Here is a 72,089-nt window from a genome sequence, read left to right on the forward strand (position 1 = left end):
TCTATTTCCATAGGGGGATAAATCCAGAGAAGGCAATGACAACTATTATAAATGGCTTTTGTCAGGTTGTATTTAATGAAATCTCACTACAGTTTTCTACTAAAGTAATTCAATTGATGAATTTGAAGCTTGAAGGTAGTGTTGAATAGGTGTTGCAAGGTATCTATATAACACTATATATATAGATGATTCTAATACCATGAGATGGTGTCTCAATAACACTATTGTCCAGTGACAAGTGCTAGATGTAGATAGCTTTCTCATATCTTACAGGTAAATCATATCGTTATATTTCAATGAAATCCCGGAATGTGTTCAAAGTTTGTCACAGATAAGAAAATACGTATGTACTCTTGAATTCATGTATGTTTTTATAAAATTAAGAATAAAGTTGTCATTGCAAATAATTGGGATATACCATGTAAGTTTACCTTACTACATGAGATTATTGATTAGTTAGATCCCAACTAGTTAGGGTTAAATTTATTTTTGTTGTGATTAGATTAAGAATAAAGTTGTCATTTTAATCACCAAAATCTACCATGTAATATTTATTCACTACATGAAATCATTTATTTGTTAGAGCCCAACTTATTAGGATTATTAAGAGTCATCTTTCATGGAAATATTTATGAATGCTCTATTCTTGCTCAAAGAATTACATATTACAGAAAGGTGGAAAATAAACTAGATTCAGCTGAATGATTTCTGTTTTAAAATGTGGGAGGAAGTATAAAATCATTTTCAGTTGCATTCAAATATTTTGGAGCACCCACTAAAGTGCTTCATTTTCCTCCTAGTTAATTCCATTTCTACTATCCTACTGCTTCTAGAAGTCCTTCTCCAAAGTGATCCCTTAACTATCTTGTAGGAAAATTAATTACTTGATTGGAACCCACATATTACAATTTGATTAGGAGCAAGGGATGAGAAAGGTTAATTTTTTTCAATATATTTTGTTAGTTAAAATCACATCAAACGATTTCCTTTCTATTTAATTGATATGACAATCACTCGAGCATTCGTTAGGATTTTGAGATCTTTTTCAATGATTTTTTTTCTGAAAGTTACATTCTCAATTAAAGAAATTAAAGAAAAGGTGAAAATGATGCAATCAAAGGATTTTCTATTTTAGTTCCTAAGAATTCCTTGCTAATGTGATGGGCTTGGTATTTTCTTGACTCAAGATTAGTCGCATTTGATACACTAATATTTTTTTTTTTCTATTTGTCTTCACAAGTTGGCTATTTCTTGATATTTTTAACATGTAACTTAGTTTGTATGATTGTGTCTAAGGTTTTGTTGAATGTTGAATACTAAGTTCCTAAGGTGTTATTTTCTATGGTGACGTTTTATTTGTTTTGTTTATACAGGTCATCTAGCCGCATAGTGTCCACTATCGAATGGTGAGGTATATGTCATAAAAATATTTTATAGTATACTTTATTTTATATTCAAGTATTCATCATCTTTCATGTCTTATACTTTGCATTGTATCTTCTTTCATTTTCAGGAGAGAAACTCAATATTGATGGTAAGAAGCAGAAATTGAAGAAAGATGAGAACAATAACATTGGAGCAACAAATGCAAAATGAGAGAGACAAGAGAATCTGTCTAATGATACCCTTAGAGCCAATATCTTGCATAAGACACACTCATAGAGATTGATAGTCAAGCCTTCATAGTTCGTGAATTCACTTGAAATGCTTTGGCAACATAGTGATAATGTCTTGAAATGATGAAACAATATTTCATGTGTAAATTGTAGTCAAACCGATATTAAGTTGGAAACTCATATTGTAATATTTGATATTTTATATAATAGCATTTATATGGTTGAAATTATTCTTATCTGCACTTGATATTATTTAGTCTTGTAATTAACATATGTGACTTTGCATTATCATATTAGATAAACATGCACATTGTATGGTACTCTCTTTTTTTAAAATTTAGTCGTGAAATCATACTAATTAATTTATGTTGATTAATATGAACACGTAAAATCAATAAAAAACTACTAAATTAGTAGTTGATATTAATTAATGATGAACACGAATAAAATGAATATATGACTAAATTAGTCATTTATAATGATTATGAATGAAATTAAATGAAATGAATAGAAACGACTAAATCAGCCGTTTATATAATAAATATGAAAATATCAAAAAGAGATAAATAACTACTACAACTAATAAATTTATGATTAAAATGATAACTAAATTTTGCATATATACGACTTTTAGTAGCAAATTTACAGTATCTTATAACACAAGTAAAATTTATTCATATTTATTTGGTCATTAATTGGTTTCAAATGATGACTAAAATTTGCATATATATGACTATTAGTAGCTAATTTATAGTATTTTATAATATGACCAACATTTTGGTCATATTTCATTGGTCATTAATTGGTTTTCTCGAGGATTCATATAGTAATATATTTTGTTGTATATTTGGTCATTAATAGCAACAATTAATGACTAAACCAATGAAAAATTAATGACCAAATTTATGAAAAAATATAATACTGGATGGTAAAATTGAGGAAACCAATTAGTGACTAAGCTAAAAATGACTAAAAGTTGATCGCGTTATAAGATACTAGAAATTAGCTACTATTAGTCATCGACTGAAAAGTGGCCATTTATATGCAAGTTTAAATTTTTTTTTAGTAACTAATTAGTCATTTTGTACTAGTGATTATCTGTATATATACTTTGTTTTAAGGAGATTTATATGGACAGTAGATTCACAAAATATTTCTTCTCGACTTTACTTGTAAATATGAGTTATGATAACCCCAATGCTTCGGTTTGATAAAATCATTAGAATTTGTATTGATGGGTACTTGTTAAAAATGGTACTATGACTGAACAATTTATTTCTCTATATTTTCAAGCTCTTAAGTTTGTTTGTTTCATATGTAGTGGTTTGGTTATACATTACCTTTTGGCAAGTGTATAATCTTGACTTGTTTAAAAACTCTGTATTATACATTGATTTCTGGTTCGATTGTTGGTTCTTTTAATTTACATATTTATGTATTAACTTTATACTATGAGCTTATGTTAATTTACTTTATTGTAGATTTGTTTTCATAGTTATCTTAGTAGATAATTATTTTGGTTACTTCATATTTGGCATTTGTTATTTAATAATGTAGATGCCTTACTTCTTTCTTTTAGTTTGATTACGATAATTATTACTAGTACCTCTAGGGTGGACAAAACCTAACCCCCAATCGAGATTTGTCCATACCCGTACCTAGTATTTAGCTATATGTATTCAGGAAGAAGGATTATTCTCCAAATGGACCTTTGGTTCCAAGATGAGAACTAAACTCCTTCCACTAGTCTCTAACTGCAACAAATAATCATCACAAAAATACTTATACTCAATATTGTTAGATTTTAGTATTTGTTAAAAAATGTTCGATATATTCAGATTCCTTACTTTCTTTTTCTTGGAAATAATAGTTATTTTTGTTCCCTTCTTAACACCGAGATTTTCTTGATCATGTTCAGATTGTTTAACCTCCCCACCCACACACACACACACACATATATAGGCAAATTTATTCCAGTGACAATAATAGCAGTTCATACTCTCGTTCTGGGTTTTAAGGAAATAATATAATCAACCGTTCCTTTCAATCCTTATCATTCCATTTCTCTTAACACAAAAAGTATACCAAACATATTTTCTTTAGAACAAAGCTATATATAATATGTAATTTCAGTGCATTTATTTACATAAACTCATCATATTAGTCAATTAAAATAGGAAGAAGAATCCTCCACCCAACCAGTGAGGTTGGCAATTACGTCCAATTCTTGCCCCGAGCCTCTTTAATTTCTAGAGTTACTAGCAGACAATACTCTATCTTTAGACCTCAAAACTCTCAATTTAACCAAGAAATTTTAAACTTCAGGGCTTCCACAGGGACTTGCCCAGCTCAATAACACCCTTAACATCATCATTTACTCAAGGTTTCCTCTCTCCTCTTTGTTTTCTTAGATCTATATTTCTTCTCCTATGTTATTTAGCTTTTTCCCGAAAACTGAGATGTTTTAATCTCCAAAGCAGAAGAAAGTAACAATCTCAACTTCTAACTTCTTGGAAATTCAATTTTTTTAGAATCTTCTCTAATAATTCCAATAATTCTCAACTTCTAACTTCTTGGAAATTCAAGTTTTTTTAGAATCTTCTCTAATAATTCCATAATTCCATGACTTAATGTAACATTTTTATTAAAAAAAAAACAAATAAAATAAACTTTAATATCTAAAATTAATTTTTGTGACTTTTATCAAGTAAATAACAAATATTTACAATGGGACAAAGTATTACATATTCATTTATAATATTTTAATTTAAAACAAAAAAATATATATATCCATTTATAATACCTTAATTTAAAACTAATAAAAAACTATATACTTTTTTATTTTTTATTATAAGCCAATGTCTTTTTATCTCATGATAAGCATTAAGGAAATCAAATAGTTGTAAAATGCACATATAAGTCTAGACGTTTATAAACCCAAATATCCAACATTGTAGATTTGGGCCTGTGAAAACGTAAATTCCTCATATCTTGTTGGTAGCTAAAGATATCTTACTACTATAAAAGATCGTTGATGTATGCATATTTTTATAAGAAATCAGTCTACTAAATACTAAGCATTTATTCTTCAGATGACGCTAAACATTATATGCAATTTTTTTGGGTTTCTATTTTATATTTTTTTTGAATTTGGTTTTTTTTGAATTTCTTATTATAATTTTATATTATATATATATAGATATATATATTTTAAATAAAATATATTTTTAAATGTATAAATAAATTTAATAATTTCAAAAATAATTATTCATTTGATTTATATATACTATAAAATTTAAATTTTTAATTTGAATTTTTTTTTATTAATCAAATTTTTAACAAAATTACTCTTAAAAATAAATAAAAAAAAAATAGTTAACGGTCTACCTATAGAATCAAAAGAAGCCAAAATTATGGCCCACATCGTGAATGCACTCAGAAACAATCAGTAACTAATACTTTGAGGCAAATAAAAGATCAAACACAATAAGGCAAATAAAAGATCAAACACAATAATTGAAAAGTAGTTGATGGAAAGAATTTTTAATTGAAAAGTAGTTGATGGAAGGAATTTTTTTTTTTTTTTTTTTATATAAGTTGGTGGTAATTTTAAATGCAAGGGGGTATTTTTATAGTTTAGTACGAAGATGATATGTAATTTTGTCTATATCGAAAGAAAGTTTATCCATGTTAATTTAATTGATTAAGAAAATTTTAAATTAAAGCATCACAAATTGATATACATATTTTGTTAATTTTAAATTAAAGAATTGATATACATATTTTGTTAATTTTAAATTAAAGTATTATAAATGAGTATATATTTTTTGTTTTAAATTAAAATATTATAAAATATTAATAATTTTATTTTCATTTTGTTAATTTTAAATTAAAGTATTATAAATGAGTATATAATTTTTTGTTTTAAATTAAAGTATTATAAAATATTAATAATTTCATTTTCTTGAAGTGTAAAAGAGACATTGTAAAAGTATGTTTTTTTCCTTTGTCAAAAATAAAATATCTCAATAAAATGTGAAGTAATATAATTTGATTCAAATATATATTATATTCTAACTTTTTATATATATATATATATTTCAACAGCAACATTATATATGAGGAACATAATACAATATTTTAATATTTAAAAGGTGGATTAGTAAAGGAAAAAGGATTAAACTTTTTTAATAATAATAAAAAAATGTACCATTCAAATAATTCTTAATATAAATTTAAAATAAGTTAGTTAAAAAAAATTAATAATAAAAAAAGTCAATATTAATTATAAATAAAATATTTTGATGATGATGATGATGATAGTGGTTAACGTGCACTGAGACCAAATTGGTTTATCGAACTTATAATTTTCTTAGTTTTTAATTGTCTGGCTCCTCGTCTTTCTTGGGGAGATTGATGCTATAGCTTTCTTTTTTCTTAGTTTTTAATTGTCTGGCTCCTCGTCTTTCTTGGCGAGATTGATGTTGTAGCTTTCTTTTTTTTTCTCTCTTCTGGTTCTTGGGACATTGGTGTCTTAGCTTCACGATCTATTATATCAAATTTAAATATAAAAATTACAATATAATTTTAAAAATTAAGATTATTTTACTTTTCAATATTAGCAATTTAAAATAAATTATTATTTCATATAAAACAAATACTTTTAAATTTCATATATACTTCACACATCACAACTTCTTACTATTTTTAAATTTCATATATACCTTACATCACAACTTCTTACTATTTTTAAATTTCATATATACCTTACATCACATTTGTAAAATATATATATATATATATAAAAGATCCAGGTACATGAATGAGTACATAGGGATGTCACCAGTTCATTATTATTACTATCTATATGGAGATCGTATGGAGTAAATGTAATACGGCCACTTCAATTCCATCGTTTTATTATCATCTATGTAAGGTTTTAATAGGCCATATATACTTCCAATATAATGAAATTTTTTTATAGTGTGTTTTTTATTCCTACAAAATAAATGGTCTAATTACTCATGAAATTGATGTGATTTTTTAAAGAAAATGAAAATATAGTATTGTCCTGCAATATTGAAAAAATAAAATAAAAAATAAAACAATAATTATTTAGGACGTTCAATAAGATAATTTCTATAAAATAGACATTACTTCAAATAATCATTTTCATAAAAGTAATAGAAGTTCCAAGGATATTTTCTCCATAAGAAATTTAACTCCAAAACGTACTACACCCGTGCATTATGATGCATGACTCCAAATAATCATTTTTATAAAAGTAATAGAAGTTCCAAGAATATTTTCTCTTGGAAATTTAACTCCAAAACGTACTACACCCGTGCATTATTTTGCATGACTCCATTGGAAAAAAAACACATAAATAACCTTAATTTTAGGCAAAATTTAATGAATACTACTTATTTAGTTGTTAATTTTTCATAATAAGGAATCACATTTATATTATATTGAGTGAATTTTGATCCCTAGTGTGTGTTTATATTAAGGAGACACCAATGGGACATGAAAGTGATATTCATAAACATAAGCAAGCAAAGCAAGTAGTAAATACAATAATGTATATATAGGTAATAAATACAAGCTAGTAGAGTTGGCACTAAGAAAATGTGCATGTGGGGTTATAGAGAATTAGTAAGTATTATTTGTAAATCTAAACATCAAAAAAATAAGGAGCTTATTCATATTGAAATTATATCTCCTCTTCCACAGCCAAAAGTATTCACCACAACTAAAACTTTTGATCTTCAATACCCATTACTAAAATATAATTTTAGTAAGAAGTGGATACCTGAGCTCTATAACAATAAAATATTATTGTATATTGTTAATAAAATATATAATATAGAAAAATAATTATTAACATTATTTGTTTTTTAAATGTTATGATACACATATAAAAATGATTGATAATGAAAAAAATAAAAATAAAATATATTGTAGAAAGTTCTCTTACACTTTTGAATTTAATTTTCTTTGTATGAGAAATAATTTTATGTAATGACAACTTGAAATGTGAAGCCTCATTTCTAATTTAATTTTCTTTATATAAGAAATAATTTTATGTAATGACGACTTGAAATGTGCAGCTTGATTTCAATATAGAAGATCAAAAATATATTGGACTCAAAGCCTCATTATCCCTATTTTTAAAAGTGGGGATACAAATAACCCCTCTAATTATTGACAATTATGATCAGCCCTCTCTTAGCCAAGTTATATTGTATTATTTTGGAAAAGAAGTTGAGCATATGGCTTGAATGTGAAGGTAAGTGGGCTAAAGGCCAGGAGGGTTTTAGAAGGTAGCACTTAACAACAGACCACCTTGTTACGGTTAAGATCATTGTGGATAAATGTCGTAACGATAAATCCAATCCCTTTTGTTGCTTTGTGGACTTTAGAAAGGCTTTTGATATGGTGCCTAGAAACAACCTATGGAATCAATTAGAAAAGCTAAAGGTTCCTTTCGAATTGAGAGCTGCCGCTATAAGGTTATATGAGAATGTAATTGCCAAGTTAAAGAGCAATGAGGGGTGGTCGAAAGATATTAAGTTTAATATCGGAGTTAAACAAGGTTTCCCCCTCTCCCCTACCTTATTTGGTATTTACATCGACAAGCTAGAAGGTTGTTTAGACGATGAAGGTTGTGCTAGCACGATCTTAGTTGGGATAGTCATCGTCCTTCTTCTCTATGCTGACGATATTATTCTTCTTGCAATGTGTCCATCTGATCTTGATAAGAAACTTAGACTTCTTAAGGATTTATGCTCTACCGTGGGTATGACTGTTAACACTAACAAAAAAAAAGTTATGATTATCAAATCCAAGAAGGACACTTCGCTAATTTTATGTATGATAACAGTAACTTGGAGGAAGTGTCTTCTTACAAGTACCTAGGAATTGATATTCATCACAAGCTCAAATAGAACTATAACATTGAGAAAAAGATTAATGGGGGTGGAAAGCTTATTTTGTTCTTGAAAATAATTGTAAAACGACAAACCTCTGAATGTGGGATAGAAAGAAGTTCCTCTTTGAAACTTTAGTCACTCTTGTTATCTGATATGGACATGAGGTTTGGGGTTGCAATATCTCTAGAGAATTCTAGAGAAAGATTGAGCAAATTTAGAAGCGGTTTATAACGTATAACCTCAAAATTAAAAGCAATACACCCTATCCTGTTTTCCTTATAGAAGTGAGTCTTTACCCTATCGAGAGCCTAGCTATGGCTAGGTTTCTATTGTACAAACACAAACTCAATAACATAGGAGACCATAGACTTCCTAAGCTAGCTTTAAATTCCATCCAAAACCACCTAAGGCTCAAACGAGGTTGGTATAAAGACACCATGGCTTGCTTAAACTATTGGGAGATCGGCGAGAATGTTGCATTGCAAAACATTAATAACATTAAAAATATTGTTACTTCTAAGTTCAAAGAAAAAAGTGGTGTGAGAAAGATTTAGCATCTAAAAGAAAATTAAGATATTATAAGGAGGTCATCAAACCCACCCTAGAAGATCAAAAGTATCTCTCAGTTTTAACTAGCTCAAAGAAGAAAATTAATATAGCCAAGATTACAACAAACTCTCATGAGCTCCATAGTGAAACGGGTAATTGGGCACTTCCTAAAATACGATCGATGGAAAGGATCTTCCATCTCTGTGAGAATATGAACATCGAGGATGAAAATCACTTCTTCTTAGAGTGCTCACGGACAACCACATTAGATCTCAATTTCATAATCTTTGTTGCAATATTGATCTTCCTAGCCTTTTACAATGCAAAAATTATAGTGAGCTCGTTTCTCTCCAAGATTTTTGAGCATAAGAATAAAATCTTAAATCAAACTAAATAATTCGTTTTCTTTAAGTTTGATAGACCAAAATTTGATCCTAGTGGACGTTAACCACCATGATCATCATAATCAAAAAAATATTTTAATATAAATAATATAGTTTATAAAAAAAAATTCAACATAATTAAAAAAAAACTATATTTACAGCGTATATTTATATATATATATATATTATAAAAATAATTACAAATTATATAGTATTACTATTAAATAATTTAGAGTAGTTTTACTAATTCCATATATATATATTACAAATCTCAAAAAAAATTAAATCTCTATATATAAAATTATTTTTCAAAAAAAAATTATACTCTTAACCCATGGTAAATCTATAATTTTGATACTCTTAACCTTTGCTAAATTTATAATTAAAATACATCTAAGCTGATTTAAAAATTAAGTTGGGATATTTTATAAAACCGTTTCAATTTCGAAAGTCGACTTTCATCCCCGGACTATGAAAAACTACACCGTTTAGCCAATAATGTAGTCGTAAATGTCACGATATATTTGGTAAAACCATAGAATTATTAATTCATAAATTTGGAGTCACTGGGTCAACCATAGATTAAAATAGGGCTGAGAACATACTTTATTGTGACTGCAATAGTGCAACCATTATTGAGGTGCGTGTCAGTGTTGTTCTTTGCAGTGGTCTATGGTCGATATAACTATTCCTTGCACTAGAGATAAAATGGAGAGTGAATTTAGTGGCGTGTCTTCATATTCCAATACATCGAGGAATTCGCTGCAAAGACGAGAACTATCAGCTACAAAATTAGAATGTTTGTTATGCTTCAAAAGATTATTTTGCACTGCACCGTTGAAAAACAGCGAATTCTTGATACACAATGATCTTGCTTCCAGTCGATGGAGCGGCGGCAGTCGGCCATTGGGCATTTTTCACCTGCATTGAAGAATATTGTTGGTAGTTGTCTATGGATTAACTAAATCATTTTATTTTTCATTGTTTTCATGTTAATGGATTTTTTTATTTTTTTTATTTTATTGAGTAAATAAAGAAAGTTTATTTTAAATATTTATATATTTTTTATTGTCGAAAGTATTTGTCTATATATATTTTTAATTCTTTATTGTTTTTTACTTTAATTTAGCTATTAATTTTTTGCATAAAAGACAATTTCTTAACAACAACACTACATATTACACTTGTTTTTTAAACTGTTAAATTAAATATGATTTGCTCTGATTTATAAAAATGTCTAACTAATTTACGAGGATTCATAAATGCTACAATAGAGTGTGTAAAGCCTCTTATCCAAAAGCTTATACATTTTTAATTGTAAGCCTCTTATCCAAAAGCTTATACATTTTTAATTGTATCGTATAGTAAATTTATCAACAAAGATATATTTATATTAATATGAAATGTGAATATGGGTTAAATTTATATCAAAATTAATTTTTTAAAATATTATTTTTTATATTTATGGTATATTTTTTATTATATTGGGTTTTAATTTTATCTAAATATATTATTATGAATTAAAATTTAAAATCAATATAAAGATGTAGTTAACAAAGTATAATATAAAGAGTTAGTTAACAAGGTAGAGTTCTAGTACCATAACTGATTGAGAAAATGGTTTGTTTTGTTTTTTGTTTTTTGTTTTTTGTTTTTTTTCTCGTTAAAACTAATCTATTATATACATAAACAGAATTCAGTTACATCATTTCAAGACAGAAAGAACCAGTTGCCTGTAATGGTAGCTTGGAACAACTGAGACTACAGTGTCTGACTTAACCAGACCAAAAATAAACCAGCCCTCGCAAGGGCGCCAACAGAACATCAGAATAATCCCGCGTAGGGGAAAACAGACACATCCCAACCCTAGAACAAGATCCCGGTACCCAAGACCCACACAAAGACAGTTTACCGACATAACAAAAACTTAAGACCAAAATATAATCAAAGCAGCAGGAGAGGCCGAAAGGCTTAACAGAAGTGCCGCAGAGACCTGGAACGATGGCACCGCTATTCGTCCGGTTCCTCCTCAACCACCCAGCACCACCCGTATTCCTCCACCTCCGTTGCAGTGGGAGCAGTTTCCATGTTGATGTCTTCGCCTTTGCTGATCATCTCCTTCTGAGCCAGAGGGCGATTTGAGACATCCTTTGGTGTAGCCGCAGGCGTTTTCATGACTGTCTCTGAGCTGTCAGTTGGCTGCTTCCCCCGATCGTCTTGGAAGTCGCTGCTGTCCTAGGAGGCTTCGATGAAGAGAACCGAGACATGGGCACTGATCCAGGGGCAGTTCAAAGAACTATTGAAATTGAAAATGGCAGAGCCGAAGGCGGGCGAGGAAGCAGAATCAGGAGCGATTGAGTCCAGAAATTGACTGGATTGAAGGGGGTTGGCATCAAGGGAACGATGGCAATTGCAATGGCAGCAATGGGGATAGGAAGCATCTGCAAGAGGGCGTGAAGACCCCCCATGGGAGGTGCCGCGATGGCTAAGCATTCGTTGTCGAGGCCTGTTGTTGGGAAAAGTATCCAATACGGAATGCCCATATCCCACTCTAAGAGGTGATAGTGCCTTAGCAACAAACAAGGAAAGCTATCTGAGTATTCTTCTTTATGAGATGCAAATGGAGAAAGAAGGATCTAACTAACCGATGTCTTCCGCTAGTTTGTCGATCCAATCACTCTCTCTTTCGTTCGCTTCCTGCTGCCTGCTCTTTCACTGGTCCAGCTTCACACGGTTCCTGCAAGATCACAAGAGAAGAAAACTACACGAAAGATATAGATTCACATTCATAACTAGTTTAGGATCAGATATAAACTAAATATGCAAATACAACAAAACACCATTGAAATACATGCATATAGGAGAAACTCAAGTAGCTTTATTGATATGATAAACAAGGTTCAAGAGGAGATACAACCAAGTGAGGCCTGATCCAGCATCTACCTCCCAGCAAAAGAATCCCTTCCTCTCCTCCAACAAAGCATAAATCACCCAATGTACTAATGTCAATCTCAAACCAACAACAATTCTCTGCAAATACCAAATTCCAGCCTCCTGAACCTCTGGGTGAGAGATCCATTTATAGATGTGAGCAGAGAGGATGAGTCAGCTCATGTTTTGACTTGTGGCTTCTCTCTGTTAGTTCTTGTTTCCACTTGGAGGTTCTTACTTCCACTTGGAGGTTGAGAACCTCTTACTCATCATTAGTCGAATTCACTGAGGCAAGTGTCATTGAGGAAGATTCTGGAAGCTTCCAGGGTCTTGATACCTCGTTGAATGAACTTGCCATTTGTCAATTCCCGCTCAGCGTACCCTGGTAGTGATTCTACCTGCGTTGCAGTGCAGGTAGCCAGTTCAGACTTTGCATTTCAGCACAGACAGCTAGTGGAGCTCTTGAATTGATCCTGATTTGACCATTTCTGAGTGGTTTTTGGTGGAGAACTTCTGGGAGAAGCTATCATTGGTTGACCTTGTTCCTCTATGGGTAGGAACAACTTATTTAGGGACTTTGGATCCCTTGAATTATTGACATTTCATGCTCAATGCTGCAAGGCACAAAAATGTCTATAACAGTTGCCCCCTAAAGTATGAGGCCATTTATCGGGTGAAATGCTTTATTAGGAGGATCCGGAGTTCTTCTAATGCTGGGAGGAGACCTATAATAAGATACAATACAATACATTATTTTTCATACTGCTTTCATAATCTAGCTGAGGCGGGCATTCCCATGCTCAGCTTTATAAATTCATTTTTCTGTACATAGAACAGACAATCGTCTGATGGTAGACTGATGATTTTGATGAAATCATCATCCTTTTTGGTAGGATGATTATCTGCTGCAATCATGTACATGTCAATGTCTTTATCTTTCCTGAATATATATCGCAGCCCGGATGGATGAAACTAGATCCGGGGTCTTCAATCGCGTTCGATCTTCACTCTAAGTACAAGTCGACCCATGTGAGAAATGTTCTGAAGTCGAACATGGAAAGACATCGCTTGATTACCAGTCAATGATGTAAACTGTTAACAAGCGCGAGAGGACTCACCGATAATGATAATGACCCTCAAGGTACTGCAGTACAATTCACGTGGCTTGAATAAAGGACTTGGCGTCGAACACCACGCAAAATCTTCTGGTCGAAGGTCATTGATGTATACCTGTCGCCAGAAGTGAGAAACTTGCCATTGAGGCATGCAAGCTTCAAAGTACTGAAGGGGTTGTTCCTAGATCAACTTCTTGGATAATGAGCTGATGTCGACAAGAAGCAATCCATCAAAGGAGGGCCTTAATGTATCCCACATCAGTGACACGGAATGGAGCAAATGATTTTAATGGAGGTGAAAACGATCTGATGATATATGGTTCAGGGTGGCGGTCATGAAAGGATGAAGGACAATGTATGGTAGTGGATGGGACACGGTTGATTCTTCTGAATGACTTCTCTTGAACATATCGGCGACACTTGTGTGATGGATTGGTAGCATTTACCCCAAAGGTGGATGGCATTGGCGAGACCATGGCGATGTAACCGGTGAATGAAACAACCCAACCCGACTCAGGCACGGAGTGGAAGTGTCATGTTCAAGAGCGACCTGCTACCAATAAAAGTTCTTTGAGTTTCTCCCAATTTTTCCCCAGTCATTTCTGACCAGTACCTCTTTATTTTTGTCAAGCTTGAGGAGGATAACATATGCTTGTTCTATAATTTGCCCTTCGGGCAAACCCATCGCTATATTTTAACGAGCCTAGCGATAGTGAAACTTGTTCTCGTCTAAAGACAAGTTTGTCGCTATTAATGCTTTTTAACGAGTTTAACGACAAAGATAACTCGGTCCCTTTTCATTTTTAAAGAGTTTGAAAAGGTACGTAAAGATAACTCCAAAGTTCCTTTTTTGTCATCTAATCCCTTAAGTCCGAAAAAGTATAAAACAATACAGAAGGGATGGATTTTCAATAGTTTTAATGAGCCGAACAAAACAAGCGCTCGATCTTTTTGTGCAATAATCCCTCAGGTCCAAAAAGATTAAAATCTAGAGGAGGGATAGCACTTCCGGTTGCTTTAACGAGCTGGAAGGCCAAAACTCGGCAATCTTTTCATATTTTACGAGTCAGATGAAAAGAGCTTAAAGAAGACTCGTCTTTTGAGGAACGAGTGATGAACGGGTTAGCAGCTGATTCCAGGTAAGGCTTGGAATTTTCCAATCACGGCAGTGTCACAAGGATGGCTAGTGAAATCACTCTTCGCAGCTGTTCCTCAAAATGGGTAAACAATCAAATGGAGGTGAATGATCGGCCAATGGAAAAGTGGAGGTGACGGTGCAAACATGACCAAGGCTTTAATGGCTGATAATTTACATTCGCAGTGGTTATTTACCGGGTAGTTCATTTTTTAACGAGCTTAAACACGGATTGAAACACTTGCTCGATCTTATGTTTATTTTTTAACGAGCATGAACTATGTGCTAAAACTGCTCGATTATCCAGTCATATGATAAGAAAGTCTCGTTTAAGATGCCCTTTTTTATGGAGCTTGCGCCTTACAAAGCTTTGCTCTAGAATCCTTTCTTTGTGCAAGTTCGGAAACGACTAATCCTACGAGTTTAAAGGGTTAGACCTACAGGTTTAAAGGGAGGACCTAAAAATTTAAAAAATAAATAGCCGCCCCTTACTTGCACTCCAAAAGGTTTGCATGCCCCCAGGCATAAAATAGAGTTTCGAGGTCTCCCTCTATTCGAGCTGACAAAACATTTGTTTTATCAGGAAGGGTCACCCTCTATTCGAGCTGACAAAACATTCGTTTTATCAGGAAGGGTACTACCTCTTACAGGTTACCCAAAGATTGTTCTATTCGTGGCTCAAACAAAACACTTCTTCGGCGATGCCTACCGAAGCAGACAAAGGTGAGTGACTTAGCTCTGCCAACCCACATAACTTTGACAAAAGAATCTTATTCTAGAACAACCCCTCTTCCAATCACGGACGGGGTATGGACTAGTCATATTCTCCCGCGGAAATCTATCCTATACCCAAAGTTTTCCTGCCGAAGCAGACCAGGACGCATGCCCCCTGGGTCCCAGTCATATCCTTCCGAATCACTCGCGCTCATCGGGAGGACGGACCGTGGGTTGAGACATTTCTTGCGTGAAGAGACCATTCAGGGATGGTATATGACTATTTGCGATGCGTGATCTGGGAAATGAAATCTGGTCCACGAGCTTGACCACTCTTCCTTCGTGCGGAAAAGACATTACTCTAAAGAGTGAGGAGACGATGGCTCCCATGCAATATATATAGTCTCGTCCAAGGAGTAGGTTATAATCCAAGGGTCCTTGAACGACCATCACGTTCATTTGAACGGTCTTCCCTTTCAATGTGATAGGCACATTGGGGAGGATCCCTAAAGGTCGACTGGTTCCTTTATCGAAGCCTGTTAGATTTCTCATTTCAGGCAAAAGCGCTGGCGAACCAAGCGCTTTCCAAGCAATAGAGGAAAGGATACTCACAGATGCCCCCTCATCAATGATGGTGCCAGCCATCACCATTCTGTATATTTGAATGATAATTCTGAATGGTATGCTGGCTGGCAAGCGGGGTCTGCCTAGTTGGTTCCAGTCGAAGGATACAACTAGGTTGCTCGGTGGTGGGACCGAATAGACGGCCGAATATTGCTTTGACGAAATTCCTTCCTACGATAAAGGAATAAGTGCATTTCCCCTGCGTTCGTCAGAGTCTGTGTTGATGAAAAGAATCTGGATGGTGTCATCCTTATCCTCTTCAGTGACTGTATCATTCGAAGATAAATCCTCTGAAGGCAAGACCGGGTCAACTGCCGCCTCGACCTTTTGACTTTCGTCAGGTATGGATTCAGTCGGTTTATCCTCAATGATAGACGCTTCAGCTGACCACTTGAGCGGGCCAGCTAGATTCTCAACTAACGAAGGACTTGGCAAGAGTCTTTGATATCCAGGAGGAAGTCGCAACGGTGAAACCGGGCGATCTTCCAAGACTCTTTTGGCCTCGTCTAAGAAGGGACAACGGTGGAGGGCATGGTTGCCTTCGCACAGTCTACAGGGAGGTCTAGCCCTCCCTTTCTGTCCTGGGACTTCACTTTCGCTAGTCGATGGTGTACTTTCAACATGGCTATCAGAGGTTGATGACACCAGATTGTGCAAACGGGGAGACCAGTCCCTTAGTATCCGAGGGATGCAGGGACAATCTCTGTGGAAGTGGTCTCCCTTGCAGATGACACATGGCGATTTAGGCCTGGTCAGTGTTGTGTGTGGATTTTCATCAGACGACACTTGTTTTCCCTTATTTGCCTTTGGCTCCTTCTTCTTTTTCTCTTTCTTCTTCCTTTCCTTCTTCTCCTTAAGAACTTGGTTTTTTGTTTTACCAGTTCCGTTACGCGAAGAGGAAGGAAGAGAGGAAGAATTATAAGAAGTAGAAGGTTGGTGGGAAATTCTAGACTCGTCTAATTGCTGATTCGACTGTTCAGGAGTAGTGGTGTTCTGAACGACATTGGTTGAGAAGAGCCAGACTGGCAGGCCAATTGTCAGTCCTAGAAGCGATAATGTGGCCATATGGGGCGCACCAACATCTCCCCAAGTGGAGAAGGGACTAGGATTTCCACCAAGGGGAATTCCTTGGTTGGTGGGCTCCATTTTCTCAACCTAAAGATCAACATAGGAATAAAGGGTGATTGTTCTATTTAAAATAAATTTTTAACGACGCTTTAGACACAACTTGCTTTTTCAATTTTAAAGAGTCGAGAAAAAGCTAAAGATGACTCTAGTCTCCTTCGATGTTTTAACGAGCCCGAAGTGACAAATGCTCGGATGGACTTTTTCCGTTAGAGAGTCTGAAAAAGGCCAAAAGGAACTGCTCTGGAGTTCTAGGTAGAGGGTGTGCCAAACTTTTCATAAAACCGCAGAATACTTTTTAGGGTACGGGCGGTCAATCTTCCTGAATGCTGTGTTCAGTGCATTGCGATCAGTAGGGCGGCCGACACGGCTTCCTATGGATAAAGGTTATATTCCTATAAGGGTCTCCCATTATATACGCGACGGTACATGGGAGCACAATCCGTACTGGTACTAATCGTCCCTCAGGAGGAATCACCCAACCATCAGTGAGGCGACCAGTGACTGGTTTTACGACGCCGGAACACGTCTCTAGCCTAGACCTCAATGTTGTGCGTTATGTTGCAAAGCGTTGTTAGGTTCATTCAATTTATTTTAGGTTGATCTTCTTTAGAAGTTTTCCTTTTTGGATCACCACAAGATGTATGATACAATTCCTAAATGCAGTCTAAAGATGATAAGCAAGCTTTATATCTTTTCAACAATGAAAATCCTAGCTACGAGGGGAAAAGAAGGACACCATCATTTCTCAAAGAGCATAGATCACACAGTAATGCACTTTTTCCTAAATCAACATACAAACTGTCAAATGCAAATGCACAAATGCATGTATTTGTTTTCGCTTTCTTAATATTGATGCCTACCAAGAAAGCTGTTATATAAATTTGAATTCGATTTCAAGTGAAAACACAAACAAGTTCCTTTTTCAAAATAAAAAAGACGATTACGACACTTTATGATTTACTTGTTTCGACACTTTGAAATGCATAAATTCAAACCAAAAGACAAAAGTAAAAGCTAAATCAACTGTGAACAGCAAACAAACTCACTCCTAAGATCAAAACGACACTTATGACAGGTCTAGATCTAGGGGCGACAGTATGACTAGTTTACTTTCGTAATGGGAAACTGCAAATGATGTAACAAATACACAAAGAACAAATACAGTTTCTTTATATAACTGAGGCGGAATTGAGGCAAAGAAAAGGGGTTTCAGATAGGTACACTGACTGATAACAGGCTGCAAAAACAGAGATGAAAACTGAGCAAAAGGAAGCAGGGAACCACAGCTGCACAAGGCAAAGACTGATCAGCGCACCCTCAACACAGAGGTTTTGACATTCAGCGCAGGTAGCCTTCACGGGACCTGCGTTGAAATGCAGAACCTCTTCACAGGGTCTGCGCTGAAGCAGAAACGAGAGTTGTTTCTGGGTTCTGGGTTGTGGTTTGCAAGTTTTTCTACAGTTTTTGGCCGGACAAAAGCTATCAATTAGGTACAATTAGGAGGATGATTTATAGGACTAAGATCTATCACAAAGGGCTGTTAGATCACTTGTGGATCAGCTTCTCAGATCATAAACAGGCCCAGTGAGAGGGCTAGAGTAGCTGACTTCTACTTTGCATTTGCAAGCAAATGCAGTTCGATTCGGCACTCTTGAGTTTATGAAACGAATAACAATAGAAACACAAGTAAACCAACAAGATACTCTCCCCAGCGGAGTCGCCAATTTGTTGTTGGGAAAAGTATCCAATACAGAATGCCCCTATCCCACTCTAAGAGGTGATAGTGCCTTAGCAACAAACAAGGAAAGCTATCTGAGTATTCTTCTTTATGAGATGCAAATGGAGAAAGAAGGATCTAACTAATCGGTGTCTTCCACTAGTTTGTCGATCCAATCACTCTCTCTTTCGTTCGCTTCCTGCTGCCTGCTCTTTCACTGGTCCAACTTCACACGGTTCCTGCAAGATCACAAGAGAAGAAAACTACACGAAAGATATAGATTCACATTCATAACTAGTTTAGGATCAGATATAAGCTAAATATGCAAATACAACAAAACACCATTGAAATACATGCATATAGGAGAAACTCAAGTAGCTTTATTGATATGATAAACAAGGTTCAAGAGGAGATACAACCAAGTGAGGCCTGATCCAGCATCTACCTCCCAGCAAAAGAATCCCTTCCTCTCCTCCAACAAAGCATAAATCACCCAATGTACTAATGTCAATCTCAAACCAACAGCAATTCTCTACAAATACCAAATTCCAGCCTCCTGAACCTCTGGGTGAGAGATCCATTTATAGATGTGAGCAGAGAGGATGAGTCAGCTCATGTTTTGACTTGTGGCTTCTCTCTGTCAGTTCTTGTTTCCACTTGGAGGTTCTTGCTTCCACTTGGAGGTTGAGAACCTCTTACTCATCATTAGTCGAATTCACTGAGGCAAGTGTCATTGAGGAAGATTCTGGAAGCTTCCAGGGTATTGATACCTCGTTGAATGAACTTGCCATTTGTCAATTCCCGCTCAGCGCACCCTGGTAGTGCTTCTACCTGCGTTGCAATGCAGGTAGCCAGTTCAGACTTTGCATTTCAGCACAGACAGCTAGTGGAGCTCTTGAATTGATCCTGATTTGACCATTTCTGAGTGGTTTTTGGTGGAGAACTTTTGGGAGAAGCTGTCATTGGTTGACCTTGTTCCTCTAGGGGTAGGAACAACTTATTTAGGGACTTTGGATCCCTTGAATTATTGACATTTCATGCTCAATGCTGCAAGGCACAAAAATGTCTATAACAAGGCCTGACCATAATTGCAGGGTCTAAATGGAGAATGCACAGCGCGAAATTGAGGATCAAACCAGACCCTGGGATACCACAAACCGACGGTGAATTGGCCCAGACGGAAAGATAGCCTCTTGGAGCTGCTCGCAGCTCCAGGGGTTGCATAAACATACCCTGGGGAAGAACCATGAACATACCATGAACCGGCGCAGTGAGATCCAACCCACCATTTCTTTTGACATAGCTGCCTCCACCTCGAAACCCATCTGCCATTACTGCGACCTCCATGCGAGCTGAAGTGCCAGACAGAGCATTTAAGTGCTTCTGGAAAATAACAAACATTTCATTCCCGCACGACCAAAGACAGGCCTGCACCCATGTGTTTCCCTTGCGACGATGCATGGCTAGCATGCAGGGAAAATTTTAAGAAACCCCCCTAAATTTATAAATATAATAAATGGGCGAATCTCCATGGTATATAGGAAAAATGGAAGGCGATTTTATCAATAATATAATATGTATATATAATTTTTTGGCGAATCTCTCACCAGGCATGGCGAATATTTTACTCAATTATAAAATCTTGTAAGATCTTGGGAGTCTTTCACTAAATAATAAAACTTTGTAAAGTCCTAGTGAATCTTAGCATAGGCTACATGCTGGTTTAATTCCCCCATTTAAATAGGCTACATTCCAGGTGAATACCATGGGTCAATACCATGTGCCATTTTGGTGAATACCATGGGTCAATACCATGTGCCATTTTTATTTTTATTAATTCTAATATTAGGGTTAATAATGGTTTTTTGCATGGTATTAATAACAATCTAGTCCATGGTATTTGTCCCATAGTATTTTGGCCATAGGTTTAACCTAAATATAACCCATTTTTTGAGTGTTCGTAAATATAAGGTGACTTATGGAGTAAATGTAAAAAAAAAAATTATTTGTTTACCATACCTCTCGTTTATTTATATTTTTATTAATTTACCATACCTCTTTTACAAATATGGTATTTGGCCCATAGGATTCACTTAAATAAAACCTCTTTCTTGAGCCTTCATAAATAGAACGAGGGTTATGGACTAAATATAAAAAGAGGTTTTATTTATTTATGATACGTCTAGTTTATTTATATTTTTATTTATTTACCATACCTTTTGAGTAAGTATAAAAAGATGTTTTATTTATTTACCATACCTCCACTTTACTTATATTTTTATTTGTTTACACCCTTACATGTATATAAGGTGACTTATGGAGTAAATATAAAAAATGTTTTATTTATTTAACATACCTCTCATTTATTTATATTTTTATTAATTTACCATGCCTCTTTTATAAATATGGTATTTGGCCCATAGGATTCACTTAAATAAAATCTATTCTTGAAAATGGGCGAATGGATTCACTTGAATAAAACCTATTCTTGAAAATGGGCGAACGGAAGGTTGTAAGTCATAATTTCAAGGGCTAAATTTACCTTTTTTACCCTCTCCCTTAAAATAAGGTGGGCTATTTGAGGTGATTTGTAAAAATGTACTATGATACAAAATATTCGCCCACTAAAAATTTAAAACCCCTTAATTTCGCCAAAGGGCGAACATTCGCCCCTAAAATCATCCTTGCTAGCATGTGGCCACATTTAAATGCGCGTCCCATTCCAGCTATCACCCGCATCCAGGGGAGCCGCATCTCTTTGGACCAGACGAGTGCATTCCTGTGCCTGATCATGATTTGATATGATATCCAGTTTTCCTGTGAGTAGAGTATTCTCATTTTCCACCCCTATATTGGCCAGGAGGTCAGTGACCTTGTTGCCTTCCCTTTTTATGTGATTAAAGGTGATGGCCCTGTTGCTGTGGAGCACTTGTTCTATGGCTTCCAATCTCGCTTCGAGCCTCCAACTGGTAGCTATTTTCCTTGCATGAGATCCATTTAGGAGATGCTTCGCCATATTTATAAGGATTTGAGAGTCTCCTTCCACTTCCAGGGGTTGGAAGTTGTGTTTCCATGCGAGAAGGAGTCCTTGCCAGAGTCCCTCTAACTCAGCCGAGTTATTGGTATCCCACCCAATGTTCCCAAAGTAGAGCAGCAGGGGTGTGCCTTCATGATTCCTTAAAATTCCGCCAAAGCCTGCAATTCCAGGATTTCCTTTTGAGGCACCATCAAAGTTGAGCTTGAAGGTATGCTTTGGGGGGGTAGTCCAGGAGATTTTTTTAAGGTTGCTGCCATTAGAAGGGCTGCTATTGTGAAATCCCTGAGGAAGATGCATTTGCCAGTTTTCTAAAATGGATTTCTCATTGTCTAGAGTCGGAAAGTCCTTCTCAGTCCAAGAGCGGAGCAACATCGTCTCTTTGAGATTCCCACAAAGCGTACTCCAGATACTATCTATCAAAGATCACTGATCTTTGAATATGCGTTTGTTCCTTTCCTTCCATATGCTCCATAGGAGGAACCCGGGGATTATGTTCCATAAATGGTTGAGAATTTCACTTTTGTAAGGATTCTATTGCCAATGACGTAAAGAGTTGGTGATGTCGCCCTCAAGTCTGCATCTTCTTTGACATTTGAAGGTAGCCTTTTCCCATAGTTGATTGGCTAAGGGGCAGGAGTCCAGGAGGTGTTGGAGAGTTTCCTCATGGGAATTGTAGTTAAAACAGATGGAGGGGCCATGAAAATTTCTGCGCCTGAGTTTATCCCATGTGAGGATTCTCTGATGTCCCACCAACCAAAGGAAGTAGGAGACTTTGGGCCAAGATCCTAACCCCCAAATTTTGCTCCAAATTGGGTCAGGGGGAGCAGGGTTATTGCATATGATTTTATAGGCCTTAGATGTGGTGAAGGCTCCTTTAGGCTGGTACCCCCATTGTAGAATTTCTCTGCCTTCGTCAAGTCTGATGCTTCTTTTGCACAGCTCCCTTTCCAACTCCTCAATGATTTGGTGATTTTCAATTGTGATTAACTGGTTACCCTGTTTCCATTTCCTGAAGCCTTTCTCTGTCTCCTGAGTCCAATAATGTTGAATATTATTTTGCTGCTGCTCCTCCCCATTGAAGTTCGGAGGTGGATTAAGAATACGGCTGAGCTGTGGCATTTGGTTCCAAGCATCTACCCAGAATTGTGCAGTTTTGCCATTTCTTACTTCCCAGAAACTATGCTGCTGTATCAACTGGAAGTGTTGTTTGGCCGCATTCCAAATTAGCGAGCCTTTGTCATTGGGAGTGAACCTGATGAGCTCTTCCTGGGGTCTGTGATTGGCGTATTTGGCCGTCCAGATTGTGGCCCAAGTTTTTTTAGGGTTAGAGAGCCATTGCCACCAGATTTTTGCACTCATGATGGTGTTGCTATGCGCGAGGTCTTTGAGGCCAATGCCCCCTTTTTCTTTGGGCATGCAAAAAGTGGTCCATTTTACTAGGGCCCATTTACGATTTTTTGTCGTGTTTCCCCATAGGAAACCTCGCTAAAGAGCCCTAATTATTTTTAGAACCCATTTTGGCACCGCTAGGATTGAGAATAAGTATAGCGGCATTGCCTGAAGAACTGACTTTATGAGCACTACACGATTGGCCAAGTTCAGAGCTCTGTGCATCCCGAGGTTGAGATGGGATTCGAGCTTCTCAATGAGAGAATGCCAAGAGGAGTGCTTGATGGCTGAGGCAGAAAGGGGGGCTCCAAGGTAATGAGAGGGGAGAGATGCAATGGGGAATCCCAAGATTCGAGAAACAGCAGTCTTAACGACAGAAGGGGTGTGAAAGAAAAAGATCTACAATTTGGAGCAGTTGATGCTAGTTCCGAAGGCTTCAGAGAAGTCATTGAGCAGGGCTTTAAAGCAGGAGGCTTCCTGGACTGAAGGGTAGCCAAAGAGCATGGTGTCATCAACAAACTGCTGATGGGATATAGCTGGGGAGTGGTGAATGGAGAGACCTTTGAGCTGTTGAGAGAGGAGGGCTTGTTTAATGTGATGACCTAAGCCTTCAGCCATTAAAACAAAGAGGAAGGGGGAGAGGGGATCACCTTTCTTGATTCCACGGGATGGTTTGAAGGGGCGAGAAGGGATCCCGTTCACGAGAATGGAGAAGAAAGAGGAGGAAATGAGACTCATGATCCAACGGATCCACATGGGGCAGAATCCAAAGGCAATTAGCATTTGCTGTATGTAGGTCCAACTGAGCTTATCAAAAGCCTTAGAAAGATCAAGTTTTAGAATCATACCTGCCTGTTTGGACTGCTTGAGGGAGTGTATGATCTCATGCGAGAGGATAATGCCATCCATTATCTGTCTCCCTTCCACATATCCAGATTGTTCCGGAGAGATGAGCAGTGGCAAGAGGGGCTTTAACCTGTTGGTGATTACTTTGGAGATGACTTTGTATATGATGTTGCAAAGAGAAATCGGCCTGAATTTGTCCGGGGTGATTGAATCTGCCTCTTTTGGTATAAGGGCAATGAAAGTTGAATTGAGTGAGGGAAGCAACCAATGCAGAGCTCTCGATTCCTCTACAACTTGCCATACCTCCACTTTTATCAGCTTCCAAAAAGCGTGAAAGAAAGTAGTGGTGAAGCCGTCCGAGCTAGGGGCTTTTCCTTCCTTGAGCTATGACATGGCCGTATCCACCTCCTGAGTAAGAATAGGGCGGAGGAGAAGTTCATTATGTTCCTCCATGATTAACTTTGGCACATTATGTGTAATTCTATCTATAGCAGGTCGCCTGTCTGCATCGGGCTCTAGATGAACTTGCTTGAAGTGATGAAGGAACTCCTCCTCAATTTCCTCATGCTGTTCTGCTTTTGCCCCTCCTTGTTTTTGAATGAAAGGGATGTTATTGTGCATTCTTCGTTGAACCGTGGTTCGGTGGAAGAATTTGGTGTTTCGTTCGCCCTCTTTCAGCCATCTGATCCTGGACTTTTGCTTCCAATATATCTCCTCCTGCTTTCTCCTCTCCTCCAGCTAGTTGTGGATGCGCTGCTCCTGCTCCAGGGTCCCCTCAGTGTGACCCTCTGTGCTTATTTTTTGCTGGAGTTCCGCCATTTCCTTATTTAAGTTATGTTGTGCCTTGAAGATGTCTCCAAAGGTCTCACTGTTCCACCGCTTTAGATGGTTTTTTAAATATTTGAGTTTCTGTTGGAACTGGAACATCTTGGAGCCTTCAGGCGGAGTGAAGGTTGTCCAAGTTGTTTTGACAAAGTCTTTGAAAGATGGATGAGTGAGCCAAAATTCTTCAAAGCGAAAGGGTCTTCTGATGGAGTTGCCTGGTCGTTGCCACTGGAGGGCAATTGGCCAGTGATTCGAGCCTGAGTGGGGAAGAATGGCAGATGTGATGTCTCCTCCTAAGTGAACCGAATTATATGATATGAGGAAACGATCTAGTTTGGAAGCGATTTGGTGCTTTCCTGCTTTTCGATTGCTCCAGGTGAAAATGCCATTGCAAAAATGTAAATCAATAAGAGAGGTGTGCTGGATGAAGTCTTTGAAATGGGTGTTTTCCTGATCCAATCTATTTCTTCCCCCAATCCTTTCCTCCAACTTAGTGATCATGTTGAAATCCCCTCCAATAATCCAAAGAGGATGCCTCCTATTGTTATTCAGATCTTCTATGGTGTTGAGAAGAGCAATTTTGTTTCCTGCTTCCTGTGGGAAATAGACTTTTGAGAGGTTTCCATGAATATTGGTACCTAAAATGTGGAAGGCGGCCTGGATGAGATGGTGAGAGGCGTGGAAATCAGAGAGAGTAAGCGCTTGTGTATTCCATGCAATGAAAATCCCCCCTGATGCTCCAGATGCATCCACTGCCACCGATTGATAGCATGGAAATGCTTTAGAGAGGATACTACCTAGTGTAGAGCTGTTACACTTGGTTTCCTGGAGAAAGCATAGTTGCGACTTTTCCATTTTTATCATGTTTTTTAGCATTCTAACTTTTCCTGGGCTGTTGAGCCCCCTTAGGTTCCATGAGATGAGCTTCATGATTCAATATTAATAGAGGGTTTATAGTACTTCGTCAATTTAGCATACCTGCTTGAGTCCACCAGGGTTTTCCCTACCGCTATTGTTCACTGGAGATCAATTTTTCTTCCCCTCTTTTTGGAGTCTTTTGGGGGAAGGCCTCCATCCCATAGACTTCCTGGCTGGATGCCTAGCTGTTGCTGCTGATAAGCCCTTGAGATGACCACTTCCAGTTTGTTGAGCTGAAGCTCTGGGATACTGTCGAAAGCCTTCTTTTTGCATGCTACTTCTAGTTCTAAAATGTCTAGTCCGTGCAGATCTATACTTTCTGGTTCTTCATCCATCTGTTGCACCTGGCTATTTCCTTCAGTGGAAATATCTAAGCTTTGGAGGGGGTCTGGAGTTCCATCTACGTCCATTTCATTGTCTTTTTCTGCCGGTTCCTTTCGACCTTCCTTGGGGTTCGCCAGTGTAACTTTGGGGGTTTGATGATCAGAGGGGGAGGCTGAAAGAGGAGGCTGGGAGGAGGAGGAAGGGGGTGCGGAGCTGGGCTTGGAGAACGGGATTTGCTCTTCCAAGGTCTGAGCTAGAATTTCAAAGCTATTCCTCAAAGCAGGGCTGGGGGCGTTGTCTTGCTGGGGCCTTTTCCTGGTTGAACGTTTTTTGCGTGCTCGCTTGCGGCTAGGAGCTTTGGTGAAGCCATCATGGGTCAAGGAGTCATAGGGTTCAGGAGCATTAGCTTTGGCATTTAGGGGACAGTCCCTGAATAGATGCCCGAGAGCGTGGCATTTTCGGCATCGAAAAGGGACATGTTCATAATCCAAGGGTTGAATCCATTCATTGTCACGATGAGAGAGACTTACTGATTCTGGCAGGGCTTTGTCCAAGCGCATAAAGACGCAGATGTGAGCATAGGAAGTGTATCTATGCATTTTTGTTTCTTCTGCTGCTTTTATCTATTACCCTAATCCATTTCCAATGTCTTTGAGAATATCTTCATCCCAGTATTCATCTAGAAGTGAGTACATTCTGATCCAGACTGGCGCCCAGGTGAGGTCTTCCTTGTCCGGATTAAATCTTGCTATCCATTCCCTTAAATACAGACCAGCTGAGTTGAAAGATAACGATTTTGTATTTGTCCTCAAGGCAAAAGAAAATCGCAGTAAAGAATCCTTTCGGTCCTAGCTGCAGAGTCACATCTCCTTTGGGTTTCCACTTCACTGCAATCCAACCATATAGGGCTTTTTCTGTCGGCCAGAACCCTATAAATTTCCCGATGAGGACATGATCCCTCATGTATCGGGTTCTCTCATCAATATTCTGTCCCGACAGCTCTATTCTAGGCCGTTCGATAGCTATTGGTTTGCATGTAGTGGAAGAGACCTTCGAAACTTCCTCTAGTTTGTCCTTTCTTCCGGGCGTGATGCCAGTCTTGTCTCCTTGACTGCCTATCTCATTGTGCCTGTATTGTTGCAGGTTCTCCTTGTTGATCACTTCCTCATCAACAGAGCCAAACACAATCGTCCGTTCAGGTCCTTGCTGCGAGGTGTTTCCTTTGGGGGAGGGCGTTGACGACCCCCCTGGGGTGAGTCCATTGTCCTGCGATAGAACCCTGAATTGCTTAGTCGAATCAGAGCTAGAGGTCAGGCTCGAGATGGTAACCTGATCTGTGAAGACTGCGCCATCTGAGTTGTGGTCAGAACCCTAGCAGTCGAACCCTAGCCGCTTCCTCCTCAAATGAGATCATACTTCGAGAAAATGTTTTGTTAATAAAGTTGCCTGTGTTAATTTCAGTAGGCTAATACACTAAATAAGGTATCTAGATTTAAAAAAATAGCTAACAAAATAATAATATGTTATTTATAAATTTAACCTAAGTAAAAATCAAATTTTAATCAAAATATCTTAACTATTATGTTATTCCATTATATAATAATTATATATTATTATAAACAATTTTATTTTTTATTCACAATAAAAATGTTTTTAATTTAAATAATATCTACGAAAATAAAAGAAAATCACATTGTTAGGATTTTGTCGACGTTTTGAACCAACTAATGTGGTTCATCCTCAGGACAAGGTGAGAAATCAATCGATCTAAAGGAATAAATAGCATGGATGCATCATTGCCCAGAGTTAGCCATTGGTAAAATATTATTTTAAGAAAAAGTGGTAAGGGATTATCTGTTTAATAATTCAAAATTTAGTTAAAAACTAGTTGTTATGTGATAATTAATTATTTAATTTTGATATTATAAAATAATAATTTAATGATAACAATTTATATGGTAATAGTTAATTTATATAATATAATTTTACTTATTAAAATAAATTCGGTTGAAAACTAGTTGTTAGGAATAATCCAAAATCAAAAATATATTCTAACAATAATTAAAAATAAATAAATTTATAAATAATTAAATAAATATTAAAACAAAAATTATTTCATTATATTTTAGTGATAAATTTATTAATATTATCAATTTGACTAATAAGAATAATTTATTAATGTTGTCTATTTAATATGATTATTCCTAATTGGAAGAAAACTTGTCTTTAAATAGGATGAAAGAAGAGATAACCCTAAAGATTAGCTGCAATATTAATAGGTAAGAATATTATTCAGCATAAAATAAAATAAAATAAAAATAAAAAAAAAGGGAGAATAATAAGCTAATCAAATTAGATGAATGAAGATAAAAATAATTAAAGAGGATAATAGGGGATACGAGTAGACGAGGAAAGAAGAAAATTAAGAGGAGAGGGAGGGAGAAAAGAGAAAAAACAAGAGGAGAAGTCATGATGAGAGGGCTCGAATCCAGCTTTTACTTAATTTCCAACATCATTTCTATTATCGCTTCCCTAAATTTCTTGTTGTAAAAATGATATATATATTAAATATATTTATTTGATATTAAATTAAATTTTAATTATAAAAAAATTACATTAATCCAATGTGTTCATTAATCGTGATTAATGGGAATACAGTTATATGAATATGTTTTCGTTTATTATATTTGCAAATTGGTATAAAACTTTAGGAATATGTATAAAATGTTTATCATTTATATACATAATTAATTAGTTAATTTTGTGTGAAGTAGTGTGTTAATTAATAGTGTTTAATGGGAAAAAATTATACGAATATGTTCTCGTTTATTATATTTGCAAATTGGTAAATAATTTAGGAATATATATACTATGTTTATAGTAATATTTATGATAGAAAATGGCAAGAGGAAAACAAATAAAGGTAAGGAAATTAATTAAATATATGTTGGTTACTTAAAATGAGATATAGAAAAAAACAATGAATAAATTATTAGTATTATCACATTCTATTGTACTTTTTAAATGGTTAAAGCTAATAAATAATAAAATTAGAGTTTTATTTAAAATTAAGATTATTATTATTGAAGTAAAAAATTATATATAAAATAAATATAAATATATTTTAAAATAAAATATAAAATAATATTTTTAACTATGAAAATTAAATGTCACTTTATTATAAGATTTTTAATTTATAAATAGGTTTTGTTACAATATTATGGTATTATGGACTAATACCATGGTTTATCATTAGTATATGCCAAAAAAAGTATAACTCATTTTGTCTAATACACCTCACTTCACAATTAAGAAATCCAAGATTCAAATCACTCGAAAGTAACGCAGTCTACAGAGAGGAGAACATTTAGTAGACACAGAGTTATAGAGTTACGGATTGAAATCAACCTAGAGTCACATGAATACGTAGTTAGGGATTGGAATCGACCTCGTGTCATATGAATATGAGCTCGTCTCAACTCTCTATTCCTCTTATTAAAAAAAAAATTGACTTAACTACTTTAGAAATATATCTCAATCTTTGATTTGTATGTAATTTTAAGAATATTATAAAATATACTATGAAAATTAGATCTCTATCATCCACCTAGTTATTGAAAAGTAAATTAAAATTTTGTAGCCTTATTCCAAAATAAATATATCAAATAATGTAATTATAAAAAATAAATTATATGATTTTCTAAAAATGTAATTTTTTTTTTTTAAATTTATTTGAAACCCTCCATTAATTATGGAAAATAAATTATATGATTTTCTAAAAATATGAATAATTTTTATCCATGACAAATTTTCCTATTAATTATGGAAAATAAATTATATGATAATCTAAAAATATGAATAATTTTTATTCACGACAATTTTTCCTATAATATCGAATGGTTCTTGTTAAAAATGGCTGAAAGCACTCATATATTTCATACAAAGGTGTATGCGCTCAACACACACACATTTTACATTCAGAGATTACTCTAATATATAGAGTTTCTCATATCTAACTTATTCCTAATTTAGAAGGAGAGGTTGAGAGAATTTCTCAACCATCTCAAACCAACATCTCAAATATAGTATGTAAGCATTAACTCCAACATGCCCTCCTAATGCTTACATTACATAAATTTATTGAAATCATCCACAAACAACAAAATACACAATCATTCTTTAATTGTTTTACAACTTATCAGTATAAACTCCATCAAGTTGCCTCATAACCCTCGTAAAGGTGTAGTCAGCAAATGGGTTTGCCGAGTTCGACTCCAGAATCAAGGACCTCCCGGAGTCAATTACCTAACAACTTCCCAAGCCATCACATAACCTCATTAGAATACCACTCCCACGTCTTCAATGAATGAGGGATCATTCCCTAGATCCACAATTTCCGTACTATCTGGACAACCATCCATGTTGAGACTTTTCATTGAGTTGTTTTAAAAAAGTTTAAGAGGTTCAAATTCGTCATTGAATTCATCATCAAAATTCAATGGATATTCATTTGTGTCTATATTCACTGATTCTTTACCTTTTAACAGATCACTAACATGACTTCTGCAATTCCATGTTGTATGCCTAATTTTCCACACATAACGCACATACAATCACACTTCCTCATATGCAAGAGGGTCTCAGGGTCTCTTATATGTAGACAAACATTTTGACTGCAAATCTCTCCCACTATGATAATGAACATATTTATTGCTCTAAAATAGTGGTTCTACATATAATTATCAAGAATAATTAGTTCTATGTATATTAAAGAAATCACCCACTTATTACATTGTCAACAACGAGACCACAACAAATATCACGTGCTTGAATCCACGCTAAGGTCAAGAGTTGAGCCTCTCTCACACACGTTGATGTCAAACCGTTTAATACAGAGGTTCCCACTTATGGAACGACTCCACTGCTTTAGATAAATGAACCTTGAACACATGCTAGATAACAGTAGGCTCGTCGCATCACGCTTCAACGATTCAACGCCTTGACTCAAAGCAGGCTAGCGCATAGATTTGATATCAAATAAACTCTGCTTCTATGGCCAAATAAACTCTGTAGCTCCGCGTCTCGGATGACGACCACGATGCTCCATGACAGCCTCCACAATGCATTAGACTCCAATGCAGCCTCCAATCTTTGCCTCCAATCTCCTATAGATGACAAAAAGCTCCTTCAATCCCATTTGAAATGATAGTTCATTTAAAACAAGGGAGAAAAAAATTATAGACATAGACTTCCAGAAGGAGTTTATGAAATCCCTACGTTGTCTAGCATAATGGTTACGATGACGTCTCTGAGTCCTTCAGCAAGATAGTGCATAGAGAATGGATTTCCATTCGTAAGGTGCCCCTTTGTTACTTCTCATGGAGGGACTTGTTGTTTGAATCAGTAGATCTAATTCACACATAGGCAACAATTGTTTGAATTAGCATATCCATTCACTCTTTGTCACTTTACCCACATTCTTCATAATTGATCTAGCTATGCTATAGAAAGGGTCTTTCTTTTCCTCCAGTACAATGGATTCTCATGTTCATGGCTCTCATCAGATCTTAATCTTGTAGCATGTTCAATGACAAATTTTCACTCAAAAACCTCATCCACATTCAGGAAAATTCAACTCCAACATTGAGCTCTAATACCATGTTAAAAATGGTTGAAAGCACTCATATATTTCACACAAAGGTGTATACGCTCAACACACACATGCACACATTTTACATTCAATGATTACTCTAATATATAGAGTTCCTCAGATCTAACTTATTCCTAATTTAGAAAGAGAGGTTGAGAGAATTTATCAACTATCTCAAACCAACATGTCAAATATAAGATGTAAGCATTAACTCCAACAGTTCTCGGGTTCAAATAATAACATTTTAAATAGATAAGTGAGATAAAGACAATGATAAATGAAATAACTTTTAACATTAGGTCAAATAGATTGAGATTTGAAAAACACTTTCGAAAGAATATTATACCAAATCTTATGCTAAATACGTTTCATTTTCCAAAACTTTATTCTAGTAAATAAGATTCTATGTTTTATTTTAAAAATATTTATAGTGTTTAGTTGAATGGATTGAAAGCTCTTAAAAATTGAGCTCTAAAATGAGCTTCTAGAAAATAAAATAATAATTAAAATAATTAATTAAGAGGTGTGAAGTTTTTTTTTTTCTTAAATTATATTTTTCGATAATATTTTTATTGGTTTATTTAAATATTAATGCTAAATATCCCTGGGCTACATAATTTAATTATGTATTCAATGAGTACCTCGTCTCTATTCTTTTGAGAAGATTCGTATTAAGAAAAGTGAAAATACGCGAAAAATATATTTCGGGTTAACGTGAAAATCTATGAAGTTTTGATTTTTTTTTTAAATGTATTTTAATTTTTTTCAATTTGGGATTATTAAAAATACACAAAGTGGCTAGTGGAGTAGAATAAAATTAAAATTGTAGAGAACATGTTTTTATACGTATTTTTTTGTATGGGTGTATTCAAGAGTGTGCAAAGAAGATATTTGTTGAATGTAGAGTTAAATTTCATAAGTGAGTGTTTATAATTGAGATTTGAGGAGTGTTTATAATTGAGATTTGAGGAAACTTATAAAGAAATATTTCAAAAATATAATTTAAAAGGACATTTAAAAAACAATCAAAATTGTCAAATGGAAACTATATTGAGTACTCGTCTTTTTGAGGTAGTAAAAAATAATCCAATTTTGAAAAGTGCTTATTTAAAATACATTTTTTTAGCATATTTTTTACACTTTAAATTTTATTATGCATCAAGTATGAACATTTTTTTAAACATTAGTGCTTTTCATGTTGATTTTGGAAAGTGTTGATACAACATCAACCCTTTTTTCTAGAGAGCTTATTTTTTACACTTTAGACTTTGTAATGTATTAAGTGTGGTTTTTTTTTTTAAATGCTCGTGATTTTCATGCAAATTTTCAAAAGCATCAACATTTTTTAAGGCATATTTTTGACACTTGAAATTTTCTTATGCCCTAAGTATGCACAATTTTTTTTGAAATGTTGATTATTTAACCGTTATTCAAGTTGTCTTATTCCTTTTCTTGTTTTTCATCCTAAGATGTTTGTTTTTTAAAGGTTTTGCAAACATATATTTTTTTTGCAATGTTTTTTAGAACAAAATTTCTAACCTTTTCTGCAAAATTTAAAAAAAATAATAACATTAATATTTGGAGATTATGTTTTTATAATTTGTGAATTAATAGTGATTAATGAAAAAACATTATATAAATATGTTTTCCTTTATTATCTTTGCAACTTGGTAAAATTTAAGGAATATATATACTCTTTTTATAGTAATATTTTTGATAAAGAAAGGGGGAAAAGTAAAACTAATAACAATAAGGAAATTAATTAAATATTTGTTGGTTACCTAAAATGAGATATAGAAAAAAATAATGAATAATTATTATTATTTTTATCAAAAACACGTTTCATTTTAATTTTTAAATTGTTAAAATTAATAAAATCATATAAAAAATAATTAAATTGGAATTTTATTTAAAATTATTATTATTATTATTATTTAAAAACTGTATATATAAAATAAATATAACTATATATAAAAAAACGTAAACGATATTTTTAATCAAGAAAATTAAATTTTACTTTATCATAAAAATTTATAATTTTTAAATAGGTTTTGTTACAATATTATGAACCAATACCATGGCTTATAATTACCATATGCCAAAAAAATTATAAGTTAGTTTGTTTGTTACATCAAAGGTTCAGATCACTCGAAAGTAACCTAGTCTACCGAGAGGAAAACATTTCTTAGACAGAGAAGTATAGAGTTAGTGATTGAAATCGACCCCGTGTCACATTAATACGATATTTATTAGACACATAGGTATAGAGTTAGGGATTAGAAGCGACCTCGTATCACATTAATATGAGCTCGTCTTAGTTGTCTATTCCTCTAGTTACCAAAAAAAATTGACATGACTACTTTAGAGATATATCTCAATCTTTGATTTGTATATACTATTAAGAATATCATAAAATATTCTATGAGGATTAGATCTCTATCATCCACCTAATTTTTGAAAAGTAAATTTAAATTGTAAAACCTTATTCCAAAATAGATAAATCAAATAATATAATTATAAAAAGCAAATTATATGATTTTAAAGAAAAAATATTTATATTTTTTAGAAATTTATTTGCCACCGCTAATTAATTATGGAAAATAAATTATATGATTCTCTAAAAGTATGAATATTTTTTATTCATGATAATTTTTCCTATAATATCGAATGGTTCTCGGGTTAAAATAATAACAAAATAGATAGTTAAGTGAGGTAAGGACTGATAAATGAAATAACTTTTAACACTAAGTCAGGTAAGTTGAGATTTAGAAAACACTTTGGAGTGGATATTATACCAAATCTTATGCTAAATACGCTTCATTTTCTGAAATTTTATTCTAGTAAATAGGATTATATGTTTTATTTATAAAAATAATTATAGTGGCAAGTTGAATGAATTGAAATGAATTGAAAGCTCTAAAAAAATGAGAATTTTGAGCTCTAAAATGAGATTCGTAGAAAATAAAATAGTTAATTAACAATCGTGAAGTTTAATATCTTTTTTAATTATATTTTTTTGATAATTTTTTATCGGTTTATTTAAATATTAATGCTAAATATATATTAGATGTATAATTTTTAATTATGCATCCAATGAGTATCTAGTCTTTATGTTTCAGAGAAAATTCAAATTAAGAAAAGTAAAAATACATGAAAAACATATTTTATGTTACTGTGAAACTTTGATTTTTTAATGTATTTTAATTGTTTTCAATTTGGGACTATCAAAAGTACACAAAGTGGATACTCATTGGAGGTAGAATAAAATTAAAATTAGAGAACATGTTTTTCACACATTTTCAATTTTTTTTATATATGTGTATTCTAAATGTGCAAGAGGACACTTGTTGGATGTAGAGTTAAATTTCACTTTAAGTGGGTGCTTACATTTGACATTTGATGAATCCTATAAGGATACATGTCAAAAATACAGTTTAAAAAAGTATTTTTTCTTCTTCTTCATCCAGAAACAACGAAAACTATCATGGGAATTGTACTGTCATATATCCACTTAAAAAAAAAAAAAAAAAACAAAAATTTGGCTACATTACCCTAAAGTAATTTTTATAATGATATGGAACCCAATAATTTCTTATATTCATTGCACTTTATATATATATATATATAAGCCATGACAATCATTTTAAACATTGAATAAATATTTGAATGCACTTCTATAAACTAAGAATTTATCAACATCATAGCCTTAATATCGATTGTTGAGTTCCATGTCAATCACATTAATCGATGTTAGATTAACTCTATACTATACATATTACTATTATAAATCTGAATATCTTTACATTTATTCTAACTTATTGCCTTTGGTACTCTTCAACCTTGGTGGGAGTAGCTCTTGACATCTCTGTTGTCCACCTGCTAGATGGCTGTTCCTCCTCGACATCCTCGCTTCATCGACGATTCGACTATCTTGCTCCCATCTGATGGTGGAAACTGTTCCTTGTAGCTTGGGTTATCCACAATGTGAGTTTACAATTTCACCTATTGAGTTTTGGTGCGCAAAAATTTGGTGATGGTGTAGATGGACTGGTTTAACTTATGAACCCTTAGAGGCTTCCCGAGCGATTCCTTTCCAGCTATGGAGTGATACTCCTAGTTTGGTTTTAGTGGGGGACCTAGTCCATCACGCACCTCTGAAAGGTACTCATACGTTAATTGTCTGGTAAGATTTTCTATGGAATATTCATCTTTACTTACGGCTTCTAATGTTTGCGTTGTTATGGGTTTGGTTGCAGGTGACTTTGGAGGATTCACTGGTACTTCGAACTTTGAAACAAGGCACCGCCTTTGATGCATTGTCACGGTGCTATGTCATATTTTGCACAGGGGTTCCGGGTATGTGCTTGTCCCTTTTCAACTCTAATGGTCCTAAAGAGGTCGATCTCTTCTGGGTGCTATAAACCAGAGAGGGTTATGCTGGTTTTTTCTTAAGTTTAAGATGGACCTTTCGAGCGTATTTCACTACTAAGCTTCAAGTGTAATTTATGAAGTCAATCTCCAATGGTGGTTTGCCTTTGTTGTAGGGTATTACTATAATTTTGTATTAAAGAGGGCTTTCCTCCATTTGATAGATACACAAATGTATTTAACTTGAGTGTTTCATGCAATTAATCATGTGCCACATCTCTAGTCTCTATATTTGCTATGGTCTGGATGCTTATGGTTCAATGCTCAATTCAATATTGATTTCTATTTCATACTTTCACTATTTTTCCTTTATGAATGCTCTGTTTACAAATTCCTGGATAAGGGTTTTATCCTAGAGGTTTTCATTATTCTTGGTTCGGTTATTGTTATCTAACTCTTTAGCTAGCTGGGTGGAAGTTCTTGATTTCTTATTCTTGGGCCCTAGATTCTTCTATATTATTTATTTCAGAGAATATTTGTTTATCGGGTTCTTGACCCATGAAGAGAGGGCTTTTGTTGTACTCGACAGAGCTTACAGTTGGTTTTCATATAGGTTGGGCCAAAGGGAAAATCCCCTTGGGCAAAACCCTGTCCAACTTCTTCATCTCATTGATATTTTACAAGGAAATCTTTGGTTGCTTGTCCTACCTTCAGTGCGGTCAAGAAAACTATGCCAGAAGGAGTCTATATATCAGTTATGTAATTTTAGTTGTAAACATGCTTGTGCTTAGAAATTTGTGGAAACTCTCGGTGCAGTTGCAAGGGTTTCTATTAGCAATCAGTCACTTTGAAATTAAATGATCATTTAGGTCTGTATATGTGTACATATTAGCATCAAAGCTATTTAATTTTCTAGAATTGTCCCGAAATTCTGACTGTAAATGTATAAGCTATCTAGCTAAGTCTTTTAAAGATCCTTGACGTTGTATGTTGTTTTATTTAGAAAATATAGACTTTCACTGACTAGGTATTTAACCATGTCTATATCATATTTTATATTCATAGTCACAGAAATCATTATATTTATCACAATGACATGTTTTTCCCTACTGTAAAAGCACATGGAATTGTATTTCTCAATTTTAGTTTATAATTTCCATAATACTGTTGCATTCTAGTTAAAAGTCTCTACAGTCTTTCTTCTTTTAAAACATCACGAATTCAACTAGTTCTCTTTTACTGTTGCATTTCTTTACTTACTACAATTCCGTCCTTAGACCAATTACACTAATACAAGGGTTACTATTTACACAGTTAAATGCTTAAGTAACAAAGGACTCAATACTTACCTGTAAACAGACTTAAATCAGTCAAGGTATATTTTTACTTTACATATCTATCTTCCCAACCATGAGACTTGCTTTTAAGCCAAGTCAGCCCTTGAGCTCTTACTCACAAGACTAATGTCTCTTGCAAGACTTAACAGTCACAGTAACCCAAGCTATCTGGCCATCACCAGACTTAGCTCTCTTTTCTTGTTTTTCATTCTAGCACAATAGAATTTCCTTCTTTTTCCCACTCCAAGTTCTTCTCTCAAGTACTTTCTCATTACCCTCTTGATTTCTTTCATGGAGAATTCATAATCAGGAAAAGTAGCTAGGGTTAGGTAACTACCTATTCCCTGACTTCTTGATATGAAAGAGAGTTACAATATTTGTTGACACTCTCAATAAATTCTCATTCTTAATTAACAAAATTTAATAAGTGGTTGAAATGTTATAAAATAATAAAAATCTAGTCTTTTTCTTTTACTGCAGTAAATAAAATTATTATAGTTTTTTTCCTAGGATCTCCCCCTCATAAAATCAAACATCATCCTAATGTTGTCCTGCTGCAAACGAACCCAGAAAATCTTCCTTCATGACCTGCTCATTTTCCCAGGTGGCCTCTTCCTGCCCAAAGTGCTTCCATTGCACTTTAACCTGGGTGATAACTCGTTTCCACAACGTTACTTCTCTTTGATAAAGTATAACCAGAGGTTCGACCAAGAACTCGCCTTCCAGTTCGACCTACAAAAAGAAAGACTTTAGTCAGTTCCTTGAGCTATTAATATTTTATTTTTGGCAGATTGTAAAATAATTTACCTGTATGTCTTGTCAATTAATTATCTATTTAGGATCATAAACATATGTTTTCAACACCAAAACATGAAATACGTTGTACACTCTAATATGGTTGGGTAAGGCAAATTGGTAAGTGCCAATTTGGCACCCCCATCCCATTGTAATGCACTTTTTTGGCCATACCCTAAGATAAACATGGTCTCCAATTTGAAATTCCCTAAAGCTCCTCTTTCGATCAACAAAGTTCTTTTGTCGATCTTGAGTGACATTTAAATTGGAGAGAACATTTTTGACTAGTTCCTCCATTTCTTTTAGCATCTTAGGTCCCAGCATCAATTTATCTTCCTGTCCTCCCCAAATGGAAGGGGTTCGACACTTGCATCCATACAGAACTTCAAATGGGCTCATTTGCAAAGATGTGTCTCAGCCATTGCTGTAGGAAAATTCTACCAAGTACAGGTAATCTTCACATTTAGAAGGTTGCTACATAACATAAGTTCAGAACATGTCCTCCAATACCTAATTTACCCATTCAGTTTGCCCATCCATTTGAGTGTGGTATCTGGTGCTAAAATTTAGCTGTGTGCCCAATCCTTCAAATAAGGATTTCTAGAAGGCTAATGTAAATTTTACATCATGATCAGAGATTATAGAATTTGGTAGTCAATGTAACCGTAAAATGTTTTACATGAATATATTGGTGATCTGCACAACCTTGTTGGTTCATTGCATGGGTATGAAATGAGTAGACTTGCTCAACTTACCCACTACCATGATGATCGAGTCGTTTTGATTTTTGGACCTGGGTAATCCTGTGATGAAGTCAATGGAAATGGTCTCCCACTTCCATTCCAGAATTGGTAGTGGATGCAATAATCTAGTTGGATGTTGATGTTTTGTTTTCATTTTCTGATATTCTAGGCAGTGTGTTAGATACTCTGCTACATCCTTCTTCATGCTAGGCTAGAAGTATTCCTTGATAAGTGTTGTAATAAGCTTTTAGTGTCCAGGGTGGCCTACATAGGGGATTTTATGATATTCATCTAATATTAAGTCTTTAATATTATTTTGGTTAGGCACACACAATCTTCCTTTGTAAATTAGCAAGCCTTCATGTTTTATCTCGTATCCCATCTGTTTTTTATGGTTGTTCAAGGCCTTTTCTTGCTGTCATAAGGACTGATATTCTAGATCTTGTTTAGCTACTTCCTTGATTAATTCTTGGAAGGTGGTCTGTATCTCACTGTAATAGATTTCATAAATGCAATGTAACTTTCGACTCAAAGCATCTGTGACCTGATTCTCCTTACCCTTCAAGTGTTTGATCTCAAAATCAAAACCACTTAAGAAGTCAATACATATGGCTTGTATGGCATTCAGAGTGGGATGTTTAAAGTAGTTAGTTAATCTGTGATGATTAGTCATTAGGAGAAATTTATTTCCCATCAAATAATGTGGCCACATTTTTAGCGCATGAATGACAATTGTCAACTCTATATCATAGGTGGAATACTTTTGTTCATAATCCTTGATTTACCTAGACTCATAGGAAATCACTTTGCCTTCTTGCATTAAGACACTACCCACTCATTCTTTGCTAGCATAAGTGTAGACTACATAATCTTTATTTGGATCTACAATGCTCAGAATAGGTGCAGTGGTTACTAAATGCTTAAGCTGGTCAAATCTTCTCTAGCATTCTGTTGTCCAATTGAAGGCTTTTCCTTTCCTCTGTAGGGAGGTAATGGGGTATACTACTCTGGAAAAACGTTCAAAAAATCTCTTGTAATACCCAACTAGAGCCATAAATGATCTTATATATGCTACATCCTTTGGCCCAAACCACTCTGTTATCATCTTTATCTTTTCTGGGTCCATCGTGATTCCATTCCTAGTAATGATGTGGCCTAGATATTGAATATGTTCGTTAAAGAAATCACACTTGTTGTATTTATCAGACAACGGGTGTTCTTTAAGAGTCTGCAGTACTATTATGAGATTCTCTTTATGTTCTTACATACTACAGGAATAAATAAGTATATCGTCAATAAAAATTAACATAAATTTGTCCAAATATTGATGGAATATAATGTTCATAAGACACATAAAGTTTGCGAGAGCATTGGTCAGCCCAAAGGGTAAGACCACGCACTCGTAATGCCCATAACAAGTTTTGAATATTGTTTTTGCTATATCTTCTTCTTTTATTTTGATATGATGGTACCTTGAACGTAGTTCAATCATTAAGAACATTGTCACTCCCTTCACTTGGTCAAATAGTTCATTAATGCGGGGTAAGGGCTATTTATTTTTAATATTCAGCTCATTTAGCTGGTGATAATCCATACACATGCATAGAGTTCCATATTTCTTTTTAACGAATAGCACTGGGGCTCCCCATTGTGATTCACTAGGACAGATGTAATTCTTTTCCAACAATTCTTTTAGTTTCATTTTTAATTCTGTCAACTCTGGAATGCTCATACAGTACAGAGCTCGGGACACCGGAGTTGCTCCTAGTACCAATTCGATGGTGAGATCTATATCTCTTTTTGGAGGGAGTTCTAGAATTTCCTGAGGAAATACATTAGGAAAATTCTATATTACATGTATATTTCCTAAATAATTTTTCTTTTCCTTTGAGTTGGAAAATCCTACCTAAATTTCATAAATTTGACATCCGTTTCTAATACATTTTGCCAATAGTGAAGTGGTTATCGGTCTTAGTTTTAATTCCCTTAAAATACCTTGCATTTCCTACCTTTTTTCTTCCTTAGCTATATAGTAAATGGTTTTAGTTTTACAGTTTATAAGGGAAAAATGTCTTTCCACTGAGTCCATGCCTAATAAGACATCATAGGATACTAGGGGGAACACGTTTAGATCGGCCTTTAGGGATTGATCTGCTACTTTCAGCATGCAATCACTGACTTTAGCCAATACTCGCCTTTTTGTCCTTGTGGCTAACTATACTAACCCAGGATTCTTGAATTTGACAGCTTGCAAACAAAATTTATCGACAATCTTAGAGCTAACATAGATTAAAGTAGCTCCCGAGTAAATTAAAATAGATATAGTTTAGTTAAAAAATTTACCTTCGAATTCCACCATGGTCAGCTGGTACTCTACCTGGTGGTCTTGAAGGGTAGCATTGATTTTGGGAATGCTCTGAGCTACTTCTCCTACAATGGATGCCTCCTAAATCTGCGAGATCTGATCTTTTCCTTTGCAATTGAGACAATTTTTAATGTAGTGTGGTCCTCCACATCCCAAGCATTGTATTGGGTGTCTTGGTGTGATTTCAACTTCTGTTCAGCCTCATTGTTTAGTGGTCCTAGATTCATTAGGAACTCTAAATCTGGTCTGGTTTCTATTAACATTTATATTAATCTGTCCCTTGTGAATTCCTTTATTAATTACAAACTTGGTTCCCTTGCTGCCAATAAGGAATTTAATCCCCTTTTTATCAATCCACTTTTTTCCTATATCTCCCTTCTGTCAGCTTTGCTGATAACATATTCCAACTTTTCTTATAACATCATCCATGGTTTTTGGGTTGTCTAATTAAAGGCACTCCTTCATAAACAAAGGTATACTACTGATAAATCATTGCACCTTCACCTTCTCCTCTCGTATGTAAGGTACATATCGAAGTACGGATGTAAATTTAGTGATCAACTCATCCATGGTCAGTTGCCCCAATCATAAGTCATGAAACTCATTTTCTTTTTCATCATAGAATCGTTCAGTTAAATACATTTCCTTAAAGAATCTCTGGATCTTTTCCCATGTAATGCTCTCTTCATTTACCCCACACACAGTCTTTACCTCCTCCTACTGTAGTGTGGATTTCCCTTGTAGCTGAAAAATGGTCAGGCGAGCTTTTAAGTTATGGTCGTATTCATACATATGGAAGTACTTATTCATATTAATAAGCTAGGCTTCCACTGCCTCTTCTTTCTAAAAATCAAAGAGGGGTGGTTTTATTTTCTGGAATTCTCCTTGCAGTTCTATCAGTTGTCTTTTTTGTGTTTTGTGTTCTGATGCATTATCAGATTTTTCTTCCTGATTTTCTCCTCCTCCCCCTTTTGTCTCTTGATACTTTGTCTAGTATTCCTGTTCCCTATACACTTGTTGATATTCCAAGGTGGGAATTGGTTGACACTGGTTATGTTTATCCGAAAGGATTTTCATAATCTTCTCTTGTTCCTGCATCAACCTTGCATTATCTGCTCTCAACCATGCCATTTCGCTTTTTTGCTCTTGTACTGTTTCCAGAATGGTAGTATTGGTGTTGTGTGGTTCCTCCCCCAATTGCACCCATACTTCCAGGTTAGTTTCTAGAATTGTTGTAGGTCCTAGACCTGGCATGGCTCCATGCGATGTGTTGCCTATTCTCTTAATGCTAGCTGTTTGAACTTGTTTTACTGTAAACAAAAAAACATCACTCAACTACTAAACATTAGTTTCCAAAGGCCTCAGTTTTGTAACCTGATCACTCTGATACCACTTGTCATATATCCACTTAAAAAAAAAATCCTTTGGCCACATTACCCTATAATAATTTCTATATTGATATGCACTTTTAGAAACTATGACTAATTATCAACATCATAACCTTAATATCGATGGTTGAGATCCATTTCTGTCACATTAATCAATGTCAGATTAGCTCTGTACCATACATATTAATATTATAAATTTAACAGATCTTTACATTTATTCTAACTTATTGCCTTTTTTACTCCCGAGAATTGGTGGGAGTAGCTCCCGGCATGTCTGCCGTCCATGTGCCAAATGGTCGTTCCTCCTTGGCATCCTCGCTTCATTGACGGTTTGACTGTCTCGCTCCCATCCAACAGTGCAAACTTTTTTTGGCAACATGGATTATCACCAGTGTGAGTTTATGATTTCAGTTATTGAGTTTTGGTGCGCAAAAATCCGGTGATGGCCTTAGCAGACTGGCTTAACTTATGAACCCTTACATAATTCTCGAGTGATTCCTTTGCATTTGTGGAGTGATACTCCTTGTTTGGTTTTAGTGGGGGACCTAGTTCGTTGTGCATCTCTGACAGGTACTCATACACTAATTATCTAGTAATATTTTCTATGGAATATCCATCATTACTTACAACTTATAATGTCTATGTTGTTATGGGTTTGGTTGCAGGTGACTTCAGAGGATTCACTAGTGCTCTAGACTATGAAAAAAGGCACCGCCTCTGATGCATTGTCACGGTGCTATGTCATATTCTGCGTAGGGATTCTAGGTATGTGCTTGTCCCTTTTTGACTCTAAGGGTTTTGAAGAGGTTGATCTCTTCTGGGTGTTGTAAACCAGAGAGGGTTATGCTTGTTTTGTTTTAAGTTTAAGATGGACCTCTCAAGCATATTTCATTACTAAGCTTCAGGTGTAATTTATGAAGTCGAGCTCCAATGGAGGTTTGCCTTTGTTGTAGGGTATTACTGTAATTTTGTATTAAGGAGGGTTTTCCTCCATTTGACAGGTACACAAATGTATTTAACTTGAGCATTTCATGCAATTAATCATGGGCCCCATCTTTATTCTCTATATTTACTATGGTATGGGTGCTCATGGTTCAATGCTCTATTTGATATTGATTTCTATTTCATACTTTCACTATTTTTTCTTTACAAATCCTCTATTTACAAATTCTTGGATAAGGGTTTTATCTCGGAGGGTTTCATTCTTCTTGGTTCAATCATTTCTATCTAACTCTTTAGCTAGCCGGGTGGAAGTTCTTGATTTCTTATTCTCAGGCTCTAGATTCATCTATATTATTTATTTCATATAATCTTCATTTATTGGGGTCTTGACCCATGAAGAGAGGGCTTTCACTGTACCAGACGAAGCTTATTGTTGGATTTCATATAGGTTTGGCCTAAGGGAAAATCCACTTGGGTTAAACCCTATTTGACTGCTTCATCTCATTGATATTTTACAGGTAAATATTTGGTCGCTTGTCCTACCTTCATAGCGGTCGAAATAACCCTGCCGGAAGGGCTTTATATATCAGTTATGTAATTTCAGTTGTAAATTTCCTTATGCTTAGAAATTTGTCACAACTCCCGCCGAGCCACGAGAGTTTCTATTAGTAGTTAGTTGCTTTGAAATTACATGATCATTTCTGTCTATATATATGTACATATTAGTATCAAAGCTATTCGATTTTGTAGAATTGTCTCGAAATTTTGACTGTAAATGTATCAACTATCTAGCTAAGTATTTTAAAGATCCTTAACATTGTATGTTGTTTTATTTAGAAAATATACTCTTTCATTGACTAGGTATTTAATAGTGAATGTATCGTATTTTGTATTCCTAGTCACATAACTCATTATATTTATTGCAGTGATAGGTTTTTCCCTACTATAAAAGCACATGGAAGTGTATTTCTTAGTTTTAGTTTATAATTTCCATAATATTTTTACATTCTAGTTAAAAGTCTCTACAATATTTATTCTTTTAAAAAAACATGAATTCAACTAGTTCTCTTTTACTGCAATTCCATCCTTAGACCAATTACACTAATACAAGGGTTACTATTTACATAGTTAAATGCTTAAGTAACAAAGGACTCGATACTTACCTGTAAACAGACTTAAATTAGTCAAAGTCTCTTTTTACTTCACATATTATCCTCCCAACCATGAGACTTTCTTTCAGGCCAAGTCTCCCCCCAAGCTCTTGCTCACAAGACTTATATCTCTTGCAAGACTTAATAGTCATAGTAATCCAAGCTATCTGGTCATCACTAGAATTAGCTCTCTTTTCCCATCTATCCTTCTAGCACGACATAATTTTCTTCTTTTTCCCTGTCCAATTTCTTCTCTCAGGTACTTTCTCATTACCTTCTTGATTTCTTTCTTGGCGAATTCATAATCAGGAAAAGTAGTTAGGGTTAGGTAACTACATATTCCCCAACTTCTTGATATGAAAGAGAGTTACAATATTTGTTAACACTCTCAATAAATTCTCATTCTTAATTAACAAAATTTATTAAATAGTTCAAAAGTTATAAAATAATAAAAATCCAGTCTTTTGTTTTTACTGCAGTAAATAAAATTATTACAGTTTTTTTCTAGGGACATCACATCTCCCCCTCCTAGAATCAAACATCATCTCGATGTTTTCCTACTGCAAATAGACATAGAAAAGCTTCCTTCATGGCCTGTTCATCTTCCCATGTGGCCTCTTCTCTTCCAAAGTGCTGCCATTTCACTTTAACCTAGGTGATAACTTGTTTCCACAATGTTACTTCTCTCTGATCGAGTATAACCAGAGGTTCAACCAAGAACTCACCTTCTGGTTTGACCTACAAAAATAAATAATTTAGTCAGTTCCTTGAGCTATTAATATTTTATTTTTGGCAGATTGTAAAATCATTCACCTGTATTTCTTGATATTTAATTATATGTTTAGGATCACAAACATATATTTTCAACACCGAAACATGAAAGACGTTGTGCACTCGAATATGGATGGGTAAGGTGAGTTGGTAGGCCACTCGTCTGACTCAGGCCGAGACCTGAAATGGGCCACAAAATCATGGTGCCAATGTGGCACACCCATCCCATTGTAATGTACTTTTATTTGGCCGTACCCTCACATAAACATGGTCTCCAATTTCAAATTCCCTGAAACTCCTCTTTTGATCAACAAAGTTTTTTTTGTTGATCTTGAATGGCTTTTAAATTGGAGCAAACTTGTTCGACCATTTCCTCCATTTCTTTTAGCATCTCGGGTCCCAACATCAATTTATCTTCCAGTCCTCCCCAAATGGAAGGGTTTTGACACTTGCGTCCATACAGAACTTCAAACATGCTCATTTGCAAAGATGTGTGATAGCCATTGTTGTAGGCAAATTCTACCAAGTGCAGGTAATCTTCCCATTTCGAAGGTTGCTGAATAACATAAGTTCGCAGCATGTCCTCCAATACCTAATTTACCAGTTCGATTTGCCCATCCATTTTAGGGTGTTATGTGGTGCTAAAATTTAGTTGTGTACCCAATCGTTCAAATAAGGATTTCCAGAAGGCTGATGTAAATTTTACATCACGATTGGATATTATAGATTTTGGCAGTCCATGTAATCGGAAAATGTTTTGCATGAATATATTGGAAATTCTCATAGCCTTGTAGGTTAATTGCATGGGTATGAAATGAGCAGATTTTCTTAGCTTATCCAATACCACCATGATTGATTCGTTTTGATTTTTGGACCTGGGTAATCCTATGATGAAATCGATGGAAATTGTCTCCCACTTCCATTCCAGAATTGGTAGTGGGTGTGTTGGATACCTATACCAATAGGTTTCATATTTCATGATTGGCAAGAGAAAATCCAAATATGCTCTGCTTTGAATTCACAAAGATCCCATATTTCCTAAAAAACAAGAAGGTGTGTGAAGTATTTCAAATATTGAGGACCTTATTACAATTTTTTGGGTGATTCAACAGTTCAAACTGGATCATGCCATGTTTCAATTTTGAGTTGTAGAATAGAGAAAGAAGTCTGTCCAAATAGCTTAATCTTGGCAGACAAATAGTTTAGGTAGAGAAGAAAAGGATCCCAACAGCTTAATCTGGGACCTTGAAAGAGATAAGGGTAGAAGTAGATAGAAAAAGCAAAAGAAAAAGCCAAGGAAAAGAAAAGGCAAGTAAGGGTCTGCAAGTCCAAATGCACCCTCCAAGAAGAAATAAAATGCTAGGCAAGTAGCTGGGTAAGTAGCAGGGGTTGCAGAAAGGTATCCCTATCATTGCAAGGTTGGTGATGGTGGGCAACAAGGCAAAAGATTACAGCTGGAAGCATGACTAATTTCCCTCACTCCCCTCCAATTTCATTTCTAACATTCCCTCACTAGCCTGAGATTCATGGAAAAGACTAAGTTTTCATGGTGGTTCTTGATCTTTAAAAGCCACATTTCTTATCTAAAGTTCTTTTCATTTTGATCTACTCTTGAAACCAAGCTTGTTTCATATAAACTCAATGATTTCCACATCCACTTACCCCCTCCTCCACAACTAACACTAACCCTATTGTACAAATCCCTTATATCGCCTTTCTCCCTAATATTACTAACACCAAGGTGTATAAATCCCAGCATTATCTACATATTCTCCTTTTGGCATTATAGCCAAGTAAATGGTCCAAGGAGACTTCAGTCCACCTGGGACTGTGGTCAACCTTGTCTTGGATGTGCTCTGACCCCTGGTTATGAGCAGAAATCCTGTCCCTCAAGCCCTTACCGTCTCTCTGCTGAAAGCGCACAGAAAACCCCCTTTTCCTATGAAAACCCCTGAAAAGGCCCAAAAAACCCAAAACTGCGAAAAAACCCACTTGCCTATAGTCCTCCGCCCAAAAATTAAACTGAATATTTTATTGCGCTGGCGGGACCCCTCCCCAACATGCTCGACCAGTCGGAAGGCCCGCCAGCCGTCAGATCTCCAGCGCCCAGATCTAAGGGTGGGCGGTCAATTTCAGATCTCGATGTGCCGACATTTAGCGTCCGGGGAAAGCGGTTTTACCTATCCCGTACAATGGACGCGTGGCGGGCGGTAAGGTTGTTCGGAGCCCTCCTCCCACTTACCGCCTTTGCCCAAAGGTGGTGCGGGGAACCCACTTACCGCCACCCCGTATACCGCTACCCCACACGTCATGCCTACACGTCATGTCCACGCCGCTCTGACGTCACCCCGCCGGTGCCCGCCCCATCGTCCCTTGGTCCTCCACGCGGGCCCGCCTTTGCGCCCGCCCGCCACCGTGTCCTGCCGACCTGGCTAACACCTCAGCATCCACGTCACCCCTCACCTGGGCCCCGCCATGACGTCATGCTGACGTCATCGGCGGAAAAGCGCCAAATTCATACTTTTGCCAAATTTACCGATTTAAACGGCTAAACGCATATTTTTCGCTTATTTTGCATGCGAAGCTGAACTAGCCGTTGTCAAGCCTGCTGCCGCGAAATCTTGCATTCAGCCATCAAATTCGACAAGTAAACCGTTCAAAGTTCGAGGCTTGACTGCATTAAGCCTTTGCAACCCAGCCCGCAAGCTTCCAGGTCGATTTGCCAGGTATTTTGCCGTCTTCTCCCATTCTGCCCGTAAATTCCAATTTTCTGCAAAATCACCATTAAAGTCTACTAAAAACTCTAAATTTAGCTCTACCTAAGCACCCAAATCAGACATAAGCAACCTGTGCCATCCATTAGCCCCAATTTAGCTCTGTACAAACCAGCTCGCGGGTTAAAACTGCAGAAATCGCCCTGAAGTACCCGGCATTGTTCCTTTTTGCCAAGTACTGGTTACCTACACTCTTCCTGTACAAATACTAATACCTCAGTAAGCATTCCCTTAGACAATCCACATTCCTGAAAATCATCAGTACTTTGCTAGCTTCAGAACAACTTCACACCAGAAGAAGACATCACACCAATTGCACCTACCTGCTGCTCAAGGTCTTCAAGAGATTCATCAAAGCTCTGCATCCTGCTGCACACTTTCAGACTGTATCATGGCAGCATCTGCATCCTCCTCCCTCAGTGTCACTCCACTGAGTCAAACCAATAAGGAACTGGAAGCTATGCCATTAGTTGACAAAGACTGTCTCATAAATGATTTTGAGGGAAACAGAAACTTTTTGAAGACCTTCACCACATTAAGGGAAGACTATAAGGCAGGACTTGGTACAGATGGGATATGGGAGTCAAACCTGCCCTATTACTGCCTCCCAGCTGTGAATGTTTTCCCTGAAATCATTCACTTATGTGCTCAAAATTATGATCAGGAGCACAGAGCTGTCAACACTCAACTAGGGAGGATTTTGTTCTATATAAACGCTGACACCATCAACAAAATGCTGCACTTTGAACAGACAGAGTTATTAGTCCCTTTCTCCATGAGATCTTTAATGGAAGCAGGTGAGAAGATGACCAGTGAAGAGCTGCAGAAGGTCACCAGGAACTACATGTGGCCTGAGAACCAGCCTACAGGGCCACCTCCTTATCCACATGAGCACTTCAATGACTCAGGCAGGCTGCTCCTGGACATGATAGCCTATGTGCTAGGCTACCAGAACAGCAAGCATGTGGATCTAGCCATGCTCGTAATGCTATCTGCCTACAGGCCACGACAACCCCCTGCCCGAAAGTACAACTTTGCCAAGTTCATAGCCAATAGGATCCATGATCAATTGTGCAAATTGGACAGACAAGGAGTCTTTAGATATTCAGCATACATCTACCACCTGTTCATGTATCATCACTCTGAAGCTTTCCCATGCTACATCAGAAGGCTGGACAACAAAGGGGAGAGAAGATCAGTCATATTCTGGACCTCAGTCTATCATGAAATCACAAATTCACCCTACAGCTATTGTGAATTTGTAGATCAGTTTGTATACCCAGTCTCCAGCATACTTATGAAATCCCCTCCACCTAGAATATCAAATGAGATCAAGAAAGCTTTACAGCTTTCTAAGAAGTACAAAATAGGTGATTGGTACCTATATGAACACCACACTGTGTTCAGAGTGTATGGATGTGAGCTCTGTCCATACAGACTACCCAAGTATGTTCCCATGAGATTATTTGCCTTGGAATATTACAGGCAATTAATCCAGTCAGACCTCACTCACTTCCACAGCTCAAAGAAAAAAGCACACCTTAACTACAAAAATGAGCTGGGCCCTTTTATCATGAATAAGAAGGAAGGATGGGAGGCTGCAGATTTGATCCTAAAAGACAAATATAAGTTGTCTTACAGTTTCCGGTGGGTCCCATATGACCCTCAAGGTTTCATCACTGCCAGGAGAACAAAGTACAGACTCCTAGCCATCAAACACTGCCACTATCCACATCTAGAACAGTATGCAAACTTACAAGAGTGGCAGTTGGATACCCTTGTTGAGAGCTTGTCTGAAGAGGAAAAAATAGCTAAAAATATGAAAGAACTTGAAAAAACTATTGACCTGGACTATGTGATCCAGGTACCTTTCAGGCTGCCTCAAACATCAGGAGGAGGAACCTCAGTTACCAGGACAGCGCCGCCAACAACAGCACCAGGCTTGGATAAGGGAAAGGGAAAAATGGACGCCGAAGATGAAGCAAAAAAGCAGCAGTCAGAGCAGGGAAAGCAACAACCAGAGCAAGAAACAGGGCAGCAAGAAGAACAAACCGGTCTGCCACAAACTGGGCTGCCAGAAACCACCTTATTGCAGACACCACCCCCTCAAGTGGAGCCCCTAACCACTTCAATTTTACAGACCCCGGCACATGAAGAAAGGGGGACCAAAAGACAAAGAGAAGAGTCCACTCCCCTCAGTGGATCCTCCCAACAACCAGAAGCTAAAAGGCAGAGGGCAGACTCCCCAGAAGTAGAAGACATTACTGAAGATGTCTTCAATGATACAGCCAAGGATAGGGAGGGCAGCCAACACACAGGGACTAGCTCCTTTCAGCAGGAGCAGAATTTACAACTTGGCTTGGAGATATCATCTTCTTCTCAACAAAGCCAGAAGCTCAAAGGTGCTAAGGCCACCTTCAAAGAAATCAAGGCAGCAAATGAACTATTGAGGGCTGAGGTTTACAAGCAATTTATAGATGCCACTCCAGCCCAACAAGAAAGATTGATGTCGGTCTACGACTTCAAAGAGGAGAAGATGATATTCAGCCATTTCAAACCTAAGGGGCCCAACCCAATGTCCACTGCTGATTTCATCAAAACAAGGGTGGAGGTCTTGGCCAAAGACATACATCCTATGGACCAAATTGAGCTCCATAAGCAGACTGGAGAAATGGTCTATGCCACCTTGGTAGATAAGGCCACACTAGCTCATGAGCTGAAAGAATCCTTGAAGCACACAAATACTCAACTGGATTTTGAGAGATTGTCTTCCAGGGCCAAGGATAACAGGATAAAATCTCTTGAAGAGATTATTGTTGATCTAGGGCATAACCCTAGTGACCCAACCGGGGTAAAAGCCCTCCTGAAGAAAAAAGAGGATGATCTCAATGCCATGAAGAGGAGATTGAAGTTGTCACCTACAGAACATCCTTAGACAACTGAACTGCAAAAAGAAAAACAAGTTGATCAACAACTTGATCTACTATTGCAGCAGGATCAAAGGATCCAAGAGCTAGAGGAGGAGCTGGAGAAGTCATTACAGGACAAACAGGGAGAATCCACACTACCAACTCCCCCAACAGATTCTACAGCAGCAACAGGCTCTGGGGCAGCAGTGGCCCCTACAACAGCAAATACAGTTGACCAGCCCAGCATAGAAGAACTAACTAAGGCTGTTAAGCAAATGGAGCTACAAGCAGATGAGATAAGGAAGGCAAAAGAAAAACTGGCAGAGATAGATGCCAAGTATGACCAGTCTAAAATGACAGTGGCAGAACAGGGCAGACAGATCAAGACCCAAAAGGACAGAATCAAAGCCCTGGAGAAAGAGCTTGATCTCAAAAACACCATGGCTGAGATCAAGAGGATCTTATGGAATAAAATCACCCAAAGCATGATTAAACAGTGGAAATCACTCAAAACAATCCATGAACATATGGATTTAATTGTGCAAGCTCAGATAGATATCCAGAGGGCTAAGACAGCACTAGGAAATAGACCTGAACAAGCTAGCCAACTGATAGACTTTCTGAACAGGCAAGACAAAGATGAGCTGGCAGCAGTTGGAATCACCAACAGAACGGAGGCCATCCTTATGACCAAAAAGGTGCTAACACTCAGAGGATATGTGCAGACAGCAGAAAGGAGGAGCTATGAGATACAGACTGAAGTTGAAGACTTCAATCTCAGAATGGGGATGCTACAGGAAAGAGGAATGCCTAGCCTATTGAGCGGTACAGGGAAATTGATCAACAGAGATCAATTTACAAATAGGATGGCCGCGTACATAGAAAATCAAATCACTGCATCCAGCAGTGCTTCTGAAGAAACTGTTCCTCCTACAGGACAGAGTTTGTACACTCAGCTTGAAGGGTCATTTTTTATTGAAAATGAAGTTAATCATCTATTTGAAACTCCTCCCAGTTTTTTCAAATACACAGAGCTTGATGAGACATTGATTAAAATGCGAAGGCATCAAATGCCCAAGGAGGACTGGTGGCAAGCCATGCTCCAGATTCTGCCACGGTAGTTTCAAAACTCCAGGTCAAAAGCCAGCTCAGGTCACCGCAAGACAAGTATAAAGTGGTCGGTGACTGGAAAATATCTAAAAAGTGATTCATCACTAACAGTGACAGCTAGCCACATTTTGAAACACACGCCTTCAGCCGACTACAACTGCTACAAATTCAGCAGCATCTGACAGATTTTGACAGCTAAAGGACTAAGAGCTATTACTGCATTTACTTCTTCATTTACTTCTTTGGCTACTGCTCACTAGCAGTTGGCAGCCTATTTATGAGGCATTTACTCTTCTTTCAGATATTTTTCCAAATGTAAATCTGTATGTATACCCCCCTTAGTAACGCATAAGGGGTTGCTGGAATTTTCTCTTGGATAACTTCCATCTGCTGTAATATTTTCAGAGAATTAATACAAAGGAGGAATGGAACTTCCAGAAGTTTGGTGTATTTGATGTCTGGTGGTGAAGGATGCATGTTACAGGATTCCATGGGTGTTGCATAAAACTATAAGTATTTTCAAATCTTCTATTATGTGTTTTTTTTTGAGTCTTTTGTTCTCTTTGGTTGTTTAAATGTCTTACACTTGATAGTAAGGTGAAAGAATAGTTTCAGGATTTAATCAAGCATTACCCTGAACTCAAACCTGAACTGTTATCTATGTTTTCTTCAGAAACAGTAATAGAAATTGCAATTCTTAACTGCTGCACTTCAATCTGTCTCTTTGCTGTAACAGACTATTCCCAGGGATTCAAATTATTGCCCCTGTGACCTCTGTTTTCTGCTCCAAATTCTGTCACGTGGAAATATGTAAACAATAAGTGGAAATTCTTAAATGCTTTCACTTCGTGCTGCCTGTTTCCTGTCACTTAGCCAAAATATGTTTTAACAAAGCACTCAAAAGGCCCTGTAAGTTCCATCTTTCATCTCACAGATTCAAACACATTAAGCCACAGACTCCATTGCCCAATGATATTCAACATATCTAAAAACTACATCACTGAAGTCTAAGGGAATTTCATCAACCGAAACACAAACATAACCTGTACTCAATACCTAGCCTAAAACACCATCACTGTAGATATAAATCGTAAAGAGAGAGCCCTCTCTGATCACTGTTTGGCTAGAAACAGTGATTAAAAGATTGGTTAGTGGTTACCCCGGCCGTATTCCCTTGGGAGTCATAGGGAACAACCTGGGTGTTAACATAATTGGCGACTCTGCTGGGGACTAAGACTATTCAATCACTATCTATCTTCCAAAGCTTTCATCAAGCCTGAAACTAGCCAAGACATCTTAGGACTGTTTCTCTAATACAGGGGCAGTCTTAGGGAAGAGCTAACTAGGGAAACTTATCCTAGCTTTGAAACATATATAGTCATTCCAGAGTTCTTATTTTGCCCTTGTAAATACAAAACTTCTGTATAGAGTTCTGAAAGAACACTTAGAAGCTGGCTCCTAAAAGAAACCCAAGGCATACTAGGGCACACCCTGACCCTGATCAACCCATCATTGTTGATAACCCAAATATCATCCCAAAGAACATAAGGAAACAGCACAAGCAGGATAAACCTGCTGATTCAGATATAAGGTCAGACCAACCCATCCTCATTCCCACTCCTTGCAAAGTCCTTTTTCGTTCCACACCCAATTCCCCTAGTTCATCTTCAACCCCTCTAAGTCCTACCTTTCCATCTTCACCATCTGCACATACTCGCTCAACCAGTTCTCCACTTGTTACCCATCCTATTAACCCCAGTACACCTGTAATCCCAGTTGTCCCATTTGTTCCTATCAACCCTATTAACCCTATAAACATGGCTAACAGATATGCACCATTGCAGATTCCAGCCAATGCTCCAGCCCTACCCCAAGATTATCAAACCAGGCTCTCATTTTTTGATTCCCATGGCCCTTTGACGGCCATCCAGCATGCTAAAAAGATGCAAGACCACTTTGAGACCTATGAAATTGATGATGATAGTGTCAGGATGAGAATCTTTGTTCAAAGCTTAACTGGGGATGTCAGAACTTGGTTTAGGTCCTTAAATGCAAATTCAATTGCAACCCCTGAAGTTTTATACCAGGAATTTACTAACAGATGGGAGAAAAAGAGAGATCCCCACCACATACTTGGTGAATATAACACTATTAAAAGAGGTCCCCAAGAGACAGTGTTAGAGTATTGTGCCAGGTTTAACAACATATACAATGCTATCCCTCAGAACTTAAGACCCCCTCCTGATTTGGCTCTTTATAATTTCCCTGATGGTTTTGATTCTGATATGGCCTATCAGTTGAGAGAAAGAGACCCTCCAACCCTTGCAGAAGCTCAAAGGGTTGCAGTCACTGTAGAGGCCAACCTAATTGCCAAAAGAAACAGGGCAAAGCTGGAAAAGAAAACTGGCTTCAAAGAAGAAACCTCGGGTTTCGACCAAAAGCTAGATGCAATTCTAAATAGCATGAAGAGGTTGGGGGAGAGAGTGGAATCAGTGGAAAGAAAATCATCATGGGAGGCACCACAAAACAATCCTCCTAGAAACCCAAATTTCAGGAGAGCCCAAAACCCCAATATAGGAAAGACTAATGCTGACCAAGATATCAGACCCCCTTTTCAAGAAAACTATGCAGAAACTTCTTCTGCAAATCAGCTAAATGAAGACCCCGAAATCAATCTAATAGGTCTGGATGGCAAAAGTCATGTATTCTTAACCCAAGAAGACCATGAGGAGGATGAGAGCAATACATTCCAAACTAAGTCAGGGGAATCCTTTGATTTTAAACAAGGATATGACACTGCTGTCTATGAAGTCCACAAACAATACAAACTAAGGAGTAGGACTGTAAATGTAAATCAACCCGAAAAGATAAAAGAAAAACAGCAAACCAAAGAAAGCTCAGTCACTGAACCTGATCATGTGCCAAACTTGCCTACAAAGGAAGTAGTGGTTGAAGAGGTTACTGAACCACTGTCACCATCAAAACAACCCATGGCAACCTTATCCTCTGAGCCTAACCCAAATATTGCCCCTCAAGATATCAATATTAGGGGCAGGTTCCAAAATCAAGATGAAATCCCACCAGAAGATGTAATAAACAAAGAAAGAACTGCTACCCGTGATCCCAAATTGCAAATTGACAAACCCTTTGACCTAGGAGTAGAGATTGGCAAGTTAAAGGTAGCAATTCCCCTCTCAGAGCTAGCAAAGCATGACATGTACAAACAACAGATTAAAAAATCCCTTCAGCTCACCAATAGCAAAGATGATGTAAATGTATTAGATGACACTCCAGAGTTACTATTTGGTCCAGAGGTAGATGGAAAAACAGTAGTCACAGGGGTTTTACCGTTTTATGTCAGCTTACATGTACATGACAAAATTCTGCACAATGCAATGTTTGACTCAGGAGCCTCTCATAATCTGATGCCAAAAGCAGTCATGGAAAGATTAAACTTAGATATCACAAGACCATACAAAGACTTGTTTTCTTTTGATTCTAGTCAAGTCAAGTGCCTGGGTCTAATTAAGGATTTGTGTGTGTCCCTGGTCCAATTCCCCAACAAGACCATTTTGATGGATGTTGTTGTTGCTGATATCCCACCCAAGTATGGGATGCTATTATCAAGATCATGGGGAGCAAAGCTTCAAGGCTCCCTGCAGTTAGACATGTCATATGCAACCATCTCTGTCTTTGGACAACCAAAAAGACTTTATAGGGAAACACTCATGAAGTATATGGTTAGCAGTGAAGAGAAACCCCAAAATTTCCCAATATATGCAGTTCATTCAGACGTAGACTCTTACATCCTCTTTAATGACAGCATCGGCTTCTCCGACAGTCACATTAGCACAGAGACATTTAAACCAGAACAAAACATCATTCTAACAAGTAGCACCTGTCAAACATCAATCAGTACAACAAAACACTTTAGCTCTCCCCTAGGGGTCAAAGATGGTCAGGCAAATGATGAAGCTATCCTAGAAAACAAATGGGAGAAGAAACCCCAACTCATGCTCACACTACCACCCCATGAACAGAACCTCAAACCTCCTGACCAGCAAGGCATCTTGTGGGTCTTAGAATTTGATGGCTCAGTTAACAAGTTAGGAGCAGGAGCGGGAGTATGGATACATAACAAAGAGAAAGGCTGTGCAACAGGCAAGGCCTACAGATTGAATTTCAGATGCACCAACAACATGGCAGAATATGAAGCTCTATTACTAGGCCTCAAGATTGCAAAATCATTACAAGCACCTAGCCTCTCTATCAGGGGAGACTCTGATCTGGTCATTCAACAAGTAAAAGGCAATTTTGTCACTAATGACAAGAGGCTGAGATCCTACAGGGCTGCTGTAATCGAAATATTAGAGACCTTTCATGAGTTTGCTATCACAAAAATTCCAAGGGGCCATAACCTCCATGCACATAGCTTGGCAACATTTGCCAGCACTTTCAAATTCCCACTGGAACCTAATAATTGTTTCACAGCTGAGGTCAGGTACAGACCCTCTATTCCAAACAATGTCAGAGAATGGCAAGTATTTGAGGATGACATGCAAATAAACAATTTTTTAACCCTGCAACAGGAGTTCACAGGATTAAATATTGATCTTGAGACAGCAAGTCAATCACAAATGCTTGAGACAGCAAGTCAATCACAAATACAGTTTCAACAATCTGCTCACCCAATGTCACCTAAGACAGCGAAACAACTACTCAGTCCAACCATTTTCAACAATGAAAACATTCAACAAATTAAACAAATGGACTGTGAAGAGATAAGTAACATTGAAACTGAAATCATACAACTCAAAGACAACTTCCTCCCAGTGGGCCTTACCCCATTAGAGGATATTTTTGACTCAAATGACATCCCTAGGAAGCCAAAGATGCAGCCATTAGATGCAAGAGTTGAAGAATGCAATATTGGTACTATTGAAAAGCCTAAGATAATAAAGCTATCTGCCTCTTTGCCCCCTGATCAAAAGCCCAAGTATGTTGATCTCTTTAAAGAGTTTCAAGATGTCTTTGCCTGGGGATATGAAGATCTCAAGTCCTATGACACATCCGTCATCCAGCATACCATCCCTCTCAAGCCTAATCAAAAACCATTCAAACAGAAATTGAGAAGGATCAATCCTGTGCTCCTTCCTTCCATTGAAAAAGAGTTGCATAAAATGTTCAAGGCTGGTATTATAGCACCAATCAGATTCTCTGAATGGATTTCAAATTTAGTCCCTACCAGAAAGAAAACTGGTGAAATCAGACTTTGTGTAGACTTAAGGAATCTGAATCAAGTTTCACTCAAAGATAACTACCCTTTACCAAAAATGGATCACATCCTCCAAAGAGTAGTAGGAGCCTCAAGGATATCACTGCTTGATGGATTCTCAGGCTTCAATCAAATTTTAGTGCACCCTGATGATCAAGACAAAACTGCATTTACTACCCCATGGGGAACTTTCAAGTATGTGAAAATGCCCTTTGGATTGAAGAATGCAGGGGCAACATTTCAAAGAGCAATGGACATTGCTTTTGCAAAAGAAATTCATGATTTCTTGGTCATTTACTTAGATGATCTTACACCCTTCTCAAAATCTGACCAAGAACATTTGAAACATTTAAGACAGATTTTCATAACATGCAGAAAATATGGCATTTCCTTAAACCCCAAGAAGTCTTTATTTGGTTTGGAAGAAGGGAAACTTTTAGGACACATCATTTCAAAAGATGGCATAAGAATTGATCCAGATAGGATACAAGCGATCCTACAAATGCCTCACCCTAGGAATGTCAAAGAGTTGCAAGGATTCTTAGGAAAACTCAATTTTTTAAGAAGGTTCATCCCAAATTTAGCAGAATTGATCAGACTACTAAACAATATGCTAAAGAAAGATTCAAAGGTTAAGTGGACTGTGGAAGCAAAGCAAGCCTTTGAAAGCATAAAACTGGCTTTAACCCAAACCCCGGTATTAACTAATCCTCAGTTTGACAGAGACTTTATTATTTTTTCTTTTGCCTCCCAGCATACTATTGCTGCTGTTTTATTGCAGAAAGATGATCAAGGGAATGAAAAGCCCATTGCCTTCTTCAGCAGAGCTCTTAGAGATGCTCCTTTGAAGTACCAAATAATGGAAAAACAAGCCTATGCATTAATCAAAGCTATCAAAGATTTTAGGATCTATATCCTTTACTCTCATGTTGTGGCTTATGTACCAAGTCCTATTGTTAAAGACATTCTCACCCAAGAAAACTTAGAGGGTAGAAGAGGAAAATGGATTGCAAACATACTTGAATTTGACATTGAAATAAAACCTACAAAGCTGATTAAAGGGCAAGGTTTGGCCAAGTTAATGACAGAAGCAAATTTCCAAGCCTTAGATATCAACCAACTGGACAGTGAAACAGAGATGGCGACTCCAAAGATCAATGTAGCCTTTGAACAATCTCCTTGGTACTCTGATGTCTGTTATGTGTTACAAAACCTGTGTGCTCCCCCAGGACTGTCCAGAACTAAGTCTAGGTTTCTGAAAATGAAAACATCTAAGTTTTGTGTGATGGATGAGAATCTACTCTGGAAAAACCATGAAGGTATTTTGCTGCACTGTCTTATTGAGAGTGAAACTGACAACATCATGCAAGAATTCCATGCTGGAGACTGTGGTGGACATCTATACTGGAAGTCCACTGTAGACAAAATATTAAGGGCTGGTTATTACTGGCCCACTATGTTCTCTGATGTGAAGAAATTCACAACATCATGCCACAAGTGCCAACTGTTTGAAGGCAGAAGACAGTTGCTGCCACTTCCTTTGAGGCCCATTTCAACAGAAAGACCTTTTCAACAATGGGGTTTGGATTTCATTGGGGAGATTCATCCCTCATCTTCAGGACAACACAGATGGATTTTGACTGCAACAGACTACTTCACCAAGTGGATTGAAGCTGCCCCATGCAGACAAGCAAATGATTCAGTGATCATTCAATTTTTGGAGAATAATATACTGGCTAGATTTGGCTGCCCAGATAAGATAATAACAGACAATGCTGCTGCCTTCAAATCCAAGAAAATGGTGAACTTCTGCCATAAATTTCACATCACTTTGGGCCATTCTACAGCTTACTATCCTCAGGGAAATGGTCTTGCTGAATCATCAAACAAAAGCTTGATAAACATCATAAAGAAAGTGCTGGAAGAGAACAAAAAGAACTGGCACAAGAAACTAGTAAATGCTTTATGGGCAGACAGATTAACCACCAAAAGATCAATTGGGACCAGCCCATATGAGTTGGTCTATGGATTAGAGGCCAGATTTCCTTAATCACTAGGGGTGCCAGTTATGAAACTTCTACAAGAAAGTCAAGCAGAGCCAAATGATATGCAAAGAAGGATCAACCAGATAATCTGTTTACAGCAGACCAGAGAACAAGTTTTCAGCAGAGTGCAAATATTACAAGAAAAACTGAAAAAGGCCTTTGACAGAAGAACCAAAGCAGAAGATTTCAATATGGGAGACAAAGTTCTAAGGTGGGATGCAAGAAGAGAAGAGAAAGGGAAACATGGGAAATTTGATTCTTTGTGGAAAGGACCATTTGCTGTCCAAGCAGTACAAGGTAATAACACTTATTTCCTTAAAAGTTTGACTGTAACTGAACTGGATGAAGGTCCTGTCAATGGCAGGATGTTGAAGCACTATTATGATGGTTCACTATGATAGGGATCCAAAGGTTCATTGTATATATGCAGGCCTACATATGTTTTTTTGTTTGTAAAAAGATGTTTTCAAGTGCTGCACCTAGCAGCAAGAGGCAAATAGAATCAGAGGTCTTCCAAGAAAGAAGCACACAATTTTGACACATCAATGCAGTAAAGTTCAAAGATTGGTATGGGCAGCTAAGGAACAAGGCAATCTGACCTGCTGTTCTTGGTCTTTCAAAAGAAAAACCATCCCCACGTGGAGCCACTGTTGGATACCTATACCAATAGGTTTCATATTTCATGATTGGCAAGAGAAAATCCAAATATGCTCTGCTTTGAATTCACAAAGATCCCATATTTCCTAAAAAACAAGAAGGTGTGTGAAGTATTTCAAATATTGAGGACCTTATTACAATTTTTTGGGTGATTCAACAGTTCAAACTGGATCATGCCATGTTTCAATTTTGAGTTGTAGAATAGAGAAAGAAGTCTGTCCAAACAGCTTAATCTTGGCAGACAAATAGTTTAGGTAGAGAAGAAAAGGATCCCAACAGCTTAATCTGGGACCTTGAAAGAGATAAGGGTAGAAGTAGATAGAAAAAGCAAAAGAAAAAGCCAAGGAAAAGAAAAGGCAAGTAAGGGTCTGCAAGTCCAAATGCACCCTCCAAGAAGAAATAAAATGCTAGGCAAGTAGCTGGGTAAGTAGCAGGGGTTGCAGAAAGGTATCCCTATCATTGCAAGGTTGGTGATGGTGGGCAACAAGGCAAAAGATTACAGCTGGAAGCATGACTAATTTCCCTCACTCCCCTCCAATTTCATTTCTAACATTCCCTCACTAGCCTGAGATTCATGGAAAAGACTAAGTTTTCATGGTGGTTCTTGATCTTTAAAAGCCACATTTCTTATCTAAAGTTCTTTTCATTTTGATCTACTCTTGAAACCAAGCTTGTTTCATATAAACTCAATGATTTCCACATCCACTTACCCCCTCCTCCACAACTAACACTAACCCTATTGTACAAATCCCTTATATCGCCTTTCTCCCTAATATTACTAACACCAAGGTGTATAAATCCCAGCATTATCTACATATTCTCCTTTTGGCATTATAGCCAAGTAAATGGTCCAAGGAGACTTCAGTCCACCTGGGACTGTGGTCAACCTTGTCTTGGATGTGCTCTGACCCCTGGTTATGAGCAGAAATCCTGTCCCTCAAGCCCTTACCGTCTCTCTGCTGAAAGCGCACAGAAAACCCCCTTTTCCTATGAAAACCCCTGAAAAGGCCCAAAAAACCCAAAACTGCGAAAAAACCCACTAACCTATAGTTTTGCGCCCAAATATTAAATGGAATATTTTATTCCGCTGGCGGGACCCTTCCCCAACATGCTCGACCAGTCGGGAGGCCCGCCAGCCGTCAGATCTCCAGCGCCCAGATCTAAGGGTGGGCGGTCAATTTCAGATCTCGATGTGCCGACATTTAGCGTCCGGGGAAAGCGGTTTTACCTATCCCGTACAATGGACGCGTGGCGGGCGGTAAGGTTGTTCGGAGCCCTCCTCCCACTTACCGCCTTTGCCCAAAGGTGGTGCGGGGAACCCACTTACCGCCACCCCGTATACCGCTACCCCACACGTCATGCCTACACGTCATGTCCACGCCGCTCTGACGTCACCCCGCCGGTGCCCGCCCCATCGTCCCTTGGTCCTCCACGCGGGCCCGCCTTTGCGCCCGCCCGCCACCGTGTCCTGCCGACCTGGCTAACACCTCAGCATCCACGTCACCCCTCACCTGGGCCCCGCCATGACGTCATGCTGACGTCATCGGCGGAAAAGCGCCAAATTCATACTTTTGCCAAATTTACCGATTTAAACGGCTAAACGCATATTTTTCGCTTATTTTGCATGCGAAGCTGAACTAGCCGTTGTCAAGCCTGCTGCCGCGAAATCTTGCATTCAGCCATCAAATTCGACAAGTAAACCGTTCAAAGTTCGAGGCTTGACTGCATTAAGCCTTTGCAACCCAGCCCGCAAGCTTCCAGGTCGATTTGCCAGGTATTTTGCCGTCTTCTCCCATTCTGCCCGTAAATTCCAATTTTCTGCAAAATCACCATTAAAGTCTACTAAAAACTCTAAATTTAGCTCTACCTAAGCACCCAAATCAGACATAAGCAACCTGTGCCATCCATTAGCCCCAATTTAGCTCTGTACAAACCAGCTCGCGGGTTAAAACTGCAGAAATCGCCCTGAAGTACCCGGCATTGTTCCTTTTTGCCAAGTACTGGTTACCTACACTCTTCCTGTACAAATACTAATACCTCAGTAAGCATTCCCTTAGACAATCCACATTCCTGAAAATCATCAGTACTTTGCTAGCTTCAGAACAACTTCACACCAGAAGAAGACATCACACCAATTGCACCTACCTGCTGCTCAAGTCTTCAAGAGATTCATCAAAGCTCTGCATCCTGCTGCACACTTTCAGACTGTATCATGGCAGCATCTGCATCCTCCTCCCTCAGTGTCACTCCACTGAGTCAAACCAATAAGGAACTGGAAGCTATGCCATTAGTTGACAAAGACTGTCTCATAAATGATTTTGAGGGAAACAGAAACTTTTTGAAGACCTTCACCACATTAAGGGAAGACTATAAGGCAGGACTTGGTACAGATGGGATATGGGAGTCAAACCTGCCCTATTACTGCCTCCCAGCTGTGAATGTTTTCCCTGAAATCATTCACTTATGTGCTCAAAATTATGATCAGGAGCACAGAGCTGTCAACACTCAACTAGGGAGGATTTTGTTCTATATAAACGCTGACACCATCAACAAAATGCTGCACTTTGAACAGACAGAGTTATTAGTCCCTTTCTCCATGAGATCTTTAATGGAAGCAGGTGAGAAGATGACCAGTGAAGAGCTGCAGAAGGTCACCAGGAACTACATGTGGCCTGAGAACCAGCCTACAGGGCCACCTCCTTATCCACATGAGCACTTCAATGACTCAGGCAGGCTGCTCCTGGACATGATAGCCTATGTGCTAGGCTACCAGAACAGCAAGCATGTGGATCTAGCCATGCTCGTAATGCTATCTGCCTACAGGCCACGACAACCCCCTGCCCGAAAGTACAACTTTGCCAAGTTCATAGCCAATAGGATCCATGATCAATTGTGCAAATTGGACAGACAAGGAGTCTTTAGATATTCAGCATACATCTACCACCTGTTCATGTATCATCACTCTGAAGCTTTCCCATGCTACATCAGAAGGCTGGACAACAAAGGGGAGAGAAGATCAGTCATATTCTGGACCTCAGTCTATCATGAAATCACAAATTCACCCTACAGCTATTGTGAATTTGTAGATCAGTTTGTATACCCAGTCTCCAGCATACTTATGAAATCCCCTCCACCTAGAATATCAAATGAGATCAAGAAAGCTTTACAGCTTTCTAAGAAGTACAAAATAGGTGATTGGTACCTATATGAACACCACACTGTGTTCAGAGTGTATGGATGTGAGCTCTGTCCATACAGACTACCCAAGTATGTTCCCATGAGATTATTTGCCTTGGAATATTACAGGCAATTAATCCAGTCAGACCTCACTCACTTCCACAGCTCAAAGAAAAAAGCACACCTTAACTACAAAAATGAGCTGGGCCCTTTTATCATGAATAAGAAGGAAGGATGGGAGGCTGCAGATTTGATCCTAAAAGACAAATATAAGTTGTCTTACAGTTTCCGGTGGGTCCCATATGACCCTCAAGGTTTCATCACTGCCAGGAGAACAAAGTACAGACTCCTAGCCATCAAACACTACCACTATCCACATCTAGAACAGTATGCAAACTTACAAGAGTGGCAGTTGGATACCCTTGTTGAGAGCTTGTCTGAAGAGGAAAAAATAGCTAAAAATATGAAAGAACTTGAAAAAACTATTGACCTGGACTATGTGATCCAGGTACCTTTCAGGCTGCCTCAAACATCAGGAGGAGGAACCTCAGTTACCAGGACAGCGCCGCCAACAACAGCACCAGGCTTGGATAAGGGAAAGGGAAAAATGGACGCCGAAGATGAAGCAAAAAAGCAGCAGTCAGAGCAGGGAAAGCAACAACCAGAGCAAGAAACAGGGCAGCAAGAAGAACAAACCGGTCTGCCACAAACTGGGCTGCCAGAAACCACCTTATTGCAGACACCACCCCCTCAAGTGGAGCCCCTAACCACTTCAATTTTACAGACCCCGGCACATGAAGAAAGGGGGACCAAAAGACAAAGAGAAGAGTCCACTCCCCTCAGTGGATCCTCCCAACAACCAGAAGCTAAAAGGCAGAGGGCAGACTCCCCAGAAGTAGAAGACATTACTGAAGATGTCTTCAATGATACAGCCAAGGATAGGGAGGGCAGCCAACACACAGGGACTAGCTCCTTTCAGCAGGAGCAGAATTTACAACTTGGCTTGGAGATATCATCTTCTTCTCAACAAAGCCAGAAGCTCAAAGGTGCTAAGGCCACCTTCAAAGAAATCAAGGCAGCAAATGAACTATTGAGGGCTGAGGTTTACAAGCAATTTATAGATGCCACTCCAGCCCAACAAGAAAGATTGATGTCGGTCTACGACTTCAAAGAGGAGAAGATGATATTCAGCCATTTCAAACCTAAGGGGCCCAACCCAATGTCCACTGCTGATTTCATCAAAACAAGGGTGGAGGTCTTGGCCAAAGACATACATCCTATGGACCAAATTGAGCTCCATAAGCAGACTGGAGAAATGGTCTATGCCACCTTGGTAGATAAGGCCACACTAGCTCATGAGCTGAAAGAATCCTTGAAGCACACAAATACTCAACTGGATTTTGAGAGATTGTCTTCCAGGGCCAAGGATAACAGGATAAAATCTCTTGAAGAGATTATTGTTGATCTAGGGCATAACCCTAGTGACCCAACCGGGGTAAAAGCCCTCCTGAAGAAAAAAGAGGATGATCTCAATGCCATGAAGAGGAGATTGAAGTTGTCACCTACAGAACATCCTCAGACAGCTGAACTGCAAAAAGAAAAACAAGTTGATCAACAACTTGATCTACTATTGCAGCAGGATCAAAGGATCCAAGAGCTAGAGGAGGAGCTGGAGAAGTCATTACAGGACAAACAGGGAGAATCCACACTACCAACTCCCCCAACAGATTCTACAGCAGCAACAGGCTCTGGGGCAGCAGTGGCCCCTACAACAGCAAATACAGTTGACCAGCCCAGCATAGAAGAACTAACTAAGGCTGTTAAGCAAATGGAGCTACAAGCAGATGAGATAAGGAAGGCAAAAGAAAAACGGGCAGAGATAGATGCCAAGTATGACCAGTCTAAAATGACAGTGGCAGAACAGGGCAGACAGATCAAGACCCAAAAGGATAGAATCAAAGCCCTGGAGAAAGAGCTTGATCTCAAAAACACCATGGCTGAGATCAAGAGGATCTTATGGAATAAAATCACCCAAAGCATGATTAAACAGTGGAAATCACTCAAAACAATCCATGAACATATGGATTTAATTGTGCAAGCTCAGATAGATATCCAGAGGGCTAAGACAGCACTAGGAAATAGACCTGAACAAGCTAGCCAACTGATAGACTTTCTGAACAGGCAAGACAAAGATGAGCTGGCAGCAGTTGGAATCACCAACAGAACGGAGGCCATCCTTATGACCAAAAAGGTGCTAACACTCAGAGGATATGTGCAGACAGCAGAAAGGAGGAGCTATGAGATACAGACTGAAGTTGAAGACTTCAAGCTCAGAATGGGGATGCTACAGGCAAGAGGAATGCCTAGCCTATTGAGCGGTACAGGGAAATTGATCAACAGAGATCAATTTACAAATAGGATGGCCGCGTACATAGAAAATCAAATCACTGCATCCAGCAGTGCTTCTGAAGAAACTGTTCCTCCTACAGGACAGAGTTTGTACACTCAGCTTGAAGGGTCATTTTTTATTGAAAATGAAGTTAATCATCTATTTGAAACTCCTCCCAGTTTTTTCAAATACACAGAGCTTGATGAGACATTGATTAAAATGCGAAGGCATCAAATGCCCAAGGAGGACTGGTGGCAAGCCATGCTCCAGATTCTGCCACGGTAGTTTCAAAACTCCAGGTCAAAAGCCAGCTCAGGTCACCGCAAGACAAGTATAAAGTGGTCGGTGACTGGAAAATATCTAAAAAGTGATTCATCACTAACAGTGACAGCTAGCCACATTTTGAAACACACGCCTTCAGCCGACTACAACTGCTACAAATTCAACAGCATCTGACAGATTTTGACAGCTAAAGGACTAAGAGCTATTACTGCATTTACTTCTTCATTTACTTCTTTGGCTACTGCTCACTAGCAGTTGGCAGCCTATTTATGAGGCATTTACTCTTCTTTCAGATATTTTTCCAAATGTAAATCTGTATATATACCCCCCTTAGTAACGCATAAGGGGTTGCTGGAATTTTCTCTTGGATAACTTCCATCTGCTGTAATATTTTCAGAGAATTAATACAAAGGAGGAATGGAACTTCCAGAAGTTTGGTGTATTTGATGTCTGGTGGTGAAGGATGCATGTTACAGGATTCCATGGGTGTTGCATAAAACTATAAGTATTTTCAAATCTTCTATTATGTGTTTTTTTTTGAGTCTTTTGTTCTCTTTGGTTGTTTAAATGTCTTACACTTGATAGTAAGGTGAAAGAATAGTTTCAGGATTTAATCAAGCATTACCCTGAACTCAAACCTGAACTGTCATCTATGTTTTCTTCAGAAACAGTAATAGAAATTGCAATTCTTAACTGCTGCACTTCAATCTGTCTCTTTGCTGTAACAGACTATTCCCAGGGATTCAAATTATTGCCCCTGTGACCTCTGTTTTCTGCTCCAAATTCTGTCACGTGGAAATATGTAAACAATAAGTGGAAATTCTTAAATGCTTTCACTTCGTGCTGCCTGTTTCCTGTCACTTAGCCAAAATATGTTTTAACAAAGCACTCAAAAGGCCCTGTAAGTTCCATCTTTCATCTCACAGATTCAAACACATTAAGCCACAGACTCCATTGCCCAATGATATTCAACATATCTAAAAACTACATCACTGAAGTCTAAGGGAATTTCATCAACCGAAACACAAACATAACCTGTACTCAATACCTAGCCTAAAACACCATCACTGTAGATATAAATCGTAAAGAGAGGGCCCTCTCTGATCACTGTTTGGCTAGAAACAGTGATTAAAAGATTGGTTAGTGGTTACCCCGGCCGTATTCCCTTGGGAGTCATAGGGAACAACCTGGGTGTTAACAGGGTGAAATAATCTTGGTGGATGTTGATGTTCTGCTTTCACTTGCAGACATTCCAAGTAGTGTGTTAGATACTATGCTGCATCCTTCTTCATGCTAGGCTAGAAGTATTCCTTCCTAAGTGTTGTAATCAACTTTAGGTATCCAAGGTGGCTTGCACAAGGGCTTTTATGATATTCATCTAATATTAAGTCTTTAATATTCTTTTGGTAGGGAACACACAATCTTCCTTTATAAATTAGCAAGCCTTCATGTTTTATCTCGTATCCGATCTGTTGTTTATGGTTGTTCAAGGTTTTTTCTTGGTGCCATAAGGACTGATTTTCTAGATCCTCTCCAGCTTCTTCCTTGATTAATTCTTGGAAGGTGGTCCATATCTCACTATAAGAGATTTCATAAATGCAATGTACCTTTCAACTCAAAGCATCTGTAACCCGATTATCTTTACCCTTCAAGTGTTTTATCTCAAAATCAAAATCGTGTAAGAAGCCAATCCATCTATCTTGTCTAGAATTTAGAGTGGGTTGTTTAAATTAGTTAGTTAAGTTATAATGACTAGTCATTAGGAGAAATTTCTTTCCCATCAAATAATGCCGCCACATTTTTAACACATGAATGACAATTGTCAGCTCTAAATTATAGGCGAAATAATTTTTTTCATACTCTTTGAGTTTCCTAGTCTCATAGGAAATCACTTTGCCTTCTTGCATTAAGACCACCACACACTCCTTCACTTCTAGCATCAGTGCAGACTACATAATCCTTATTTGGATTTGCAATGCTCATAATAGGCGCAGTAGTTAGTAAATGCGTAAGCTGGTCAAAGCTTCTTTGACATTCTGCTGTACTCTTGAAGGCTTTTTCTTTCTTCTGTAGGGAGGTAATGGGGTATGCTACTCTGGAAAAGCCTTTGACGAATCTCCTATAATACCCAACTAGAAACATAGATGATCTTATATCTTCTACATCCTTTTGCATGGACCACTCCATTATGGTCTTTATATTTTCTGGGTCCACCACGATTCCATCCTTGGTAATGATGTGGCCTAGATATTGAATTTGTTTGTTAAATAAATCACAGTTGATGTATTTAGCATACAACTAGTGTTCTCTAAGCGTCTACAATGTTATTCTGAGATGCTCTTTATTTTCTTCCATACTACGGGAATAAATCAGTATATCATCAATAAAAATTAACACAAATTTGTCCAAATATTGCTGAAATATATTGTTCATAAGACACATAAAGGTTGTGGGAGCATTGGTTAGCCTGAAGGGTAAGACCATTTACTCGTAATGCCCATAATGCGTTTTGAATGTTGTTTTTGCCATATCTTCTTCTTTTATTCTGATCTGAAGGTACCTTGAACGTAGATCAATCTTTGAGAACAATGTCACTCCCTTCACTTGGTCAAACAGTTCATCAATGTGGGGTAAGGGTTATTTATTTTTAATAGTCAGCTTGTTTAGTTGGCGATAATCCATACACATGCACAGAGTTCCATCTTTCTTTTTAACGAACATCACTAGGGCTACCCATGGTGACACACTAATGGGCCTCTAAATTAGACATAAATTAAGGCCCATGCCTCTAATTTAAAACATAAATTAAAGCCTATGACCATCCTTTAGCACATTAAACCTCTCTTTTTTCATTAGATAATTTATTTTTAACTTAGTATATTCATTAGGAAGGTTTATGAATAATTGAATATTTGTGCCTAATATTATTTATTTTTTGTGGAATATTATGAGAATATTGAGCAGATTATGAAGAGTTGGAGGAGGAGATAATTTAGGGATTTGTTCCCTCCTATTGGAGGATCAATAATAAATAATAATTCAACAAGATATTATGGAATTATGGCACAAATTGTGGAACTCCAATGATTGAGAAAAGCTAGGAATGTGTTCTACTAATCAAGGGAGCATATCCACTAATCAAGGGATTTCAGTGGGGAAAGATTCCTCCATTCATGGTGAATGATTCTTAATTACTTTGTATAAGTACCAAGTCGAATTTTCCTCTAGGAAATGATTGAGAAAATCTAGGAAAGTGTTCCCTGCCTTTTAACGCAAATTCCTAGTATTGGGGACTACATCCACTAATCAAGGCATTTTGGTGGGGAGAGCTTCCTCCATTCATTGGGAATGATTCCTAATCATTTTGTATAAGTACCAAGTCAAATTTCCTCTAGAGAGAGATTTTCATTAGTGTTATTGTGGAGAGAGCTTGTATTTTTGCAGTTCCATTGTATTTTCTTGTAGGGATGTAATTCTATTGATGAAAATAATGAAGATTGGTGTTATGTTTAGCTTCTAAATCTTCTTCTCCTCCATATGTCTGTGAGAATCCTTGGGCTTGGCCATCCTAGGAACCTCAGAGCCCTTTTGTATCATTTTCTTTCCTTATTTTCATTGCTTATTCACATGCATCTCTAGTTTTTATTTCTTTCTATTTCTACATTTAATATTAATGATTTCTTGCTGTACGATTGAGTTAAATGGTCGATGTAAGTTATTTTGCAGGATCACATGCATTATTTCACCGTTGTAAAATCTTTGGAAGCTCATAATAATCATTTATTTTCTTGGATTATTCTTCTTACTCCCAAATCTAGATTGCGGGACCTCCTTTTTAGTAAATAAAAATAAAACTCTACTATTTTTTAGAGCATGATAATGAGCTTCAATCAACTTTATTCCACTTTCATTAGATAAAAAAGCATTCTAGCTCATAAAGAAAATTACCCCATTGCATTTTCACTTTATTTGGTTAGGAATTTTTTAGATTTACTAGCTCACTAGTTCTAGAATTTCTAGATTTTCAACTAGTAATGTTTTTTATTTTTTTTGCATGGGTTAACATAAGCATTTTTTGAGTCATTCCAATTGGAATAAGGACCTAAGACATCCTAGTTAATATTTTTTTTTTTCCAATCCAATTTGTATTTGATTTTCTTGGTTATTAAACCCTCGCCATTTTCACCATTTCACAAGGAAATTTCTCCAAGCTATTTGAGCAAATCCATCCATTTCCCGACTTTGGTTTTGAGTTTTGAGTGATCCTAGGAATTTTCCCACTCCATGCCACCCATCATACACCTTTCCTAGGCCTCCCATCATCTCCAACACCTCACGTTTTTCTCTCAGCTCTATCATGTATGTTCACTATAATTCCTACAGGATCATCCTGTAGGTTTCTAGTACATCCTATAGGTTTTCCTGAAATTGCCTCTTTTGAGGCCGAATTGAGAGAAGACCTCTATGAAGTCACCAAAAGCCTCCCAAGGTTCTACTACACCATCCAACCATCTCCTAACCCTTCCATCCAACCTCCAACATCTTCAATTTACCTACCACATCACCAAAAGAAATTAATTTGCATACTTGATTTTGCATGAAAAGACAAAAAGACAAAAACATAATATTTTGGTCCCTTTACTTGCACATTAATGATATTTAATGAGTTTTGCTTCCATTATCAGATAGTAGCATTTGTTTCATGATAATTTAGCATTATTTCAAAGCATAGTTTCTTGGCAGTTAATTTGGAAATGGTGTGATTTAGCATTGAATTTATGTCTCTTTTCTTGTACTTTCTTTCTTGCAATAGGTTAAGGTTCCATTTCGAACATTTCATTTTCTGCAATTAGTTTAGGATTTGAATTCAGTACATCCACTCTATTACATCATGAGAACAAAGAAAGGACACATTGTATGCCACACATATAGTGACGACAACTCTTAAGTTTGTACGAACCCTAGGTTGATAACTAAAGTTAGTAGCCTTGGGGGTTACAACATTCTTATTGCAATACTGAGGCGCATCACTTTTTGGTGCTGTTGTCAGGGAGGTGTCAAAGTATGCATTGTTTTGTTCCTTATTTGATTCATTTCTTTTTAATTTTTGCAAAAACAAAGAAAATTATTTTCATTAGGCATATTTAATTTCAAAAGTAGAAAATTGCATTGCATTATAGTTTTCATTCAATCATAAAAACAAAAACAAAATTCTCCAACACCAACCCACCCCCCATTTTGATTACATGGTGCATTAAGAGCCATATCACCATTCACTTTTGCATCTAGAAGAAGAAGATGGTGAAGAATGTAGAAGAAATTGATGGCGATGATGATATGAGGAAGATCCTATCGGATTTCCCATTCAAGATACTGATGGAAGTGTGCACATGAAGAACATCCCTCCATCTTTTCTCCCAAAATTTCATGGTCTAAGGTTAGAGGATCCGGAAACCTTTCTCTTTTAATTTGAGATTGTTTCTAGATCTTATGGTTACTTATTAAAAACTCAAAAATTGAAATTGTTTCTAGCAACATTGAAGGATAGAGCTCTTAAATGGTTCATGAGTTTAGGGACTAATTTGATGAGATCATGGAATGATATGAAAAATATATTCCTAGAAAAATATAAAGATCACAATCTTCAGGAAGATATCTTTAGAATGAATTGAAGAGAAGATGAGATCCTTGAGGATATAATAGAGAGGTTCATGTATAATGTTAAGAGGGCAAAGTTACACCATTTAGGATTTGACACACTAAAAGCCCTCTTACCTA

The 72,089-nt window shown here is 37.0% G+C and overlaps 2 protein-coding genes across 2 annotated transcripts; both read right to left on the reverse strand.

Annotated features, from left to right (window-relative positions):
- Window positions 1-22,412: 22,412 nt before the first annotated feature.
- On the reverse strand, window positions 22,413-23,240 carry LOC149253491 (uncharacterized). Its single transcript, XM_089454511.1, has one exon. The coding sequence runs from the start codon at window positions 23,238-23,240 to the stop codon at window positions 22,413-22,415; it is 828 nt and encodes a 275-aa protein (XP_089310637.1).
- A 429-nt stretch (window positions 23,241-23,669) lies between these two features.
- Window positions 23,670-24,116, reverse strand: LOC149253492 (secreted RxLR effector protein 78-like). The gene has a single exon (XM_089454512.1). It carries the CDS (start codon window positions 24,114-24,116, stop codon window positions 23,670-23,672), a length of 447 nt encoding a protein of 148 aa, XP_089310638.1.
- Window positions 24,117-72,089: the final 47,973 nt, after the last annotated feature.

Source organism: Pinus tabuliformis, chromosome 7 (genome assembly GCF_031772625.1).
Source record: "Pinus tabuliformis cultivar Carrire ecotype Pingquan chromosome 7, CPIR1, whole genome shotgun sequence".
Lineage (NCBI taxonomy): Eukaryota > Viridiplantae > Streptophyta > Pinopsida > Pinales > Pinaceae > Pinus > Pinus tabuliformis.

What these genes read in the sequence shown, in the direction of transcription:
- LOC149253492 (XM_089454512.1), bottom strand. Translation starts at nt 24,116, where the DNA reads ATGATTCTAAAACTTGATCTTTCTAAGGCTTTTGATAAGCTCAGTTGG.
- LOC149253491 (XM_089454511.1), bottom strand. Translation starts at nt 23,240, where the DNA reads ATGAGTGCAAAAATCTGGTGGCAATGGCTCTCTAACCCTAAAAAAACT.